At 43.2% G+C, this 72,089-nt stretch overlaps 1 pseudogene; it reads left to right on the top strand.

Moving 5' to 3' along the window:
• The first annotated feature begins 35,350 nt into the window (after positions 1-35,350).
• LOC132226799 (securin-like) lies at positions 35,351-68,015 on the top strand (annotated as a pseudogene).
• The last annotated feature ends 4,074 nt before the right edge of the window (positions 68,016-72,089 follow it).

The following is a 72,089-nucleotide window of genomic DNA, read 5'->3' as shown; positions in this document are numbered from 1 at the left end:
GATGGCGTCATTAAAGCTCTTGTAACGGTGCGTGGAAGAATCAATTTAGAAGCTAAGGCAAGGTTGTTCACTTGGAACCCATCCTGGGGGAAGCTGGGCAGGGGGAACAGGGCTGGGGGCTTCATCTGGCTTGAAACAACTGGGTACCCCAACTCAGAACCGGAGTTCACGCCCCCTTGCCGTGTGGTTTTTCCTTCTCAGTCCTGAGGATCTCTCCTTTTTCTCAGCTTGGTAACATGTAGCGGGTCCCGCAGGCTGGCTTGTAGGCAGGTCTCTCTAGGAGGTGGTGCTTAGCTGGTCTTTGTTTTCACTCTCCATCTTGATGAAAAATTGGCAATGCTTTTACTGTCCGAACAAATAGATCTACGTGTTATGAGCTGGTTCCACATTCTAGCATGTTGTGCAAAGTTATGCTTTTCTCTTTTGGATGTTGGAAGGGTCACTCTGACATGGGTGTGCATCACCTCTCTCCCCGCCCCTGTGTTATATTCAAATCCAAAGGCACCTTGTGTCTGATTCTGTTCCAAGTGCCCCTAACAGTGTCCCCTAACCATTAGCCGCATTGTGTGCCCCAGTGCTTGGGATCAACATTGAAGTTACCTCTCAGGGTCTGACAGATCAGAGCCAGCGTACTCAGTGGCTGTGTTATATTGTCATTAGAAGCCCGGGCACCTTCTCTGAAAGATGGACATGTACTTGGACACAGATCTCTTGCCCTCCAGAAGGCTGTTGTTTTAAAACTTTTTATCTGGAATCCAACTTGGTCTTTCTGATTCAGTGGGTCTGGGATAGGGCCCAGGAATTTGTACTTTTAACAAGTATCTCGGGTGATTCTTATCATCAGAGAAGCCTGGAAAACACTACTTTATTGTATACTCGACTTTCCTGTTCTCTTTCCTGCCCCAATCACACAGACCTGCTAAATAGCTGCCGCACATGCATGCTGTCTTTGTGATGAAACTCCCGTTCAGCAGTTTGAATATAATCTGTGATTTTGAGCCCATGTAACTTTTTTAAATGGAGTTTTACCAGATCAATATTCCTATAGTAATAACTTTTTTGTAAACATATTTTTATTGAATTTAGAGAGGAAGGGAGCGGGAACATCAATGATGAGAGAGAATCATTGATTGGCTGTCTCCTGCGCGCCCCACAATGGGGGTCGAGTCTGCAACCTGGTCATGTGCCCTGACTGGGAATTGAGCCATGACCTCCTGGTTCATAGGTCAATGCTAAAACCACTGAGCCACACTGATGGGGCAAGTGACAATTTTTATTCATTAGTTGTTCCTTTAAAAACTTCTAATTGTTAAAAACTATGATTTCTACGTGTGTGTGTTTTTTTTTAAATCTGGAATTTAGTTTAATTAAAAACCCTGACTCTTAGCTATTCAAAGTAGTGTTTGAAGTTCTTGGGTTTTGATTTATTCTTTTCCATAAACATATTTGGGGAAAAGGGGTAATGGAGAGTTGTTTCACGGGTAATAGAGGGTCAGGTCTGCAAGATGAGAGAGATTGTGAGAACGGCCGAACAATGTGAGTACGCTTAACACCACTGAACCGTGCACTTACAAATGGCCAAGATGGTCAATTTTGTTATGTGTATTTTGCCACAGTTAAAAAAAAGTTTTGGGGATGTGTACACAGGTGTATTGTCCAACAGAGGACAGAAAATGAATATGTGTATCTCCTATGTGACCAGTGTTTTTCCACTTTTTCAGTTTATTGGGTTATTTAGTCTTTAAACAACCCGGTCTGCATTATACAGATAAGGAAATAGAAGGTTATTGACCTCAAATGCCAAGGTCACTGGTTAGGAGAGCCCAGGGATCTGACCCAGCTCTGCCTACAGGATGTAGACTTGTGCCCTGCCAGACTTCCCTGCCTCGGAGAAGCAAGAGTCATGCACAGCACACCCATGCCATGCGCTTCCTCACTGAGATGCCCACTCGGGGTCCCCAGTCTTGTGAATTGATAAGATTTAATGCCAGCAAATTTGGAAAATGTAATGCTTACCTTTAACAGTTCTTCAGGTATGGGGCGCTAGAGGATTCGCTGAGAATGACAGAACCCTGCTATGGAAGGATGTGTATGCAGTTTACCAATCCTCTGAGCTGATGCTGTGTGCATAACCGATGATGACCAAAGCACGCTGGGATCCGCTGTGGTGCAGGTGGCAGCTCCAGGCGCTGGGCACCGCTGGTGAACCCTGAGCCTGCAGTGGCTGAAGGCGGTGTCTCCGTTGTGTCGCATCAGGACTTCCTCTCCACTGCCAGGGCTCTGTTACTGCGACACCTCCTCCCTGGTCCCTGCAGGCTGGAGGGGGAGTGTGCTCACACACAGCCCCGAGCTGGTCTACTCTCTGCAAGAGCTTCTCTGCATCTGAGCGCAGTCGCATCCAGTGTAGAATTTAATGTCCTGGTTTCATTGACACTACTTCAGTTACCCTGGGGACTGCTTTCTCCGATTCACTCCTACTCAGCTCTGTGTGATCCCTAGACCTGCTCTTATGTATTTGCTGTAATGTGAGTCTCCTTCTGCCTCCTTTCTCTTCGTGCTGCAGGGATGAAAAGGGTAGTCTGTAACCGGACCCCACTCTCCTCCAAACAAAGAGAACAACTTTTAGGATCAGGGCTTCCTGGAGAGTGGTCCACTGGACAGAAGATTTGACAAGTCTGTGTCTCACCATCAGACATGACTTTCTGTTTCTATTCATTTAGGAACAATATTCTACCTGCCAACTAGTTTTCTTCTGTGATGTCATTGTGTATAAATCACTTTACCTCTCTGGGTCCCACTTATTCATTCATTAAAGGAAGGTCCCTTCTGGCCTGAGCATTCCAGGATTGCACTAATTTCCCTCTCTATTCCCAAATTCATCAGCCCTGGGAGCGCTTCTCCTTATTTCAGAGCTCTGGGCAGCATTGACACAGACCCTCCCCTGGCCTCTCCCACCAGGGCCATGAGCACTCTGCCTTCTTGGGGCCACGATGACTGAGCCTTCTGGATGGAAGTGGGAGCTGGGGCCTTGTTTTAGGAATTGGCTCAATGACCAAATCAGGGCTCAGGGTAGCCGGATGCAGCTCAGAGTGACTGATATCATAGGAGTGCCAATCATTCAATGTCCGATGTCCTTATTCAAGTCCTTTATCGAGTCCCTACTTGTAAAATGAGGGTATAATAACATCACAGAAACCTAAACTTGCCTGTGTATAATTTCTGTCTCTGCCGACAATCAGCACTTCACTTAGACAATGTTTTCTTCAGTTCCAGTTGGCTTTTGAGGAGTAATCTCCTTGCCCGCCCGCCCCCGCCCCCCCAACAGTGCTAAGAAATGCTTTGTCAGCAAATTAAGAATAAAAAGGTATATAAAATGTTCACTATCTCACATTGATGTTTCTCTCTCTCTCTCTCTCTCTCTCTCTTTCTCTCTCTCTCTCTCTCTCTCTCTCTCCCTCCCTCCCTTCCACTCTCTCCAAAAATTTCAATGGAAAATATATCCTTGGGTGAGGATTTAAAAACAACAAAAAAACAAAACAAAACAAAAAACTCATCTCTGAGGGCCTCTCTGCCACATGTCAGGCTCTGGGACAGCGGTTCTCAACCTGTGGGTCGCAACCCCTTTGGAGGTCGAACGACCCTTTCACAGGGGTCGCCTAAGACCATCAGAAAACACATATATAATTGCATATTGTTTTTGTGATTAATCACTATGCTTTAATTATGTTCAATTTGTAACAATGAAAATACATTCTGCATATCAAATATTTACATGATGATTCATAACAGCAGCAAAATTACAGTTATGAAGTAGCAACGAAAATAATTTTATGGTTGGGGGTCACCACAACATGAGGAACTGTATTGAAGGGTCGCGGCATTAGGAAGGTTGAGAACCCCTGCTCTGGGCGAAGCTTGGCGCTAGAGCACTGAGTGAGGCCAGCCAGCCCTCTGACCTCACGCAGCTTGCATTTGAGAGGGGGACAATAAACTGACTAATAAATATAGTGAATAATTACAGATAGGGACAAATGCCAGGGAGAAAACAAATAACATGCTATAACATTAATAGTCAAGCTAGGACTCCCTGAGAAAATAATTTACTTACCCCTTTGGTTTTCTGATGCTCTAATTTGTTTCCCATCGTACCCTCCCTTAGACCATTAGTTCCCTAAGTCAAGTTTCAGTAGTCCTCATCAGAAAACAACCAAGTAAATGTGTAAGAGAGCTGCTTTTGTGATTGTAGGTAAACAGGCCTCCTCACTAAACTATCCAAGTTAGTATCTTCCTGGCATTTTGGGATTCTTCCAAGTAGGTCATAATTTATTTTTTGAAAATCACAGGGTCTTTTCATTTATATTTTTGAAATATATGTAATTTACAGTTCAAGACAATTAAAAGGGTGTTAACATTTGAGGTAGTTTCATTCAAATTTGCGATGTTAGTTCTCTAAAATAACAGAAGAGATGAGAAATAAAATCAACCAACATCTAAACTAAACTATGGACTATTAGAGAACATAATGACATCACCATGGCAAAGACTATCTTGTTCAACTGCCCCCTACCCTGCTGTTCTTCATTCCGGCCTTGTTTTCCAGAGGTCCCATGATACAGGCTTTCTTACTGATTGGTGGACACCACGCGAAGCATTTATCCTCCGTGCCTTCGTGTCTCTAGTTTGCCTCATTGGTATGAGTGCTGAGTCGTTTGGATGCGTCAAACCTTTGAAAATGCTATTTCTCTGGGCTCTGTTATTTTTCTGTTCCATAGAATATGAGTTAGAATTGCTTGTGTATTTCAGTTCTATCTTCAATTTTTGTGGTTGCTGCAAAATAATTAAAAATAATGAGATCTGTATGAATAAAATGCAACAATAAGGCTCCCCACAAAAGCCTGTGCCGAGACCATAAATTATAACTAGGGTTTAAAACAGCCATTCTGGTATGGAGGAAACCGAGGGGCTCTTCTCACGTGAAGAGAGGCAGGAGAGGTTTTCTATATTAATGAGCAGCTCTGCTTTAATTCCATTGGGAGGGATGCTGATGGCATAGGAGGCTGTTATATTGGGTTGCAACATCTGTCACTGGCTCACAGAGCTGTTAATCTTTCATTTCATATTCAGACTTATCAGTATTCATTAAAAACTTTCCATTTGTGCAAGTCCTTCTGGGAAAAAGTGCCCTCTCTTGGAGTCTTGGATATTTTTTTTTCTTAAAAAAAAAGAAAAAGGTTTAATTTTAAACACATTTTTCACCCAGCAGCAGCAGCAGCTGGCAGCGAGAGGTGGGAACTTGCCATCCATGCAGATGACCAAGCAGCCTGTCTCCAGGGGAAGTTTAGTGTTGCCAGGCGAGGGGCTCAAAATTTCAATTTCAATTCGCCAATTTCCATTTTGATTTCTCACCCACAAGAACATGTAGAGGTGGGTGCACATGGCATTCCATTAGCACCGCTGAGGAGGCTCGCGGATTTTTCTTGTGAAGCCCAGATTGAGTGCCTGCATGGTGAGGGCAGTGTCTCAGCGCCTGGCCTACTTGGGAATCCAGGCACACGCGCAATGTCTGAAGGTCTAAACCGAAGGCTTTTCCCTGTGGGGAGAAGACGAATACAGTAGGGATTCTTCCACCAGCCCCACGTTGCAGCTCTGGGTGCATTAAAAATGCAGGAAATAGGCTCTGTGAGCCAATGCTGCTTATTTCACATTTATAAAATGTGAATATTTCTAATGTTACCTGTGGAACAGCTACCATATGTTATCATACTCGCTGAGTCAGAGCCAGAGCGGAATTAGTGTACATTGAACTTTTTTCAGGTAGGCAAGGATACTAGAAAAATCTATCAGCGTTAGTACAAATTGAGCCCCAAACAACCCATATAAAGAAAAAAGCAAATAGTGGGTCTAAATTAAAGCCATTTTCATTTAGATGGAATTCTACCAGGCCTTCTGCCTCCAGGGAATGAGAATATAAAGAATAAACTTCTGAAACCTCAAAATCCAAGCAGATCTGCAGTCATGCAGGACAAGGTGGGCAGTGTAGCAAGGGGGTCTGGGGGGAGGAAGGTCTGCCGTTGGCCCCTGGGTGCCTTCTCTCAGCACCTCCCTTCCAAGAGGGGAGCACTTGCCCAGGAACCAGAGTCTGTTTTATTCTCTAATTATTTTATTATTTTTCTTTAATAAGTTTTGATTGATTTATTTTAGAGAGAGAGGAAGGGGGAGGGATAGAGGGACAGAAACATCATTGAGAGAGAAACATCATTGACCGGCTGCCTCCTACGCATCCCCTACTGGGGATGGAGCCTGCAACCCGGCGACCAGATATCTAACCAGTGACCTCTTGGTTCATGGTTGACGCTCAACCACTGAGCCACACCGGCCGGACGTGAAGGCTGGATTCTTGGTCTCCTCTCAGAAAACAGGTTTGCCTGTCCGACCACAGACTTTAGGCCAGCGGAATTTTTCTAAGTGGAGGATGCGAGCCTGGGAGCCATATCCTGTCTCCTCCCCCACCCTGCACCATTCTCAGAAGTCTGGACCAGTGGCCTGAATCTAATACCACTAGCATGCCTTGCATCAGCCTGTTAAGTGAAGAGATTGGACCTCATCTAGGTTTAGTTGCAGCCTACAGCTGAATGTGGCCAGAAAACAAGCAGAAAACACAATGAAGTAAAAAGAGAAGAAGTTTGCTTGTGTCTTTGCATAGACTCCCAACTTCCTTTGCATGGCTTCACCAATACCTAAACTGCCGAGTTCATGTCACTGCCCCGTGATCCTGACTGTGTCTGTGTTGTGTATTGTGGCATCAGTCACCTTGTCTGGACTCTCAGCCTTTGGGAGCCCAAACACACTGTAAGGTGTGGGCTATCACAGCCCAGCAAATTCCCAAGCTCAAATCCACATGACCAGGGCCAGAGTGCAAGAGGATACTGTCTACGCACAGAAAAGTATCGGAGAATTTTTTCTTTTTAAACTTTCATTTTGAAATAATTGTAGTGTTTGAAAAAATACAAAAATGTACTGTATATCCTTCATCCGAGTCACCAAATTCAGCATCTTACATAGTCACAATTATGTGAGGACGTATGTACAATGATCAAAATCAGGAAATTAGCATTGATACAGTGCTACTGTCTAATCTTCAGAAATTCATATTTTTCCAGTTGTCCCATTAATGTTCTTTTTATGGCCCAGAATCCAACTAAGGATCTCACCTGGCATTTAATTTTCCTCTCTTTAGCTTCTTTTAACCCGCAATGGTTCCTCATCTTTCTTTGTCTTTCACGAAGAGTACCCGCCACTTATTTTGTCAACGAACCCTCAGTTTGGGGTTGTCTGATGTTTCCTGATGATCAGATTCAGGTTGTGCATTTTTGGTGTGTATCTCAAGATCTGAGATTTGTTGAGATTAATGCGAGCAAAGATACCATGCCCATGTTAAAGAAATGACAGAATTGACAAATGAAGCTTTCTTTTAGTATTTCTCTTTACTCTAATACTCTAAAATTGTGGGTCTGGGCCCTTTAAGACAGGATATAGAGCAACATTGCTGCCACAACTGTCATCACTGTGGAGGAGCTGGGACACCCTGGAATATTGTTAGCGTGGTATCTGCTATGCAGAAAACAGCCCACGGGCCTGCACCCTGTGCCTCTACTTCATTTAAACATGGGATGCTAATAATAGATCAGAACATGGCATCAAAGGTCCATATTAAACAAGTTTCTGAATTATTCAATAATGAATATTCAACAACTTTATAGTTTTGGGATTTAGGCAAGACTATTAAGTTTATTATCTATTCAAAACATTTATAGTCTTATCTTAAAACTACTTGATCTGTTTAATACTTAAAGAGTAATATTAAAATTTCTATTGGGATCTGTTAAATTCTCATAAGCTTTCTAATAGTTTTGTTGCCTTATATACATTTTTTGCTATGCTAGTGCATGAAGTTTTATGGCTATTAAAGATTTTGTGTGATTTTACCTTTTATTATTTTTAATATTATCATGTCCCATTTAGATCTTTTTGTTATTAATTTTACTTTGTGTAATAATCTTGCCATTCTGTTGTATTTTTTATTATTATTATAAATGTAGAGCTTAGGTGAATTTCTTGGGGCAACCAAAGGTTGTTAACTGCCTGGACTATTGTTACACCTCGCCAATTGACAATGTTATCAGCCTTTGATGATCCTTCCTCAACCCTACATGGCACTGAGACCCTGGCACAAAGCAGAAATCATCTCCTTTTGATGGAAAATGACTGTAGAATTACATGTGCAGCAAAAAGGGGGTTGGCCAGGTTCAGCAACAGCATTTTCTCCACAGCTTAAGGGTGGTTCTTTATGGAGTCAGAGAGCTGATGAAGCGCCTGTCCTTTGAGCCACTTCCCCTATGTGAATTGGCAACAGCTTAGAACAGCTCTGAACTGAGCTAAGAGCCAGTGCCTGTTATTGGCCAGAAGGAAGCCAATAACATATTACTCTTCACTCAGTGGGTCTTTGGGTTCCAAGACCATATTCTCTGTTTTCTAGATTGTCTATTTTTGGTGACGATTGTTATCTTCACATCAATAGTGAATGTGCCAGGACCTAAACTTTGAGCAAGGAGGGTCCGTCATGTGTGAAGGTTCTATGGAAATCAGACATACTGAGTCAGGGGCTTCAAACACATTCCTTTAGAGTCGTTATGACCCTGCTCCTTCTCTCACTCTCCAGTGCCATCAATAATTACATCCTGTAGAGTCCACCTTCAAAATTTATTCAGAGTTCCAGTGCCTCTTCATTACTTTTGTTCCAGCCACTGGTATTTCATGCCTAGATTATTGCAGGGACCTGAAACTGATCTCCCTGCTTTCACCAATGCCTCTTCCCTTTTAAATGAAAGTCCCAGCATATTGCTTCTTTGCTCGAAATCCTCCAATGGCTTCTCCCTTTGCTCAGAGCAAAAGGCAACGCCCATACAATGGCCCATAAGTGGAGTGAGCCTATAATTTATTATACAAACAGGGACAGTTTGAGAGTCAAAGGTGGAGTTATTACAAATGATGCAAGAATAATAGACATAAACAGGGCTACCTCAGGCAAATGGTCACCCTACCTAGAAAGCCTTACATGATCTGTGCCCCCCTGATACCTGTCAGCCTTCGTCACCCACCAGAATCACTCTTACTCTCTGCTCTGCCCAAACAGGCCCCCTGTTGTTCTTTGAACAGGCTGAGTAAGCATGCTCTCATCTCAAGACCTTGGCACTTGCTCTTCCCTTGAATTAGAATGTTCTTCCGCAGATAAATGCATGTCTTACTCTTTTCTTTCTGTTGGACTCTGCTCAGATATCCCCACGTTAGTGAGATCCTCCCTGACCATCCTGTAAATTACAGCAATTCCATTTCCACTCCCCACCTCATGTGTTCCTTATGCCCCACATCCTGCTAAACTTTTCTTTTACTTTATTTACCACTCTCATGTTAGATATTTATCTTTTACTAGAGGCCTGGTGCATGAAATTCATGCATGGGGTGGGGGGTGGTGGGGGGGAGAGGGGTTCCCTAAACTTGGCCTGCACCCTCTCCAATCCAAGATCCCTCTCACAATCTGAAACCACTGGCTCCTAACCACCTCTGCCTGCCTGCCCGATGCCCCTAACTGCTCTCCTCTGCCGGCCTGATCCCCCTAACTGCTTTCCCCTGCTTGCCTGATCCCCCTAACTGCCTAACTGCCACCTTCTCCCTTCTCCCTTCTGCCTTCTCACCTGCTCCCTTCTCACGTGGTGCTGGCCTTCTCCCTTCTGCCCTCTCCTGTGGCGCCTTCTCCTGCGGCCTCTGCAAAAGGAACCACAGCGCTGGACCGGCCCTCAGCACCACCACAGCTGCTGGCCCTCAGCCATTGCAGCCGCTGTGGCTTTGTCTGGAAGGATGTCCGGAAGATGTCTGGTCCAATCAGCATATTACCCTTTTATTAGTATAGATAGGTTATGGTCTGTTTTCTCCCACAAGACTGTCAACTCCATATGAGTGAGGACTTTGTTTTGCTCATGATTATATCTCCAGCCCCAGACAGTGCTTAGTGTGTAGGGAACACTAAATAAATATCTATTTGAAGAATAAATGAGTGGCTGAAGTAAGAGACACGGGGAAATCATGCATTCCCTGTGGAATAGCATAAAATACTTATTTTAATACCATCATACAAAGTAAGAAAAATTAGCAGCAGAATGTATGGCCATATTGTCTTTGTAACATAAAATCATAAACACATATGTCCACAAGCAGCATTATCAACAAAAACAAAGCCCAGCAAATTACTGAACTAAGATCAACTATTTCAAGGTTTTCATGTTCACATTTTCTTGAATCTTGTTAATTTATTGTCTTCCTTTCACTCTTGCAAGTACTAAAGATATTACTAAAAAAAATTCTTTTTATTTTTTAAGCTTGATGAATAAAATCTCTCTCCGTTGCTCTTATAGCTTCTTCTCTTCTCCTTTCTCCAAGGCTCTCACCTCTTTGCTCACCCCTTCCACCTCTAGAGACATCGCAATTAGCTTAGATTTTCCAAAATCAAAACCAGTAAGCTTATGCTTTGTCTTGGCAGCTCAAAATCTTCTGGGACAAGGGAATACAATGGTTGGGCTACCATCTTCATTGGGAATGGCAGAATTCAGTGTGAATGAAATACAAATTAATATCTGTGGAAGATTGTGTTATTGTTCCCAATTATTCACTTCCTCTCTCTACAAGAGAGTTAGACATCCACCCGTTGCTATGTGACTTGCCAAGACCCCTTGTGAAAAATCTATATTCCCTGCCCCACTGATGTCAGGCTTGGCCTGAGACCTGTTTGGCCAATGGAATCTGAGCAGACATGACATGATAACCCCTCTGAACACAGTGTTTCCATTAGCTCTCTTTACTTTTTTTTTGCCTCTGCCATAACATTAGTATGTTCCAAATAGATCCTGCTCCTTCAGCCTTGATTCATGTGGAACAAACCCATAGCCAGCTTGGAGCTTGGTAGTCTGAAGCCAACCCACAGCTGGTGTGTAACATGAGTAAGAAATAAATCTTTGTTTTTGTAAACCACTGACATTTGTGGGCTAAGGTTGTTTGTAATCATAGTATAATTTAGCAAAATCTTATTAACTAAATATACAAATAATTATCCTTCCACATTGGAAAGGTTACTTTCCTTCTCTGAGATTCAATTTTATTACAGGTAAGGTTAACTGGTTGGGCCACATGATATCTTATTTCCATTCCTAATCTTTTAGAATTCTAAATCAATATGACCAGCTTCCTTCCCCATCCTGGGTTCATAGGGTTCATTCATGACATCTGCCAACCTCCTGCTCTCTCCTCCACATTACAATCTTTATTCTAACCAAAAGGTCTATGACAAAATAGGGAGCCAACATAATAGAGTAGAAAGAACTATGGTTTAGGGACACATGCAGACTCAGTTCTAATCCAATTACCACCTCTTTTACTATTGATAAGAGGTAAATTTATCTAAACTCTTTGAGCTTTTCCCATCTGTAAAATGGGAATAATATTAGGATTGTGATGATAAAATAAGATAATGCATAAAAAGTTTCTAATACAGGACTTGTCAGCTAGTTAATATTCAATAAATGTTAATTCCCTTCTTCCTTTGAAATGCCCTTAAGGGTTTCTTCACCCAAGAAAAATTTCAATTTAATGAAAATCAATATCCTAAGATAAAGAAAGAAATTCATTTCCAATATTAGCTGTAGATAGAGGTGGTGATGTTAGAAATTCCTGAATCCCATACATTAAACATATGGAGGGATATGCCATCTATCTCTTCCACTTTCCATGGTCAAGTTTATTGTAGCTAGGGTAGGGAGGTATGATTCTATCACAGGGATAAACCATGAATAATTGGGACAATAATTCACTTATCACAGGGGTGTGGTCCTAAGGAAGCCTGGAGAACAAAGTAAGTCCCCTCACACTTCCCCCAGACACAACTCTGCTTGCTTGAGAGGAATCGGTGCATGAGTTGACAAAGCTGGGGGTGGGGATTGTACTGATGAAGCAATAGCAATGTGTGGAGTTGAAAGGCTGACTTCGGGTATTTTTATCCCCTCGATCTGTTTAGGGTTGAGGACTGCAATACAGGAGTTGCTTTGCTATTTGACAAGGTACCTGAAAAACCTGAAATTTCTCCATGTGATCCATGTCTACTTTGACATTTTAAAAGAAGTATTCTTTTTTAAAATGTAAATTTAAAAAAATAATAAAATGTAAATCTTAATTCTTTGAAGTTTTTTATAGTTTAGAATATTAAGGTTGGTAAGGAGATATTAAAGTTTGGGGGCTTAACTATTTAAAAAAAAAGTGAGACTCTCTACAGCCCTGACAAACTTAGCCTCCCCTCTATAGATATCTGGAGATGAGGGAGCTCATTATCTCACTGCCCAAAGGACAAAACCAACTTTTCAACAAATAGAATTCTAATTTGGAGGAAGTCCTTTCTGATGTTTCATTAAAACTTGCCTCTGTATAGCTTCCATAAAGTAATCTACAAGGGGGACAATATAAATGTGCATCTCAGTCAGGGTTCTGGAAACAGAAACACCTCCTTGGACGCTAGTTAGTAATGACCTTCAATTACAACTCAAGTTGGCCTCTGAGCTTATCAGAAAGTATCGAGTTCAAGTAAGAGTTCTGGTAAATGATATTTTCTCTATTTTTCTTACACATCCTATGGTATTGACCATCTTATAGTTTGGCACTCTCAACCCCTGCATGGCTGATGCACTCCTTAATCCAGCTTGAGATTTGGCCAATTATTTCCTTTGTTCTGGGTTACTATAGTGAAGGTGTCCATTTAAAAAAACTTATAGTACTTGCTCTTAGAAACAGATTTTTAGACATTAATTGCCAAGCCAGTTTCCCTCATTCTATATTTATATGTTTGATTTTTATGAGCCTCAATATAGAATTTTACATTTAGCCTAGTTGACATTCATTTGTAAGATTCAATAAACCAATTTAATTTGTCAAAAATATTTTGAAGTTTTATTCAATTATGTCAGTATAGGATATTTTAAGCAATTGAATTGCCTCATTGACAAAGACTTGGAGGTGGAAATTTGATCATTATATTTGGGAAATTTCTTTCTTTAAATTCCAGAGCTGTGCTATCTAAACAGCAGTAGTCAGTAGCTTTGTATGGCTTTTGAACATTTAAAATGTAGCTAGTTCAAAAAATGCATTATAAGCATAAAATGCACCCCAGATTTCAAAGTCTGAATACCAAAAAAAGTAAAATATCTCATCAACAATTTTTAAAAATATCCATGATAGGATCAAATGATGACTTTTTTGGGGTAATGAAATATATTATTTTTATTTTTTGCCTGTTTCTCTTTACTTGCTAAAATGTGGCTAGTAGAAAATTTGAAGTTACATTTGGCTCATATAATATTTATATTAGACAGTATTGCTCTAGAAGTTGAAGTGACCTCTAGCTTTGCTCTATTGTAATTGGATATTTAGAGCAAACTTGGGTTGAGCAGAAGGCAGTGGAAATTTTGTGACAAGGCCAGGTGTACTGGTATTATGAATGGAGGTGTGAGTGCAAGGTAGTGTTGGGCAGCTGGAGCGCAGCCTATGTAGGTAGCATAGGTGTAGGAAGTCTGAAAAGGGGCAGAAGATAAGAGACAGTGTCTAGCAAGGCAAGGAGAGGACACCCAAATTGAACAGCAAATTCTTACAACTCCTGTGCAATATATTATCCCCGCTGATGTCTGGGTCAAAAGAGTTTATTCATATGTCTCATCTATAGCTTTCCTCCAAATATGCCCACTCAGAAAGGTCTAGGTTTCTTCAGCCTAGCCTGGTACCTCCTTAACTAAGCTCAGAGGGAGAACAGAGGACATGGAGATTCATGCCTTCTTGTGTCTCCTCCTCTCCATCCAGGCAGAGCAGTCATTCACCATTTGTGTGCTCATTGTGTGGTGAGCACACTATCTCTCATACACACATGAAATGCAAAATAAAGCTAGAGCAAATGGAGCTAACCACCAGCATCCACACGTCTGTGTTGAATTTTCAAAGTATGATGGCAACCAGGTAGACATTCACACTAAATGTTCCATGTTTCCATTAACTGTTAACTCCCTCGCAAAGAGGAAGTATTAGTCCCCTTCAATATGGGGGCCATGAGTATGGCAGAGGTTTCACACTGGCAGCCAGGAGGCTGAGCATGACCCTCAGGCATATTTTGTTTGGTTTTCACAATGTTTTAAAAACTTGAGCCAACCTTGGAAAATCAGAACTTCTCACATTAAACTCCAGAGTTTGAGTTTCTTTTGAAAACTGCTAAGAAAACCCTGGGGCCATATTCCCACAGGGTAGTAGTGGCCTGCAGTAGAGTAATGGCAGCCCCAGCACCCCAGGCTTGTGACCACCCCGGCCAGGATCCCTGGGCATATGCACAGACATCACCAAATCCACATGTGGGCGTTGTCTAGCTGGCTCATGTAATCATGGGTATTCACTACCCCTAGATCTTCCTGATTGGAAAGCCAGGGGGAATATGCCATGAAGAAAGTGGCATGATTTAAGTTTTTTCATGATGGATTTATTGCCAGGGAGGTATAAAACTTAGGGGAAAGTGGAGGTTCTAGAAGGGAGAAATTAGGGTTCTGGATGCTGCTCCTAACTGGATGTGATCCAAGGGGTGGAGCAAGAAGAGGAGGAAGACATAGAGGAGAGATAGTTCTCACTCACTTTCCAAGTTTATCTATAATTCATATCTGCAGGCCACCCAGTAGAGCCAGGAACAAGAAAATGTAGTTAGCCATTAGCCAAAATCCATGCAATTGTTGCAGCTTCCTTACAACAGTGGCCTTAACATTTAGAAGGATATATTTTCCTTATTAATGAAAGAAAAAGACAGTGTAGCAATAGCCTGGGGTCTCTGTGGGTGAGAGCAGGTTGCGCAATGGCTGCTGGCCTGGCCAGCTGAATGAAGGGACACCCTGCTCTCTGGTGACAAAGGGCAGGCAGATCATGCCCGCCACTCATTCCAAGGTTCAAAGAGCAGGTCAGCACCGTCCCCGGTGTTGGAAGAAGTTTGGCACACAGGACGGAGAACAAGTCTTCCAGTGTTTAAAACAGTTATCGCCTATGGATTTCTATAGACTGAGCTTTTATTTTAAAGTAACAGAATTTTAAAAATAGCAGAAAAGGGATGGCAACCCAAACACAACAGCAGCTTTTTTTTTTTTTAAAGCAAATTGGATAAAAAGATACTGCTTAAGAAAGGCCTGCCTCTCCTTCACATTCCTGAGGTAGAATCTAGATAGCTCTTATAAACTTGAGTCTCCTCTGCTTGCTGACTTTGGCTTAGTGTCCTTTTAGAGAAAGAAAAGACTTTTGAAAGTCCCTCAGCCCATGTTGTGTTTTCTCTGCTTTGCAATGTCTAATTCAGGAGGCCAATTTTAGCCACACTGGGCAGGTTCCCGAAGGAGGGTCAGGTCTCACATGTTCTGTAATGACCAGTTTATATTGAGGACCAAACTGGACCCTTTTAAATGACCGTGCCCCTCGCGGGATCTAGTTTCCCACTGACAGTGGTCATAGTGTGAGCTGATCATTAAGTCATATGTTTGTTTGAATACTCATTTGGAGTGGGGACAGGGCTGAAAGAAAGACCTGTTAGAAATGGAGAGATTGACGGGAACTTGTGTTTTATTATAAATGTGTTCAGTGACTTTCTCCTGAATCCCAAATCTGATAAATGCAATCTGAAACAAGCCAGTGAAAAATAAACAAAAATGGCTAGTCCATTTTATCTTTGCTTTTCCAGTCTAGAAGTTTCTCTCCTCCATCTTCCTGGAGCTGAGTCCAGCCTACCAGGATGACTCTCAATTCACATTTCTTACTGCAACCTTCAGTTCTGAAGGATTCAATTATTCTTTTAGGACACAATATGGGCATTTATATACCTTCATCCTATGAGAGCCTTTGCATTGCTCTGTACCTAGTAAGTTTCACAGTGTTGTTTATCTTTGAACTTGTGTATGTATTGTCCGCTCAACTAAACTTTAAGCTCATTGAGATCAGTGGGTACATCTTGTACCTTTTTGTCTTGGGCATGGCTCTCTGGACAGTGCTGTGCACACATTAGGTTCCAAGAAACAATTTGCTGAAGGAATGGCACAGTGATTGATTTAAAGCATAGAGTTTGCACAAAATAGTGCCTATCTTTGCTCCTGTTGGGTAGAGTCAAGGGACTGGGAGGTTTATTCAAATAGCAATGCAGAATCAGACTCTTATGTGTCTAGCAAGTCTTCTAAATCTACAACCCAGTAGATGGTGTCCTCTATGACAGTACCATGGCCTACATTGTTATTTTCCTGGTTCTATGTCCCCTTATCTGTACAACACACACACACACACACACACACACACACACACACACACACACACACCCCATACCTCTCTGCTTTGATTGTATATTCTTCTTCATCTTCCTGAAAATATTAGACTTCATAAAAGGTAAACTCAGTGTCTAAGGTCAAATCCATTGATTGAGTGGTATGTTCCAGGAACTACAAATTTAGGGAGTAAACTATTAAGGTCAAGATCTATTTTTTAGTATTTTAATTAAACAGATATCTAGAATTCAGGAACACTAAGGCTTCATGCATTGTACACACTGCTTTACCTTTAATACTAACATAAAATTTATAAGCATTGGAAAAGCCAAGAAAGGGCAGACCTCTTAGGAAGGGGAGTGGATTACACCATGCTCTCACAGCACCCTAGGCTATCTGGGGCAATCAGAACAATGGAGACGATTGAAGAATTCAAATGAGTAGGTGATGTTTTACATCTTTACAAGGCATCTCGTGGAATACCCCACCACTGGGATTTCAGTGGTCCTGAGACTTCCTTCCTCTGGCACAGTCTTCCCATCATGATGGGCCATGATTCAAGATATTTATATTACACATGCCCAAGCAACTTTCGTTTTTTTCTAGTAAACTTGTTTTTAAAAGGAAAATGTTACCTTCCCCCAATGACCAAAATAATAAAAAAATTTTTTTTTTTCCACTCTTATGTCAAAGTGCCTGTTTGAGCTGAATTGTGACCCCCACCAAAATTTCCATGTTGAAGTTCTAACCCCCAGTACCTCAGAAGGTGACTCTATTTGGAGATGGGGTCTTCAAAGGAGCAATAAAGGTAAAGTGAGGTCATGTGGGTGAGCCCTAGTCCAATATGACTGGTGTCTTTATGAGAAGAGGAGATTCGGACACAGAGATGTCCAGAGGGAAGCAGATCACATGAAAACATGGGAAGCCCTAGCCGGTTTGGCTCAGTGGATAGAGCGTTGGCTTGTGGACCAAAGGGTCCTGGGTTTAATTCTGCAAGGGCATGTACCTCAGTTGCAAACTCCTCCCTAGCCTGTGCCCTGGTCAGGGCTCGTGCAGGAGGCAACCAATCCATGTTTTTCTCACACATTGATATTTCTCTCTGTCTTTCCCTCTCTCTCCCACTCTAAAAATCAATGGGAAAAAAATCCTTGGGTGAGATTAAAAAACAAACAAACAACAAAAAAGGGAAGAATATAGACATCTACAACCCAATGAGAGGCCTCAGAATAAATAACCCTTCTGACAACTTAATCTTGGACTTCTAGCCTCCAGAACTGTGAGAAAACACATTTCTGTTATCAGCCACTCAGTCTGTAGTGCTTTGTTACGACCGCCCAAGCAAACTAATATAGTGCCCCACTTATTTTTCAACACATCTGAAAGAAATGGTAATAGGACAAAGTACCCATGAAAGGTTATTTCCAAAGCCATGAGTCTAAATAGGAATTGTAACTCTGGTTTTCCAAAATCCTAACACTTTCTTTTCTATCAATTCTACATTAAAAGACAACAACAACTGCTATTTTAAACAACAAACTTGATTCCTGTGGAACAGCAGTTCCCAATCCCAGCCTCATATTACAATCAACTAGAGCAGCGGTTCTCAACCTGTGGGTCGCGACCCCTTTGGGGGTTGAACAACCCTTTCACAAAGGTTGCCTAAGACCATCAGAAAACACATATATAATTACATACTGTTTTTGTGATTAATCACTATGCTTTAATTATGTTCAATTTGTAACCATGAAAATACATCCTGCATATCAGATATTTACATTATGATTCATAACAGTAGCAAAATTACAGTTATGAAGTAGCAACGAAAATAATTTTATGGTTGGGGGTCACCACAACATGAGGAACTGTATTAAAGGGTCGCGGCATTAGGAAGGTTGAGAACCACTGAACTAGAGAGAGTGGAGGGAAATTACTGATGACCAATCCGCCTCAAGAGTTTCTGAATGATTGGTCTGCATTGGGCACCACCACCCCAACCCAGGGGATTCGCCGGTGTGGCTAGGATGAGAAAGAGTGCTCTAAAAATGAGGAGACTAGAAAAACCCTGAGCATTGAATGCTTACAAAAAGCAGCATTCTACTTCTATCTTTTAAAGGCTCAGAGTTCATACATTGTTTTAAATTGCTCCCCCAGTATAAAATCCATTTCTTACTCCAAATATCTCTCCAAAAATTCCAGGGTCCAAATCATCAGGGAGTTGTTATTGCACCATTCAGCGAGAACAGAGACGATTTAGTAATTTCCTCACCTTGGATCAATGCAAGTTACAAAATGGCAGCTAGAGTTTTCGGGAGCATTTAAAAGTCCTCGTGTTTCAGGAAGCATCTATGTCTAGAAGAAAGTGCATTTTGGACAGGGGTATTCTGCGTCACCCTAATTAGCAACAGAGCAACATGAGCCCTGTGGAGCACTGGCCCAATTCGGTGGGGCTGGATTGAGAGCCAGTTCTCTGGAACTTGGCAGCAAGTGGAAGCACGGTGGGTGCCAATTAGCTGGAGTTGCCTTCAACCCCTTGCTGCTCAGTGGCAGCTTTTTAATGTTTGTTGGTTTTTCATTAAAGATTGATCCAGCTCTGTGGATTTTTAATGTCCTTTTATTTGGTAAGTCAATCCCAGCCTGGCAGGGTCACATACACAAAGTACGTAAAAAAAAAAAAAAAAAAAAGGGAAAAAGTTTTACCAGAAGTGACTTCTAAAATTCAGCTCTGTCCTTCCAGAAGAGAAGGAAAAGCAAACAAACAAAACAAAAAGATGGTGGCAAAGCCCTGCTTCAGGGCTGTGAAGAATCTGAGGGACCTAGAGAGGGGCGTGGCCAAGAGGAGTGAGAGGTAATCTTAAGCAGTTTTTTTGGAAACGACAAATTCTTAATGCTTTCTTTTCCCCACAATAGCTTTGAGTTACTTTGGGTCTTTAAGGAAAGTAAGCAAGAAGGTAGCTTTGCCCAGCGGAGATGGAAAAGAGGTTACAATAGTACATTGGAGCTTCATTTTAGTTCTCATTGCCAGAAGCCACTGCATTGGCCAAGTTCGACACATTTATAACTGGTCTCCTGAATATTCTGATTGGCTAGGCTAACTAACCTGCCTAACCAATCAGATCGAGCATCTCTGGGGCAACTCCAGATTAGCTGGAAACCCAACCTCGACTGGCAAGATTCCCACCGGCAGTTCATCTTCTATCTAAAGAGGCATCCTGACTCTGATTTCTGGCAGGAGCTAGTAATACCACTGCTTGCTAACAGCTTCATTGATAACTTGCCCTAAGTGGGATTGTTCTTCCATCTGTGAGGGCCAAGTTGTTTCTGCTGTGGCGAACTGGGCTGCCTGGGGCTGGTAATCTAAGGAGTTGTATCACCTGCCAATATGACCAAGTTTAAGACCCTCAGACTAACCCTCTAAGGCAGTGGTTCTCAACCTTCCTAATGCCTCGACACATTAATACAGTGCCTCATGTTTTGGTGACCCCCAATTTCATTGTTACAAATTGAATATAATTAAAGCATAGGGATTAATCACAAAAACAATATGTAATTATATATGTGTTTTCCGATGGTCTTAGGCGACTTCTGTGAAAGGGTTGTTCAACCCCCAAAGGGGTCGCGACCCACAGGTTGAGAACCGCTGCTCTAAGGGCTGGGTACTGCTTTGTTTAATACTTTATTATAGCTCAAGTTCTTACAGCTTGAAAAGTCCTGCTCCCAGGGGTACAACAGAAGTGTCTATTAATACTAGCCTTATTATCTATATACTAGAGGCCTGGTGCACGAATCTGTGCATTGGTGGGATCCCTCTGGGTGGCCTGCAGGGATTGGGCCAAAACCCACAGTCCAACACTGCCTGCAGCTCCTACCTGCTGCTCCTGCTCATCCTGGTCCTACTGTGCCTGCTACGGGCTAGTGCCCAATCAGTCCTGATTGGGAGATGCTCACGGTGCAGCAGCAGTGCTCGCCAGCCATGAGCCTTGCTTCTGGTGCCCTCCCAAGGGGAGTAGCCTGTGGGATTGGGCTGAAACTGGATCTCTGACATCCCTCCAGGAGTCCCGGATTGCGAGAGGGCATAGGCCAGACTAAGGGAACCCACGGGTGCACAATCGGGCAGGGGAGGGACCGTGGGAGGGCTCCAGGGTGTGTTGGGTCCATCTTGCTCAGTCCCGATCAACCAGACCCCAGCAGCAAGCTAACCTACTTGTTGGAGCATCTGCCCCCTGGTGGTCAGTGCACATCATAGTGACTGGTCGACCAGTTGACTGTCTGCCCCCTGGTGGTCAGTGTGCATCATAGTGAGCAGTTGATCAGTCTTAACATATCATTAGTATATTACACTTTGATTGGATGTTCAGTTCTGCCGTTCAGTCTATTTGCATATTACCCTTTTATTATATAGGATATAAAAGCCTAAGCAACTGTCCGACCATTCAACCATTTGGTCATTCACCAGTATGAAGCACAATGATCACCAGGGGACAGACACTCTGACTGGTAGGTTGCTGCTGGGGCCCTATCGGCCCCAAATCTGGTTCACCCACACCCTGGACCCAGAGAGGAGGGAGGAGGGAATATGTCTGAAGACCAACTATTGGCACAATGTACCTCTGCAGCCATCGTCAACAAAATGTATCTGAAGACCAACTATTGGCACAACATACCATTTGAGTGATGATTCCATCGATTCAATGGATGATGCCAAAAAGGAAAATTTTCCCATCGAATTTCTTAATAGTATTACTCCTTTGGGAATGCCATGTCATAAATTAAAATTGAAATTAGGTACAATCATCATGCTACTGAGAAATCTTAATAGTAAATGGGGTCTTTGTAATTGTACTAGATTTACTATCAAAAGATTGTGATCTAACATAATCGAAGCTGAAGTGTTAACAGGATCTGCAGAAGGAGAGGTTGTTCTGATTCCAAGAATTGATTTGTCCCCATCTGACACTGGCTTCCCATTTAAATTAATTCAAAGACAGTTTCCAGTGATGCCAGCATTTGTGATGACTATTAATAAATCACAAGGACAAACTCTAGACAGAGTAGGAATATTCCTACCTAAACACGTTTTTGGACATGGTCAGTTATATGTTGCTTTCTCTCAAGTTTGAAGAGCATGTGACGTTAAAGTTAAAGTTGTAAATACTTCATCACAAGGGAAATTAGTCAAGCACTCTGAAAGTACTTTACTTTAATGTGGTATACAGGGAGCTATTAGAATAAGTTTAATCAATTTATCAGTCATTATTTGTATCAATATTGTTTTTACATCATGCTTTTATATCATGTTTTTGTTGTTGTTACATCATGTCTTTGTTGTTGTTATATCATGTTGTTATTGTTTATTTATTAAAATAAATTTATATTTTATTTTCATATATATTTTACTAATTTTTTTCATCTCTGACACTTCTATTATAGTGAAAGGGCAAATAGAGATATTAAAATATTTCTTCTAATTAATTCCCCTTCAATGTGCACGAATCAATGCACTGTGGCACTAGTCTATATATATAAAAGCCTAAGCAACTGTTTGACTGTTAGACCGGTATCTATGATGTGCGCTGACCACCAGGGGCAGGCGCTCAACACACAGGCATGGAAACATGAAACAGACTGATGAATCTAAGAGGGAAGGGGGGAGGAGGGGCAGGAAGAGATTAACCAAAGATCTTATATGCATACTAGAGGCCTGGTGCATGGATTCGTGCACTAGTGGGGTACCTTGGCCTGGCCTGCAGGGATTGGGCTGAAACCAGCTCTCCAACATCCCCTGAGAGGTTCTGGATTGCGAAAGGGAGCAGGCCAAGCTGAGGGACCCCACTGGTGCATGATTCTGTGCACTGGGCTTCTAGTATATATATAGTACACACACACACACACACACACGCGCGCGCACACACACGTATCCTTTAAGTTATGACTCCCTGTATTCTCCTGTCTGTTTCTCCAGTCTTAGGGAGAGCGTTTCCCCTCTGTCCTCCCATCTCCTACAAATCCAGTAAGAGCTGTTAATTTTTCAATCTGTCCAGCTTTTTAGTTGCTATTAGGCTGGTGTGGCAGCTTCCAAATTCCTTATACTCAGAACTGGAAACCAGAGTCTGCCCTCAATTTTTAAGACAGAAAATACACTTTTTAAAGTTTAATTTGAATGAATTAGGATTCCTGGGAGAATATGCCAACATTTCTTGAGATGCTTGGTATTGCAAATCTAGGCTTGAGTATTTCAGGTTTGCAGACTTGGATGAGAAAAGAGTGACCTTGCATAGGGAAGAAATTCTAGAATGTGGAGAAGAAATATTGAGAAATGTGTGTGTGGAGGAGGGTGGCGGGGGGTGGCGGGGTGGACAGTAAAAGTACACAAACTCCTCACAAAATGGGATCTCTACAGAAATATGAGTTTTTATTAAAATGCTTTATTGAGCTATAATCTATATTAATAATAGCTTAGGTGGCATCATGCCCTCATGTCGCCACAAGATGGCTGTCACAAGATGGCCACATACACAGTGGATGCGGGGCCTGGAAGCCACTTCATGCAGTGAGGCCTGGGGGTCCCACAGCTCTGTGCAGTGCAGAGGAGGCCGGTCCTGGCAGAGGAGGTAGTCTGCGGCAAGGGAGGGCAGTTGGGGGCGATCAGGCTGGCAGGGGAGCAGTTAGGCATCAATCAGGCTGGCAGGGGAGCGGTTAGGGGGCAATCAGCCTGGCAGGCAGGTGAGCAGTTAGGAGCCAGTGGTCCTGGATTGTAAGAGGGATGTCCAACTGCCGGTTTAGGTACAATCCTGCAGGGACATCCCCCGAGGGGTACCTGATTAGAGAGGGTGCAGGCCAGGCTGAGGGACACCCCTCCCATACACGAATTTCATGCACCAGGCCTCTAGTTGATATATATAATATTGCATTAGTTTTATGTGTACAACATAATGATTTGATATATATGTATATATTGCAAAATGATCACCAACATAAGTCTAATTAATATCCATCACCACACATAGTTAAAATTTTTTATGCTATGAGAATTTTTAAGATCTACTCTCCTAGCAACTTTCAAATATACAATACAGTGTTGTTAACCATGCTGCACATTGCATTGCCAGAACCTATTTATCTTATAATTGGAAGTTTGTGCCTTTTGACCCCCTTCACCCATTTCTCTGGTCCTTTACCCCACACCTCTGGCAACCACCAATCTGTTCTATTGGTGCATTTTCAAAAAAGATTCCACTTGTAAGTGATATCATATGGTATGTCTTTTTCTGCCGGACCTATTTCACTCAGCATGATGCCATCAAGTTCCATCCATGTTGTCACAAAAGGCAGATTTTCTTCTTCTTATGGCTGAATAATCCATTATATATACATATATATATATATATATATATATATATATACACACACATATATATATATCACATCATGTTTACCTATTAATTTGTCGACGGACTCTTAGACTATTTCTATGTCTTGACTATTGTAAGTAATGTTGCAGTGAACATGGGTTGCAGATACCTTTTCAAGAGAGTGTTTTTGTTTCCTTCAGACAAATCTCTAGAAGTGAAGGTGCTAGATTATGTGTAGTTATATATTTTTTTATTTTTTGAGGAACCTCCATACTGTTTTCCACAGTGGCTATACCAATTTACATGTCTACCAACAGTGCACAAGGGTTCCCTTTCTCCACATCTTCACCAATGTTGTTATTTCTTATATTTTTTATAATAGCCATCCTGACAGTGATACCTCACTATGGTTTTGATTTGCATTTCCCTGGCTATTAGTGATGTTGAGCACCTTTTCATGTACGTGCTAGCCATTTGTGTCTTCTTTGGAAAAAACATCTCTTTGGTTTCTCTGCCCATTTTTAAATCAGGTGTTTGGTTCTTTTCTATTGAGTTGTATGAGTCCCTTATATATTTAGGATATTAACCCCTTATTAGATATATACTTGCAATATTTTTTCCATTACGTAGGTTGCCTTTTCATTTTGTTGATGGTTTCCTTTGTTGTATAGACTCTTTCTAGTTTGATGTAGTGCCACTTGATTATTTTTGCTTTTGCTGCCTAGTTTTTGTTCCTTGTTGTCTCTTTTTTCCACATTGTGACTGACTCTTTTTATTTCCAAAAGACAGGGAATTGGTGGGTCAGTTATGAAAGTAAGATCCACAGCACAAGCTTAGCAGAAGGGTTGTGGGGAAAACTGCTTCAGTGGAGCGTTAGGCCCACCAGTTAGCACTTCCCTTCACTCACAGCTGAACGCACGTTAATATTATGACAGATAATCTAGAAGGGTAAGATGATAGTGGGAGATTCCTTCAATACAAACCCAATCTCCCCTGGATTTAAAATCTCAATTAGAAAAAGTAGACTTCAAAAAATAAGTTTACAAAAAATGTTTAAATTTCTAGATGACAGAAGCATTCTTATTCTTTTCTTTTTTCTAAGCTCTGACCCCATGGGAGGAAAGATATACTGTTTATAAGATCCTACAGACCAAAAGATTATCTCTTTCTTCTTTGCTGGGCTTCTAGAAATCTTTAGGTTACTTGAATCTTAAATTAATCCATGTTGTGCAATCTACAATCAATCAGGGAGATTTTTCAATGGAAATGATACAATTCTATCATAATTGGTTTATTACACTTTCTTTTCTTTTCCTTTCTTTTCTTTTCTTTTTAAAATATATGTTTATTGATTTCAGAGAGGAAGGGAGAGGGAGAGAGAGATATAAACATCGATGATGAGAGAGAATCATTGATTGGCTGCCTCCTGCACACCCCACACTGGGGATGGAGCCTGCAACCTGGGTATATGCCCTGACAGGGAATTGAACCGTGACCTCCTGGTTCATAGGACAACCCTCAACCACTGAGCTATGCTGGCTGGGCACTTTTTTCTTTTCAAATACAATACAATTCAATAGCTTCATTCATTCCTGTCCTAACCTACAGTCTCTCGAATTGACAGTTCCAAATCAGCCATTTAGCAAGTGTTTTCTCCTATTCTGTGATTTGCTTCTGTTACCTTTAAAATAGACTGCCCACTTGCTTGGAAGGCGTGACTAAAGCTCAAACTCAGCTTGTCTGGCCTGTTCACAAGGGAAGTTTTGCCATAAAAGATGAATTGCAAAGAAATAGCTAAGTAGAGCAAAAATAGTCAATGCAATTACCCTTTGGTGCATTTTTGGGCTAATGATATTTAAATCAATAAGACTGAAAAATAAAAATAAATGTCAAACCAAATACCAAAGAATGAATAACCTACTGCAAGATTGCTATAATCATTAGCAGTTCCCTGGACTCTGAAATTGCTCTGAGAACCATGTCAATACACGAGTCTCATGGTAAATCCAAACATCTAAAAAGCCAATACTTATGTTGTCAAAGGCACAAATGTAAATCTAACTCAGACTATGAACAAATTAACACATGTGCTCAAGCTGGGGCAGTTACCAATTATTGTTAAAGTAATATTTCTATCAAGAACTTTTCTTCTAAAACTCAAAATCCTAGAGAATCCTAAAAGTTGTAAAGGACTTAAGAAATTATCTAATTGTCTTCCTTTTATAGATTTGAAAGCTGTGGCTCACAAAAGTTAAGTGACTTGTTCATAGTCACATTGCTGGCCTGTGCCTCTTGACTAGCCCAATGACCTTTAAATGTTCATATCTTGACACCCTTATCTTAAGTATCATCCAATGATCTCTCCCCCATTCTGCTGCAAAAGACCATCTTCTGCTGATAGATCTTGGCCCTCAGGGACCACACCAAAGATTCCTTTGTCATTGGTCATTGGAAGTAGATCCAAAAGAACATTTTAGGGCCAAAGTTTTTCCTGTGTGTAACTTCCAAATGGGGACTTGTATGTTGCAAAGACTGGTACTCCAGCTCTGGGGTGTTTCACCTGCCCTACTGAACGACACCTGTCTAGAGCTGAGAATAGACCCCGTCTGGTCTCTAAGTGGAAAATTTACTTTCTTAAAGATCATGAAAGTAGGCTGGCATATGTTTTGCTAAAACCAAAAACTCAGCTGTGTTCCCTCAAAATCTTTTCACTGTACATAAAAATCTTTATGGGATGCTTTAGAGATTTTAAGATCTATGAGAATAGCGACAGAAGGAGTAGAGAGAGCTCACATAAAAGGAGTGTGAAACATGGAAGGCACCTTGCTAAACACAGTATCTCATGAAATTCTTAGAACCATCCTGGTTTCCAGTGGAGGAAGTGGAAACTCAGAGAACTAAAGTTTCCTGCAAGACCCCTCAGCTAAGTGGTAGCCAGAGCCTGGGCTCCTTGTCATGGTGGCTCTCAGGTAATCTCCACCACAAAGACCAACTGCCCTCATTCCAGTAGTCTTGCCCTCCCGGCTCCTCACCACAGTGCTTCTTAGGCTGGCTCTACCCTGTTTTGGGTTCCCAACCTCTAAGAAGTGTCTGTGGCATGAGAAAAAGAGCCCAGACAGGTATGGGTTTAAAACCCAACTCACCACACATAGCTATGAAATCTTGGGCAAATTGCTTAGTCTGTAGGTCTCAATTTCCTCACCTACCCTATATAATAAAAGCCCAGCAACCGAACAGTGGAACAACCAGAACAACTGCTCCACCAGTCACTATGACTCACACTGACCACCAGGGAGCAGACACTCAACACAGGAGCTGCCCCCTGGTGGTCAGTGCACTCCCACAGTGGGAGCAGCCACTCAGAGGGTGGGTCCACAGCCGCTTGGCTTACCGGGATGAGTTGCATTCCCACAGAGGGCTGATCCCTGCAGGCCACGCCCATCGGCAATACATGAATCCCATGCACCGGGCCTCTAGTTAAATATATAGTTCTTTTGCATTGTGGACTCATTTTTTCCAAGGGTCAGATTCTGTAATGAGCAAGTAAATAAAGACAATTAGGTGTGTCCTTGACATTTCCTTAAGGAGGTGCCACTTGGAGACCCCTGTATGTGACAGGCACCTTTCTCCACTGGGGATGCAGAGGTGGTCAAGACAGATGCGGTCCTGCTCTTTTGGGATTTAGCCATTTGATTGAGGGTGAGAGTCATCACTTACCAGTGAGTATTAATGATGTTCAAAGTCTTAGGTAGGGCTAGGGAATGATGAGGAGAGGCTCCTCTGAGGAGATGGCATTTCAGTGGGGATCTGAGTGACATTCTTTGGCCTCTAGGAGAAGATGAATGGAAAGAGCACCCAGGTAGAGAGAACAGCTAGGATAAAGCTCCTAAGGATCAAATGAGCCAGAGCAAATCAGGCTAAGGGGAGAGTGGTCTGGAAGGTTAAGACTATATATGTGGTTTTCCCCCAAGGATCTTTAAAACACTGATACTCCTACTATCATCACACAGCTGGAGTTTAGTCCCACTCACTACTTCTAATTTGTGAAACGGTAAGGAGCATGGACACTGGAGTGAGAGAGCCTGGGTTTCAATTCTGACCCTGCCATCTACTAGCTATGCATTTGGACATGTTACTTCAATCTGCTGTGTCTCAACTACCTCATCTTTAAAATGGGGACAATGATAGGTCTACCCACTAGAGTTGTTGTGAGGATAAAAGGATTTAATACATGTTAAGCCCTTGAACTAGTTCCTGGCACATATTAAGGCCATTAAGTACCATTTCCTATAGGAAAAAGGAGAGAGAGAAACATGGGGTAACACATTGTAGCCCCTCAACTCCTTGTGAGATGAAAGTGAACATAGGTAGCTTTCATCGCATCATCTTGGCAGTCATTCTGGTAAAAGTAATCTCTGCAAAGCTGAGGACCCACTGGGTCATCTCTCTCCTACATTAGAGGAAGAGGGAGGTGATACCTCAGTCATTTACACAGCATGCGGATAATGTAAAAACAGCAGCGCAATGTCCAAATCTGCCTCCTTAAAAGCATTGCTAAGTAATTCACCATCCCCTGAGACATAGGCAGATGGTGAGATCCCTTGAAATATCTGGAGGCTTTATAGAGTAATAACGCTAGAAAAATGCTATTAGAAAAATCCTGGGTTAGAAACTTCTAATGCCTGATGACCTTTACTGCTATCCCCTTCAGCTCCTGCCATTTCTACCTTAAAACTTTTGAAAATTATTTTTAAATGTAATAGGAAGAATTATCAATCCATTAAGGAAAACAAACCCATCTAATTAATGACTGTTCATGGGAAGAGAGCTTGCTGCGGCAGGGGCTAGACAAATGCCAACCCAAAGCTATGAAATCGCCCCGGCAACATGGTCCCGTTCAATTATTTTGTCCTCCCTCAGTCAAGTAATTGATATCTGATTATTTTGCCTGGTGGGTGTTGATGGAGAGGGAGTGATTTCTCCCTGGGCTGGACCAGCATCACAAACAGCTTCTGGACTGTGGCTCAAGGAACAAAAGAATGCACAGCACAGGGAACATAGTCAATCATGCCGTAATAACTATGGATGGTCCCAGGTGGGTACTGGAAATATCAGGGGGAACACTGTAAAGTGTATCATTGTCTAAGCACTGTGCTGCACATCTGGAACTAATATAAAATAGTATTGAATGTAAACTGTAATTGAAAGTTAATTTTTTTAAAAAAAAAAAAAGAATGTACAGGGCAGGCTCAGCTGGTGACTGCGTCCTCAGACCAACTCACCTGAGAATACAGAGACAGGGTAGCCACCCATGAGTTCAGAGTAGAGACAGTCCCCAGTCACCCGTCAGTCTTCTTTCTGGGAGTTTGTACCCCAGATCAGCCCCGTTAACTTAATAAAACTCCCCAGTTTAGATCCAGAATCTGCTTACGCAACTTTCTACTTGACAAAAATAAGTTAGGTGGAGATTCCCTCCCCTCCACCCTTAGCAGAAGTAGCTATGACAGTGACAATGAACATTGCTTAAAAAGCCTATTTTTAAATGATTGATTGAGCGCTTCACTTCATGCTGTTTCATGACCTTGGTAGCTAAGTGGTTATTTAACGAGGGATTTGTAAGTGCTGTTACTTCACATTCAAGAAGCACAGGGGAAAGTACCCTTCAGATGCCCATCTCCAGAGTGAAGTGGAGATAAATGCTGAACAGTCATTTGGATAATTAGGGAGACTAATCACTATCCAGGGACATGGGATTTCAGCACTAACCAGAACAAAGAAGCAGATTATGCAGCTAATTGTCATCGCACATACAAATAAGTTCTGGTTGTTCATAACGGCTTCTGTTCAAGATTGCTATTAACTTAGACAATACCTTAGGACTTATTGATAAAAGACATCCCATCTGCTAGAAAGCCTTTGTGGAAACAAAGCTCTAAGAGTCAAGACAATATGGAGACTGAGAAACATCAAAGAGACACCTCACTGTATTCAATGTTTCCACGGAGCTCGGTTAGACAACTACTAGGCTCTGTCATGTTTGTTGACAATTCAGCAGACAGAGCTCTTAGACTCCTGCCAGGTCAGCAAACTGTTTTTCCCCAAGAAAATATAACATGATATATTGCTCGATAGAACATATACTGTTAGGATGTAAAACACATTCATGGGTTTTTTTTAGAGTTGAAAGGTGATGACCTCTGGCCCAACCCTGGAAGATTAAGAACCAGTGTGACCCAGGTGACACAGAGAGGGACAGGCCTACAATATGAAAGCAAGTTTTCTGGACCCTGATTCAGTGCTTTTTCTACTTCACTGATCTCCTTTTTAGGGAAGCCATTAGAATTAGTGGAGTTAAAAAAATCAACAGAAACATTCATCTGGCTTTACCCTTGGGATAGGATCTCAAGTGCAAAGGAGAAGGGCCTCCATTGCTAGGAGCCCATCTCTCCTAGGTTCTGGACAGAATTGCTATTTCAGAATGGGGATAAGGAACGGAATGATAAGAAGAAGACACTGCATTCTTCTTGGTAGGGGATGAGATGGCAGGGATAAATTCTCTTCATGACGGAAACCCACAGAAAAGTGAACTTTGTGAGTGTGTTTGTTTAACTACAAAGCAGACATTTACTACAAATACATAGAGTATTTAGTATGTGGAATGCATTGCATCTTTTTATGAAAAGGATTATAAAGGGGATGTGGATGGGGTGAAAATTGGAGATTAGGGGGTGTACTTAGTATAACAGTCACTTACCTTACAGTTCTATGTCAGATGCAACAGTGGACTCAATGGGAATAGAGAGGGTATTTGGCACCTGGTTTCAAGTATAAGTAGGAGATGGGGTCACTTTCTTTATGTTTTCAATTGTATTACAAGTTATTGAAGAGGAGGAGGGGGATGTTAGCTGCTGCTTGGAATTCTCAGCAATATCTAGGAAAGTATTCTGTACAGAACGGGCACACAGCAAATCTCTGATGAAAAATGAACTGAGGAATTGGTAAAAGAATGATCAGGAATATCTCATTTATTTGGATTCTTTAGGGAATTATGCTGGGTTGGATGATTTTTTCAACTAACCAAGGCTTCCTCTCATACATATGAGGTCCTCCTGTTTTAATCATGCTATATAAACATAATTTTGGTATATTAGTCATGTTCTTTTTTTCTTACATATATTCTACTGAACATAATTTTACCCTTTCTAGGAAGTAGCACTGATTATTTTACTGTGTACAACTGTGACTTTGGGGCTTTTGAAGGGTGAGCTGTTTGCTCCCCCCACCCCCCATGGTGATTTTTTTACTCAGTGCTTCCTCTGACTCCTTCCTTTCCTTACCTGTCACCATGAGTGCAAGTCTACTGTGAGCCAGACGTACTCTAGGGGCCTGGAAACAACTATGAACAAAACAGATGTGGTTCCTTCCCTTATGGGGCTTCCAGCCTAATCTGGAATTCAAACAAAACAAGCAAATAATTACCCTCTGAGGTGCGTTCAAAGAAGATAACGGCTCTATTTGTAGAGAATAGCATTAGAGGAGACGTGGGGGTTCCTGCAGAAGGGAGCACAGTGAAGGCATCGCTGCGGGGTGACAAGGAAGCCCTACCCTGAAAAAGGAGGAAAGCCAACTGTGGGGGGAACACCTTGCTCCTTTCATGGACCCTTCCCACCCCACTTTCCCCTCACTCTCATTGCCACAGCCTGCCAGCAAATATCAGACACTCATATTTGTTAAATCATTAATCTCATGTTCAGAGAAAACAGAGATATTTCCCTTACGGGGATTTCAGTTCTTTCTTAGGTTAACACATATCATTTTTATGGAAGCTATTTTATTCACTCTTCATCTCACTTTGGAAAAACATACAAAGCACTGAGCACCAGGGGAATAAAAAAATAAATAATACGTGGTCCCTCTACTTTTTTTTTGTATTAGTCAAGGTTTCAGAAAGCAGGCAGTGAGAAAATGGCTCAATCTGGATAAAACAGGGGATCAGAAAGAAAGCCAGAAAGAGTCCATCCAACTGGAGAGCATTATGCTAAGTGAAATAAGCCAGTCAGAGAAAGATAAATACCACATGATCTCACTCATTTGTGGATTATAGAGAACAACATAAACTGCTGAAAAGGGACAGACCCAAAGACTGAGAAACAGCGATCAGGCTATCAATCCCCAGAAGGAAAGTAGGGGAGGGCGGGGGTAAGGGGAAGAGATCAACCGAAGGACTTGTATACATGTATATAAGCCAAACCAATGAACATGGACAACAGGGGGATGGGAGCATGAGTTTGTGTGTGTGGGGGAGGTTGGGGGTTAATGGGGGGGATGAGGACACATTTGTAATACCTTAACTAAAAAAAAAAAAAAAAAAAAAAGAGTCCATCCAAGACAATGGCTTCCTCCTCGAAGGCTAGCTGGCGAGTGAAGCCCAGCACACCAGGCTCTATTTCCCCCCCCCCCCCATAGACTTTGGCCACTTTTCTCAGCATCTCAAAGCCTCTGCTTTTCTTCTCTATAAAAGGTACCTCATAAGTTGTTGTGAGAATACAAAATAATGCATTGTAAGTCAGCTAGCATAATGACCTATACGAGATGGGCATTTAGTAAATGCAGGTTTTATTTTAATTAGAGCAATGATTCACAGGCTTTCTCTCATCTATCTGATGGCGGCAAAGCACCTCTGGCCATTAACTCTCCTATTATCACTTGATACTGCAAATACATAGGACAAAAGGAAAGGATAGTGTTCTATGGAAGAGACTCAATTCGCAGCCATGATCAGTGAAGTAGCTACTTCATACCTGACACCCACATCCATCCATCTCCAATATGGGAAGCTCACATGGAGCAGAAAAGATCTGGGACCATATCTGAGACCCCATTTCTTTTTTTTTAAATATATATTTTACTGAGTTTTTACAGAGAGGAAGGGAGAAGGATAGAGAGCTAGAAACATTGATAAGAGAGAAAAATCAATCAGCTGCCTCCTGCACACTCCCCACTGGGGATGTGCCCGCAACCAAGGTACATGCCCTTGACCAGAATCGAACCTGGAACCCTTGAGTCTGCAGACTGATGCTCTATCCACTGAGCCAAACCGGTCTGGGCTGAGACCCCATTTCTATATCCCTCTCTGGCTTTATTGAGCTATAACTCACATACAACATTGTGTGAGTTTAAGGTGTATACACTGTTGATCTGATACACATATATTGCAAAATGATTGCAACCATAGCATTAGCTATCCTCTCTATCACATAATTACTGTTTCTTTTACATAGTGAGAACATTTAAGATCTATTCTCTTAGCAACTTTCAAGTATTTAAGACATAATTATTAATTATAACCACTATACTGTACATTAAACTTATTCATCTTATAACTGGAAGTTTGTGTCCTTTGACCAACATCTTCCCACCCACCCCAGACCCCGCAGCTCCTGGGAACCACAATTATAATCTCTGTTTCTGTGAGTTTGGCTTTTTATGATCCCACACACACAGTATTTGTCTTTCTCTGTCTGACTTATTTTACTTAGCATAACGTTCTGTAGGTGCATCAATTAGTTGTCACAAATGGCAGGATTCCCCTCTTTCTTATGGCTGAATTATACATATATATATATACCACATCGTCTTTATGCACTCATCTGTTCACTAACACTTAGGTTGTCTCCATATCTTGGTTCTTGTGAATGAATATGGGAGTACAATTATCTCTTTGAGATCCCATTTTCATTCCTGCCGGGAGCCGGTCCATCCTTGCTGTTTCAAGGGACCTGGCATATATGGCATATGGTTCTTAATATGTTTGCTCACCTTCTTGGCGCTATGTTTTAACCAAGGTCACCTCTCCGAGAGAGGTTGAATCCCCAGGTAGGGATTTTCCCCTGAAGTTAGGGAGGGAATAAAACTCCTCAACTAAGTGCCAGGCAGGTAATTAATCACTTTAACTATGAACAATCATGCTTAAGCTACATAATCTTTACTCCCTGGAATGGAGATAAGAAACGCCCTAACCTTTGTAATAGAGATTGATAGGATTGAATCAACTGGTATAAATACAGATGTAACAAGACAGCAAGAGACAGAACTTAGAACACAGAGCTTAGAAGACAGAACCAAGAGAGACAGAACCTAGGCACAGAACCTACAAAGAACGTTCTCTAGAGACAGAAGAACTTCGCTGGAGAGAACATGGCAAAAGATCCTGGACAGAAACTGGCCTCAGAACCTAGAGACAGAACCTAGTGAGAGAACATGGCAAAAGATCCTGGACTGAACCTGACTACAGACATTGGAAGAGAACCTGACTAGAACCTGGTGACAGAACCTGGCTGGAGATCCGAAGCAGAACCTCTCTGGAGATCCAGACCAGAACTTGGCTGGAGATCCTGGCTGGAGATCCTGGCTAGGCTGCTGATCAACTGAACACTGTCCCGTGTCCTTCCTTCTTCGCCGACTCCGTCCACACCTTTGGGGACCCCTGGACCTGCTGGGGTCGGACCCCGGCACATTCCTTTGGGTATACACCCAGTAGTGGGATTGCTGGATCATATGGTAATTTTATTTATAATTTTTAAAAAGGAATTTGCATACTGTTTTCCATAGTGGCTGCACCAATTTACATTCCCACCAACAGTGCATGAGGGCTCTGATAACCCATTTTCTTTTTAAAAATATATTTTTATTGATTTCAGAGAGGAAGGGAGAGGGAGAGATAGAAACATCAATGATGTGAAAGAATCATTGATCGGCTGCCTCCTGCACACCTCCTACTGGGGATCAAGCCCGACACCCAGGCATGTGCCCTGACTGGGAATCGAACCGTGACCTCCTGGTTCATAGGTCAATGCTTAACCACTGAGCCACGCCAGCTGGGCTCATTTTCTTAAGCTGTATTGCCACCTAAAAACTCAGAGGAAAACTGGGTTTGTAAGAGTCATTTCAGCTGAGTGCTGTGCTGCTACCTACTCCCCATCAGTTTCTTCATAACTACTTGTTAGCCCCCAGTCTGGGAGAAGGAGAATAAAAAGCCTGGAATGTTCTTGCTTGGCATGATAATTGCTCATTAGAACCCCGTTTCGTGATAATTAGACAATTCATTATGCTGAGCACTTCATTAGAGGCATGTAAAAATTCTGACAACTTAAATATGTTGCACCGAATATCAAAAGGAGCTGATTTAGAGCTTTACTGTTTCTTGAGGGCATTTTCTAATTAATACAAGTCTGAGGAGCCAGAAAAAGGGAGAATCTCCATATTTTCTTTTTTTTGGGGGGGGGGGGGCATTATTAAAGATGTGTTTGAAAAAAAGAAACCAAAACATCATTTTGAAATAGGAAGCTTTCTTTAGAACACAAAGAAAAATAGCTCATAAACTTGAAATAGTCACAGTAGGGCCATATCTGTCCTCACACATAAAAATAGCTCAGAATTGTGTACAATTAATACTAAGCCAGATATTTCTGTAGGGACTTTTGGGTAAAGATAACAGATTGCACATTTTCATGTATCTCCCTTTTCTCTTGAAAGCCTAGTAAAATGATAGAAATGGGAACTTAAAAGGAGTATAAACCCACAAGGATAATGAAAATGAAGGAGGAGATGAGTGACACAGTCCTGGAAGCTGGAAGGACAAGGCTACTGTCCCTGCAGACCCACGAAAGAAGAATCCCAAGCCGACAGAGTGAGAAGTCAAAGTAAGCTTATTGTACCTCCACACCCTCCACTCAGGAATTGGTGGGTCCAGTAATTGGGGGTAAAGGTGGGACTCTAAAAGGATCAGCCAAGCATCTTCCCAGGACACTGACACTGGCCAGTGGAAGGACTGTCCCTTGTCCCCACTGACGACAAGTGCGGAGGTTTTCACCTCTGGAGAGGGTGAAGCAGAGGGTCTCTGGACTGAAAGACTCTAGAAGTAGTTGATGGCAAGTATATCATAATACAACAAGGGGGTCAAATAAACATCTTCATAGCTAATGATGAGGCCCACCCTTCCTCCAAGTCTTCCGATGCTCACACAATTCTGGCAGCCAGGGCTAGACGCAAAGCATGAGATTGGAAGACCCTTCTTTGAGGAATCTGACAAGCACCTAAGGATAAATGACCTCAGGGAGTCCCCAAGAAAACAGCCAGTCAGGGTAGTGGTTCTCAACATCTGGTCTCCAACCTTAAGTTCCCATTTCTATCACGTAGGAACTTGCTAAAAATGCACATTCTTGCATCTGCTCCACACCTATGGCATTAGAACCACTGGGAGTGGGGCCCTGAGACCTGCGTGCACCTCCCTCCAATACACACTAGAATTGAGGACCTTTGATGTTTAGCAAAACTCACCACGGACACAAATTTTCCCTTCCTTATAAATATGAGTAGACATCAATGATGAGTAGATATCAGAAGAAAACAAAGTGAAAGAAAACTATCTTGGAGGAAAAAGAGACTGTGCAGGAAAAAATAAACTTGGAAAATAGATAATATTAGTACTCTGGGAGAGGTAAGAAAAATATTTCTTCCATGAAACAAGAAGATGTTGCTACTTTTTTTAAAAAAAGAAAGGGTTCTTTAGGAAACAACAAAAGTGAACTTCCGAAAATTAAAAAATAGCATAGTAGAAACAAAGAATTCAATGAAAACTAAAAAGTAAAGCAAAAAGACAAAAACATAGAAAACAGGAACCAAAAAAAAAGAAAGAGAGAGAGAGAGAGAGAGAGAGAGAGAGAGAGAGAGAGAGAGATCTGAGAATTAGTCTAGGACAGAGATTTTCAAGTGGTGTGCCATGAGAGACACACTGGTTTACCTCAAGAATTTTTAAAACATGCAATACCTGACTATTTAGTTAGGGGCACTGACCTCTTTTCCCTTAGATTGTCAAGTTAAAAAATGACAATAGCCAACACAACAATAGCCATCCGGTGTGACGAAATCAATATTACACCTATGTTTTTTGTCAGATTGCAAAAAATAAATATATTTTTTGGTGTGCCGCAGAATTTCAGGAATTTGTTTATGTGTGCCATGAGATGAGAAAGGTTGAAAATCACTGGTATAGAGGAGTGGTTGAGGACTGCACATCCAGGAGAATGAACATCCAAGTAATCAGAGATCCAGACAAAGGCAGCAGAAAGGAGGAAATACTCAATGGCAGCTGAGCAACGTCTCCCAGAGCTGAAGACACACATTCCCAGACTGAGAGGGCCTGTCTGGTGCCCAGCCAATGGATGGAAATAGATTCATCTCAAGACAGGACATTGTCAGATTTCAGAATGCGGAAATAAAGAGAGGATCCTGCAAATTTCTGGAAAGAAAAGCCAGGCACATACTAAGGATTGAAAACCAGAATGGCTTCCGGCTTCTGAGGAGCAACCATGGAACAGGTTTCAAGAGCCTTAAGGAAGGTGATTTCCAAAGTAGAATTCTATACCCTGGTAGACAATTAACCAAATGTGGCTACACACAGGATAATCAAATGTCAGGGCAGCACAGGAGCATTTAAAAACAGATAAGTTTTCAAGGTCTTGGGCTGAGAAGTTAAACCGTGTAATAAGAATCACTGTGGAAGCATCAACTTCTGGTTCAAAGTCACTCATCAGAGAAGTACATAAACCAAGGACTTTGCCATGATTGCTACTTTGTTCCTCTGCACCTATTCTGGTCTCTCTTCCATCCACACCCCACCTGTGACCAGCGTTCTCTCTCCTTGCAGACTTGTCTCCTCAGCCTGCCCCCTCATCTTCAAGATTCTAAGCAAACCTTTGTTCTCAATGAGGCGTCATCTTGCCTGAGCTCTAGAATTTCTATCAGGAGAAGCTTGAGGGAGAAATCTGGTTGTGGGGAAGAAGGAGGCCAGCCCTGAGGTCTTGTCTTAAAGCTACACTTGAAAATAAGCAATTCCTTAAGATCTTAGATTTCATATCACTTTAAATAATGAATTTCAAGATGATTTTACATATATGTATATATCTAAGTTAAAAACTATTACCTCGCCGAAACCGGTTTGGCTCAGTGGATAGAGCGTCGGCCTGCGGACTGAAGGGTCCCAGGTTCGATTCCGGTCAAGGGCATGTACCTGGGTTGCAGGCACATCCCCAGTAGGAGATGTGCAGGAGGCAGCTGATCGATGTTTCTCTCTCATCGATGTTTCTAACTCTCTATCTCTCTCCCTTCCTCTCTGTAAAAAATCAATAAAATATATTTTAAAAAAAAACAACAAAAAACTATTACCTGATCCTCTCAAATGTCTTTCATCATTTTCATTTGGGGCAGATCAAAGTACTGATTGATTGGGACTGTGGACCCAAAGCCCTCTCCCTTGGCCACTCTTGGCCCTGAGTCTTGGGATGATGGCCCTGAGTCCTGGACTGAAGGACTCTAGAGATAGTTGATGGCAAGTGTATCGTAATACAACAAGGGGATCAAATAAACATTTTTATAGCTAATGATGACAGGAACATTCTTCCCAGGAGGTAACTTGGTGGCTGTTTGGATGTGCCTTCTTGATCCTAAGGAATGTATCACCTCAGGTCTGACCAGCCTGAAGTCTCTCTCAGTGAGCCTCCCTCCCCCTTGGAAGCTGCTCCCATACACTGTCCAGTGATCTCCTTAGAGTCATCTTGCTGCAACACTGCTTTCCCAAAGAACTGCTCTTAAAGAGATTTATGCCAAGATCCCTGGCTTTTCCAGGGCTGGTGTTCTGGGTAATAGCACAATAGCTTCACTGGGCTGAGCCTTAAAATAGGACCCAGACTCACTGACATTTTGGTGAACTTTCAGTACAGCATGGTGACTAAGAGCCTGGGCTTTGGGGCAAGACAACAATGGGTTTGAATCCTGGCTCTGCAAGCTACCTGGAGAATGGGATAATTAACCTATGTCAACTAGTGGTTCTGAGGATTAAATGAGAGAATGGATGGAGGAAATAAGAACATTAAATCCTCAGGAAACGATAGTTCAATAATAAAATGAACCAGAACTCTCTAAGAGTTTCATTCTAGGAAAAGCACTGCTGGCATTGTCCCTTTCAACTAAGGTATCTAGGAAACAGGCGAAAATCCCTAAATTCATTTATTATATTCTCCCCCTGTCCTTTTCCTTCTCTTCATATTGGCCTGGGGACACATCTACAAATGAAGTTCAATTACAGCTCCAGCTCTAAATACCCCATAGCCTGGAATATAAAAAAACTGCCACACTAGACGGTTACAGAAAATTTAAAAGACATAATGAAGCACAATATAAAATTTCCTCTTCTTTTTCTAAAAGTGTGTCCCTAATTTGTCTCAAACTTTCACCAGTGGGTATAGTGAGAACAATGATGAAGGCTTTTATTAATCAAGCACCTGCTATGTGCCAGTCTCTTCCAAGAGTTTTACTAAGATGATCTCATTTAACCCTCACAGGAATCCTAGGAGGTAAATACATTGGTTATTCCCTTTTTGAAGATAAGAAAACAGGCTGAGGGATAACTAATTTGAAGACAGACAACAGCTCAATCGATAGAATATCCCAACAGTATGAGTTCTTGAAAACATACTGGTCAGCCTTGTACCGTAGGGACTTGTATTGACTCCACCCTTCTTGGCCTCCATAGCTTCTAGGAAGAGTGTGGGAAATAGCTAGTTTTCTTCTTAGTAGCTAGCAGGAAACTTCCTACTTGCCCAGGGATGTGTCTCTATCCTCTGCCTGAACATATAAAGCTACTTAGCAGGAGTTTGGGAACTCTGAGGGGAGAGACTGCCAGGGCTCAGTAGAACTCTCTGCCTTGTCCTTCTCATCTCCCTGTGCTCCAAACCCATCAGAGGCAAGGACAGGGCCTCAGGTTCTCTTATGTTTCCCAAAGGGGTTGTATAGCAAAAGCAGTGATTCCAGCCCTGCCAACCTCATTACTCACTTTCTTCTTTTCCATAAACCTTCCGTTCCCTCTTTGTAAGATTATTATCAACAGGAAGAAGACTGGACTAGATGCAAAGTCTCAAACAACTCTGAAATTCTGTGGTCCTGCTGTTGTATACCATATTGTTATATGAAAGATAAAAGTATGCATCATCATCGGTTTTAAGGGAATCCAGAAATGCCATTTAATATTAGTACTTTCCTGCAATCCCTTTTAGGCATTCACAGTGGGGTCATATTTCCACTAGGCTGAGGAGAAATTGAAGGAGAGATGACCTTGAGCTGACCTTGTTCAGGCCCTTCTGTGATTGGCTGAGAGCTCCCCTTTGACCACTGTCATCTAGCCCATCCCCAAAAGGTCTATGAAGAGCAGACAGAGGGGACATCGGTAGAGACTGAACTTGGAAATCAAAGCTGCCACAATCAACTTCTAACTCTGCTCCTGACTGCCAATGTCATCTAATCTCTCAGTTTTCTCACCTGCGAAGTGGAGGTAATGCCATCCTCCTCGTAGGGCTGCATTTGGGAATAGAATGATCCACGAATGAGCCAGCACCACCCAAGATGGACTGGTTACTTCTGTGGTGTGAGGACTCATGGGTCTGAGGACCACCTGGCTAGAACATAGCAGGGGACGTTGAAGGACCATAATGGTCTGCATGGGTGACTTTAAGTTTTCTGAGGCTCCAAATGTATAGCATAGGTCTCTAAGCAGTCCTGTCAATTTCCCATCTTTGCTTCATGTTTTTCTGGTCTTACAGACTACCAGCCAAGTAATTGAAAACCTATAAGTAAACATTAGAAGCAAGCCCAGAATCAATCAACTTTCAGGTTTCCCTCAGTGGGTTTTCAGTGTGTAATTTTATTCATGCATCCCCTGAGGAATGGCCTCTCCCCGGATCTCTAAGGAGGATAGCATTTGCAGAGCGAACATGCCAAACCTACAAAATTCATAAAATTTCCATGCAAGTAAGAAGGGGGAGGACAAATGGCTGCCAGGCCTGTGCATTCACTGAACCCATGCCAACCCCAGGCCACAGAGCCCTGTACACTTAGATGCTTCGGTTGGATTGCATGAGTATTGACATAGTCTTGGAAACTGAGACCCTTCAAAGGAGTGGAAAGAAAACATAACTTTAGAGGAACGTTCACATACAGGTTTCCCTTGGGTGCAGCTGCCTAACTGAATTAGCATCAAACCGTTGCCCTGGAATAGGGTCGTGAGAGTTGGTTTTCCTGCCTCACACAATGAGCACAGTCAATAAGGATGTTGCCTGGTTTTCATTTGGAAGAAATTTACATTTGATCCCACCCTCACCCCCAAAACTTCTACCCTCCTATCTGCTTGACTCTATCATTCTGAGGCCCTATTTGCAAAAAATACTCCACTGGTCTTTCCCTTGGTGACTTGATTATAAAGTTATTCTCCCTCAACCTTTCTTCTACCCCTGGTAAGAAAACTCCCATTCTGGAGTTCAGAGTGGTATCATTAGGAGTTTGGAGGGAAGAAGCTCAGTGAACTAATTCACATTAAAAAAACAACAGCTGATAAATCTCGACAGTTTCTTTTACAAATTCAAGTATCGCAGTTATATATACAATTTCAGGGGTTTAAAGTTAACCTCTTGAATCACAGCATTTCATTCACTAAGACCAAGAGCAAAAAGGTTTCACAGTGTGAGAGTTACCTGTCTTCCCTGTGCTCTTTAATCTGATAGTAAGGGAAAGGTTCCATCTGGGAACAGCAGATGATACTGCTAATCCCGAAATATTCACAGATCCACAGTCAGAATAGATGATAATCACGAAAGCCTCGGTGGACACACAGAATGGGCTGTAACCCACATAGCGTTCCTGAATTCCAAGTCCCTATCCTGGGGCTTCCTGCACTAGGGACTCTCAGGGACGAGCCTCCCGCCCCTTCTCATTCTCCTTCCTCTGTGCCCAGTGCCAAGCAAGGAACTTCTTTTGTCCTTTGGGAGTTTGGGGGAAAGGAGCACCCCTTGATGTTGGAGTTTTGACATTTGAATAATAAATGTCAAAACATATCAAAGGCTTACTATGTGTTGCCACTGTTCTAAATGCTTTTAATTCATTCATTCAACAAGAATTTATTGAGTTTTTGTTGACTGCATGCCAATGTTGCATGCTACGCCAATATACTGATGATACATTTAAATTTTAAAAAAGACTTTTTCTGCTGGATTAAGCTAAAATTAATCAGTTAAAATGTAACAGGAATAAATGCAGAGCCATTTACTCAGTTTCCAAATAATGAGCAGGGACAAGCGGGAAGATCCTTGTTTTAACCGCAGTTCAAATGAGAAAGACTTGGGAGCTTTAGTTTACAACTCGGTAAGAGCCAAAGGAAGTACATACTAAAGAGTCGATGCGAAATTAGACTGTTTTAATAGAGTAGCTACTAGATCAAGGCTGGGCATCATTACACTCTGCTCTTAGGTGATTAAACCTCACCTGGAGTATTGGAGTTGATAATTAGGTGTCACATTTTAAGAGGGACATTAATATACTAGACCGTGCTCAGAGGATAGAGGACATGAGGGGCTAGAAGTCTAAATGCCCTGGTATATTATGACTTTAAAGAACTCAGAATGTTTAGCTAAAAGAATCAATCAAAAGTGACACTGAGATTGATTAGGTGATGCTTTGACATCATCAAAATTTTATGCCTATGAAGCAATATCATACTGTAGTACCAAAGGACGTGAAATAGTCAAAGGTTTTATCCCAGGCATGGAAGTCCCTGCCCCCATCACCAGAAAGGATTTAGGGTGTAAATTAGAATGCTCTGCATACCATTGCTCTTGATAAACAAGGGGTTTAAGTGTATCCTTACCCAAAAATGAAGACCACACATATGCTATTTTCCCAAATAATTATGGTCTGGTCAAATGTTAGTTAATTCCACCCATAGATACATACTTTTTTTTTTTTTTGCTATTGCTCCAAATCATTAACAAAAATTTTGACTACAATAAAAGCAATAAATAAATAATTTCTTCTCGCTCGACAATGCTTTACAAATATCCACTCACAGAGCAACTTATTCTCTTTGGGTACAGGGTCTTTAATCATGAATGAATTTACCAAACCATATTTCATGCAATTACCATATTTGTCTGTGTATAAGACACCCCTATGTATAAGATGCCCATTTTTCCAACCCCAAATTAATAAATCAATATTTTAAACATAAAACAGAACACATTTTTATTTAGTAATTAATGCTGGTAATGTTTACATACCAGTATATGATATTATGCAGCATATCACTTTATTCAGCCTCTGTTGTATCACTGCTCTTTTCATCACTATTAGTTCCAGCCATATCATTTTCTTCAACTTTTATTGTATCACTGTTGTCTTCTGACTCACTGTCTATATATGTGAGATCATCCTCATAAACCGGTAGCATTTTCTGAGCTAACTTTGTTCGTGTTCTCATGGCCAACCCTTCTCTCCTCATGAAACTGAAGCACCATTTTGCCTTTCCTGTAAAATCAACAATGTTCTTTTCGCTTGCAAACATTCTTGCCTGACATTGAATAAGCTTGATTGACACACATAAGCCACTCTGGAGCTGCTCCATAATCCAAGTCTTAAGCCTCTGCTCCAAGTTTGCCCATTTTGCTGGTTTTCCTGTTAAGGCCTTATTCATTTTTGGCATCTTAAGGAGTTGTTTTTCCGTTTTCTCCACTGTCTGATCATACAGTCAGTCGGGGGAGGTCCAACTTGGTCTCTCTGCAGCTCTATTTCCATGCTCTTTTGCATAGCTGATTACATTCAGTTTGAATTTTGCAGAGTAAGACAATCGCTTACCAGTATTTATCTTTTTATTTTTTGACATCTTTATGGGTTCAGAATGCTCAGGTCCCTGTTGCGTCTGTGCACTCTCCACCTCCACCTCCACCTCCAATTATGGCATCAGCTGACGTCAGTAGTCAGTAACAATAAGGCTCCTGATTGGAGGAAGCCTGTTTGACAAGGTATGGGCAGCTAAGCACCTGCACCCAGTAGGCTCCCTTCTCAGCTGAGTTCCATGTATAAGATGCCCCTCGATTTTCAGTCTAAAGATTTTAGGAAAAAATAGCGTCTTATACACAGAAAAAATACGGTAATATATTTCTACATCTTTTAAGGAACTTTATCAATTTCCCTTACACACTAGGTTACTAACACTATGAAAAAATAATGAGGTTATTAATATTGTACAACTTGCTTTTGTGAACCCTCAGATCCTTATTTTCTAAAAAACCTCAATATTTAATATTCAATATTATAATTTTACCAGGAAACAACAGTCCTCCAGTTTCCACTTTTGGGATGCACTTTTTTGATATTTGGGAGGTCTTGTTCTTCCATAATCTCAAAGAGTATGACCAGGTTCTGGGACCCGCCTCTAAGTTCTTCCCGGGCTTTGTGATGTCACGTCTGGAATGCAGTGTAGGAGAGGCAGCTTCGTGGGGGCAGGCAGGTTCAGGTGGTGGTAGTTGCTAGAGGCAGAATTCTTGAACCTTATCCAGGCTCAGCAAGAAGTTGTGCCACCCTGCAGTGGCGATGTCTGTCTTTGGCCAACGAGAAGAGCAGCTGTGTGGGAACTCAGAATTTCTGAACTAGAGCTAGGTGTTTTCTTACTCTTTCTTTACCATCCTGAGCTACATATGCCTTCTCTATTTTATCCCTTGCATTTTGAAGACTCTTTGCATTGCGATAAAATTGAAGGGAAATTAGATACGATCACTTCTATTGGTTATTAGTTGTGTCACTTTGGACAAGTTGTTTAACCCTATTTTTTAGAGTTCAATGTCCTCAGGTGTAAAATTTTTGCTTAGACTAAATTTACATAATTGTGACTATTTATACCATTTTAGTCCCCTTAACAGTCCTCTTCCTGTCTGTGGATTTAAACAAAGGCACTTATTACTCTTTTTTTAAAATTGTATTGGCATAGCTTGTTTTTCTTTTTGAGATATAATTGACACATAACATTGTATTAATCCAAAGTATGTAACATAATGATTTTGCATATGTGTATATTGTGATATGATTGCTACAATAGGTTAAGTTAACGTCACCTCACATAGACAACAAGAGTGGTGATGTGGAGAAAATGGAGTCCTTGTGCACTGACGGTGGGAATGTAAATTGGTGCCGCCACTTTAGAAACCAGTATGGGGAATCCTCAAAAAAATAAAAATAGAATCACCACATGATCCAGCAATCCCATTTCTGGGTATATATTTAAACAAACAAAAGCATTCTCTGGAAGTATATGGGCACCCTCATGTTTACTGCAGCTTTGCTCACAATAGCCAAGACAGAGACAACTAAGTGTCCATCCACAGATGAATGGCTACTCTCTTTTTTTTTTTAATGTAAAGTCCCTTCCTTTAAAAATCCCTTCAGACTCACTTAACTCACAGTGCTGTACAGCCAACACTTGACTTCATATCAGACTCTTGCCCCGCCTTACCCTCTGGACTTGAAACCTGAGGTTGTCCTCTGCTTCTCCTGACATCTTTTGCCAGGAATGTGGTGGGAGTTCCCTGTGCTTTCTGCCCACAGTCTGAAGCCAATCCCTGTTCACTCCGGTCCTGTCACCCCATCCAGGCTGGACAACTAAACTTCCTAGCGCAGGAAGGTCACAGAGTGACATTCAACTGGCAATCACATGAGTGAACGCTCTTAAAAACCTGGAAACAGTTCCGTCATTGCAAAATATTCTCAATCCTAAAATGCAATCTATTTCAGGGGAAAAATATAATAAATATTCACTGGATTTACAAGGTATTGGATTTCAGAAATATTAAAATGCTCTGGGTTTCTTTAGCGTGTGTTAGTTTTGGGGAAAGGCAGTGTACATTATATGTGTACATTTCACTGCCCACCCGCCACTTCCTTGTGTAACTGGTTAGTGAACAGGCTGGATCGGGTGGGATGAAATCAAGAAATAGCTTTGTCTTTCTCCCACCACAGCCACCCACACATGCTGGGTGTCATCTTGGGCAGATCTGACAGCACTCTGGTCATTTTCAAGTATTAGAAAGTCCAGCATAAGCCAAATAAAACTTCACTCTCTCATCTGACAAAAGGGTCTCCCTTCTCTCCCACCCACCACCCCAGGTCAGGTCAGACCTGCTTCTTCTTCTACCTGCCCCTGCCCCCCACTCTCTCTGCTATTTCTGGTTTCCCCAGGGCCAAGGGCAGGGAATGGGGCCTGGGTTCTGTGCTTTTCTCTGAGCTTTGTAATGCTCCCACCCATTGCTGACATATACACATTGGAAAATTCTTATGGGATCCTTTGTAGGCTTATTATGTACACCTCCCACCACCATCGCTCCCCCAGGAAAACCCCAGAACACTCTCCCCGACGCATATGGACTCTACACTATTCCCAAACAAGGGTCACGCACTCTTAGGTGACCCCTTGGACCCTTCCTCTCCGAGGTTTGCTAAGGGCTCCTTTCACCTATAGGCTGTGGTCCTTTCCAAGCTGGGGTTTGCAGGGCATTCCTACTCTTGCCATCTCCCCTCTCCCAGCCATCAGGGGGAGCTTCGGCCAGCCCCCTGCCTTTAGGCTACTGAAGCAGGGGGTCCCTCGGGGATGAGGACGACGGAGCCCCAATGCGCTAGGGCGTCTGCATGCACGACTCCAGGGACCAGGTTCATTGACGCAGATCCATTTTATTGAGGAACTACAGGGGTATATATAGCATGAGGGGACCAATCAGAGGGAGACACATTGCTACAGGCGACCAATGGCTGAAAGGCTGGGGTACTATGCACGTGGCTCTAGGAGTTAGTTCAGGTGGGCATTGCTACTTCCTGGTGTGCCGAGGAAGCATGTCATGGTGGAGTGTGCTCACACCATTGCATCAGCCACAGCGCTGAGACATACTTCCCGAGCTCTACTACAGGCTACCTCAGGGGGGAGTCAAGCCCCCATCTCATGACCAGGAAACCCAAGGCCACATTTCAAGTTCTCCTTCCTGTGCCCGTCCAGCCACAGAGAGAAGAGAGGAAGGCAGGAAGGCAAGAGAGTTTGGTAGATGAGCCAGGACCTGGCCAGCAAGTGAGGTGTCAGCTTCCCTTTCTAAAAATAACTTTAACCTCCCCCCTGCAGTTCTCCAGGGCCTTTCTCCACTTACCCTGGCTGTGGAGAGGTGGGAAGGGGCAGGGAAGCCACGATGCTCTCTAGTCCTACACATTCTCTTCAGGGGAATCTTTGCTCTATCCTAGGAGCCACCAGCCTCTGCATATGCACAAGGGTTGCTGGGCACGCTTGGCTTCCTCTAAGTTCAAGGGGGATGTGGCCAGCCCCTTCATTCAAAATGTGAATAGTTCTTATCATCCATTATCCTCGGGTTGGAGGCTCTGGCAAAAATAGAACAGAGAAGGAGTCTCATTCTACTTGTCACACTTGTTCCATTCAACAAGCTTAGAGTGTGTGCTATGTGCCAGACACTGAGCTAAATGCTGGGATTACACAGGTGAGCGAAACCTAATCCATGGCCTCAAAGGAGCACAGCTCCTGGCAGAGCTCAACCTGGATGAACTAAAGGTCGGAGGGAGGGGGTGTGTGAAGGGCACAGGCTCAGAAGCCCGGATGCCTGGTGTGAATTTCCACTTCGCCACTTATTAGCTGTCTGACTTTGGACAAGTTTTCTTAACTCTCTGCACCTCCATTTCCCCACCTGGAGAATGCGATGATAATAGTATTGAATTGTTGTGCTGATCAAACAAGTTCAAATATGAGTACACAGAACAGAGCCCCGCATGGAGAGGAGTCTGTTCGCACCAAACACAAAACCTGGTGCTGACCTTGCTGTTCAACACACTTCAGCTCGTCCTGGCCTTCGTCTTTCCTTCAGGTCCGGGCTCCTGCTCTGCACGGGCCTCTGGACAAGGTCCCCTCCTTCCAGCGTGTGACCATGTCATCCTACTGTCACACAACTGCGTCCGCCCTGCGATCACACAGCTCCCTTTACAGGCCTCCCTGTCTTTTCCACCAGAGCATTTGCCTCATGCTGATGTGCAGAGCACCTCACATCCGTCTTCCCTTTCAGTGTCTCACGTGGGTATGTTTGAAATGCGCACACCCCCCCCCTCCATTTGAAGTCTCCTTTCTAAAAATACCAGGGACATGTCTAATCATATCCAGCGTTCCCTTCACAACACGTACAATAGGGTCAGAGCTGTGGTCCTTCTGCTGCTTCCTCCCCCTCCTAAGAAATAAACTCAGGAGTAAAATCAAGTCAAAATCTAGAAGCTCTCCTATTAAAAGTGACTTTCCAGCTCTCTCCTAACTTTATGACCATTTCCTAAGTAGTAACTGTAACGGGATATTAGCGTGACCCGCCTCCTGTATTGAGATTTGGGTGAGGTCCTGAAGCTGAGAGCTACCCTAAAGGGGGTGCTAGGTCATCTGTGTAAGGGTGGCAAAGGGGTGGCCCAAAGCTGCTTCTGTCACCCACCCCAACAGTTGGAAAGAGGAGACAAGGAGTTTCGTAGGAGGTTGAAGCAGCCGGTGGCAAGGATGCCTTTGAAGAGAGTTGGCAGTGGCTGGGCTTTCCCACCACTCCTGCCCTCACTCCAGCCCCCCTGGCCTGGGAGGAGGGGAGTGGTGTCTCCCTTAGTCAAAGCAAGAGAGACTGCGGATCCACTCAGAGAGCTTCACCTGTGTGGCCAGAATTGGGTGGGTGCAGGCTGGCATCCGCCTCCCATCGGAGAGAAAAGACTGTGGCTGGAGTGGCCCCTGCCAGGGAGCAGAGTGAAGACAAGGGCTTGAGAGGGGATGGGACCGTGACATGGGTGTACCGGGGGCTATGGGGAGGAGGGTGAGGCCAGCTGGAATGACTTTGACTTATTTCAAAGAACTGGGGGTTGGAGGGCCAGCCATGTTAAGCGAGGTGCCAAGGGGATGACCCACAAAAGTACGGCACAGGAGAAAGAATCCGCCTGACCCACATTGTAGGGGTGACCCCCTGACTCCTCCCCTGCCTTCTACCTCCCTCCTGCTCTGGGGGAGTCTGCACTGGGGAGAAGGAGTGAAAACAGTGATGAGCAGCTACGACTGCCGGCCTCATGGCTGGCTCCTCACCATGTATCAGGCCCCATCTGGCGGGAAGAAAGGAGTTTAAATTGCATGACAAATCTGAACTCTGGATTGAACTGGACATTTTTATTGCCTGAAAAATGAGGCTATTTGTTAATTCCATGAGAGCTGACAGATTTCTTACGCAAGAAGCATTTGACTTAACACAGAAAAAATGATGTAATAGCTTTCTGCCTCCCTCATCTGAGTCCAGATCATGTAATGAAACAGTGACTCGCTAATAAGAAAGTGCATCCAATGTCCGCTGTCGAGCTGGCCTGTAGACACACGAGGTGATCTGGTTGCCGTGTGGGGAGCACGAATCTTGCACTTGGAGGTTCCTATACAGGAGGAAACCACCCCCTGGAGTGAGGGCCTTTTAATCCTGTCTCCTCCTAGTTTCACCCGCATGCTGGGTCATTCATCATCAGGAGTAACAGACGCTGCAGGCCCAAGGTGAATTCCTCAGCAAATAGCTGAGCACATGGAGACAACAGACATGGGACGTATTTGGCAGAGACTGAACCCAGGAAGTGAGAGGGAAGCTTAGCTGTTCCAGGTGGAATCCATCCCTACAGTGGGGACCAAGGGGAAGCAGGTGAGCAAGCGCTCAGGAGGCGGGGCTCCTGGGGTGGAGGTGGAGTCTGTGCAGGAAGGAGGTCTGAAAACTGAGAGGGGCTCTGCTGTAGGGTTGGCAGGTTAATGAATGAAAATACAAGACACCTAGTTCTTTGTTGTGTCTGGTCACCCTCCTCTGGAAGGGCTGCTGGACCAGGAAATGAGGACCAGTATCTTGAGCCGTGTTGTGGCCGGTAGAGTCACTCAACATTAAAGAGAACAAAGCCCTGTGGGAATGGATTGTTCTCTATGTGAATATGAGAGAGAGGAAACATCACAAATACTAAGATGTATCAATGATTATCCCCAGAAAACAAAGTTATGAGGAAGAAATACTGCATGCTTTGGTGACTAAAGGTGGCAAATTTACACTACCTGCTGTAAAGACTTATGGCTTGGATATAAATGACTCTGAGGCAAGTCATATAACAATGTAAAGCCTATTAAAAAGTAAGTGCATTCGGTCTTTAATTTAATTCTGCGTCAAATAACCAGGTTAAATTTATCCCTTGTGCGACACGTAATTTTAACATTTTATTATACACAGCTGACAATTCCATTTACATGGTAAGAGTCTGTTTGGCACAATTAATTTTAATATTTACTATTTGCTATGTACTCCTACAAGGTGGAACATCTTGACAAATGTATTCAAGTTATTTCAAACCACTTTCAGAGCCTTGTTAGAGGCAAGAGCGAGCTCGCATCATGGGGCCTTTTGGAAAACGGACAGACACAACGCTGATCTGCATCAGGAGCATGATTTTCATGTCAACAAATTCGTGGGCAAGAGAGGGGTCTTGCTGTCCTCTATAGAGTCCTCATCAAGGGCCTCTCCCAGCCTTAGCCACACAATGATGGCCCGCACCAGACATGTTCTTAGAGCAAAATAAAGCTGCCTCCACCTCCCCAATATTTAATGGTCTCAGTGCTGGGGATTGGGCACGAAGTGCCTCAGTTGCTCCCACCCTCCCCCACTCCACCCCCAGTCAGATGAGCTGCCAGCATCTTGAGAAATGATGCTGAACACCTTCAGTATAACAGGTAATAGGGTATCGATGAATCAATCAAGAAACATTTCCGAATGCAAGTACGCATGCTGCTGGAGTTCAGGAGAGAGCTGGCATGAATCTTGCAGACCTAAAGGGAACCCAAATCCCAGGTGGGTAAAGAGGTTTACTCAAGACCAACGAGACAGAGAGCTGTTCCTGGGACCTGGATTGGAAAAACTGGAAACAGAGCAAAAGGAATACAACAAAAATTGTCTTCCATCCTTGTCCCCCCACAAAAGTTCCCTTCTTAGGGGCCAACCACTGATACCAGTTTCTAGAGCATATCTTTCCAGAGATATTGCATGTGGAGACCAGCGAAAGAAGCTACATGTGTACTCCACAGGTGCAGCATACGAGGCACTTACTGCACCTTGCTATTTCAGGCATACTCCTTCTAAAACACCATCCTGCAAAGAATACTTTAATAGATTCCAGGATCTGCAGAACAAGGCCCAGCCTCTTCCCGGTGTAGAACACCCTAACTTCACAAATGAGCATCCTGCTTGGCAGTGCTCCCCTCCCCTACTCCCTCCTCCTGCTCACCCCACCCAGGTCTCCACCTCAGCAGGTCTTCAGACCCATGAGTCTCACTCCTGCTGATTCCTTGGTCTGAAGACACTTGCTTCCCCTCCTCTGCTTGTCAAAATCATCCTCATCTTCAAAGACTCAATTCCACATGGCACTTCGTCTGGGAAGCCTCCTCCAAATTTCTCTGTCATGTTGACTGTCTGTCCTCTCTAAGGACCCTCCTTGGCAAGTTCAATATCCCTCTGTGGGTGGTTCATTTATTTTATGAGCGCCCTTGAAATAGCACACGGTGTGTGGTAGGGACCAGTGAGACCACAAGAAGCAACAGTCTCGGCCCTCAAAGAACTTAGGGTCCAGCAGGGGAAAGTAATGCATTCAGCAGTCGTGGATGATGAGTACAAGGTGCCGCGACACACAGAAAAGGGCCCTTTCCGCAGAGTGGACGGGACCCGCAGGGGACGTTCCTGGAGGAGGTGGAACCTAAGCCAATGCCAGAAGTTCTAGAAGGACGAGCCATACCAGGAGTCATGGAGAATGGAGATGTCCCCAAGGAGCCAGGCCACACCAAGAGAAAAGCACGGTCAAGTTCAGAAGCACCAGAGTTCCATCAATAAGGCAGGAAGTGAGAGCTGTGTGGACAGAGTCTGGTAACGAACATGAGACCAAATCTTCTGTAAATTATAAAGTGCCTGTCAAACAACAGGTGTAGGAGGGTAAGACAAATGAACGTGTACTTCTAAGTTTTGTAAATCTAAAGTAACAGATAATCCTCATTCACTTATAAAAGTGTCACCATAATTTTTTTTTTAATTGAGTGTTTTACACTGAACTTTCCAATTCTTATTAAAAGTGGCAAAGCAAGTTGTAAATGAGAAAAAGAAAACAGCAGGTGTAAGAGTGAGTGATTCAACAGATCTGGCGACTGGAGAGTCATAATCTTTGACTCCCAAGGTGCAGCGGCCTCTGAAGATTGACAGATAATGTGGGGAAGGCCAAGGAGTGTCACTCAACATGTTTGCCCTTGGTTGTGGATATTTACAAGGGGCTGCCAGGAAATTTGTGAAGGTTAGCATTTTAGTGAAGCCCTCTGTAAATCCGGGCTCTAATCAAGAATACTCAGAAGATAGGGATTAGCCTACATTGAGGTCTTACTCTGCTTCCAACTTATCCTAAGTGCTTGACATGTTAGAATCTATTTATTCCCAACCACTTACAGGGTGGGTATACTATTACTATGCCCATTTTATGGAGGAGGAAACTGAGGCACTGAGAGAGTGAGAGGCTTTCCCAGCACCACAGCACGTGCTCACCATAAAGCCAGAGTTAAAATGGCAGCATCTCGTCAGAGCCCATATTCCTAACCACTGGGACCACTGCCTCCTCCAGCTGCAGTGGGCGGGCGTTTGGCAAACAGGCTGCCAGACCTGGGAACCCAGTTCTCACACTCCAGAGACAGAGTCCTAGAAATCGAGGACAGATGGACAGTAGGCAGAGTACAGGTGGCCTGGCCTTGGCACCCACCCTGAGGCAGCCACTGTCCGGAAAGAACAATTTGGGGAGTTTAACTAACAGCTCACTTGCAGGAATGCCAGCAAAGAGGAAGTCCACAGGTGAATGACTTGGGGGTGAAAATCAGAATCGAGGTGCCTTCAGTGCCATCTTTCAAGCTGCTATGAACAGCAACAGGCAGAGCTGAAGCTGCCGATTCTTGGCAGGAGAGCAGTCAAGATTAATTACACAGATGGATCACTTTGCTCAGAAAAAGCCAGTGGATGGTTTGATGTAGTGACTTCTGCAACCATAAAACCTGGAGATGTATGGCTCTCTCTGCTGAACGGGGCCCCGAAGAGATTGACCTCACATATAAAGTGAAAATGATATGCATGCATTTCACCAGGTGGGGGAAACTCCTCGGGCTACTTGCAAGTAGTGATCTGGTGCCCACGATGCTGGATTCAAAAGTCAAACTGGAAAAGTTCTATTGAAAAACAGTCCAGGGAACTGAATGTTGGAGAAGCGCTGGATTCTGACATGAAGAAGATTAGAATTTGGTGTCTGTGTCTTGAAAAGATCCCTGAATACATAAGCTTTAAGGAGGCAGAAAGGTTGGGGTTCCAGTTATTGTGTAGTCAAGATATGTCTTCAAAGTAAATGCATGTCCAGGCTGTCAACCCGGCCAAAAGCTTGGTGACCTCTTCCTCCCGGGGACGGAGAGAGCGAGGCCAGTTGGGGTTTGCGGGCCAGGCTGTTGTCCTCTGGCTGGCGCCCCTGACTGCCTCGTCAGCCCTCCTCACTGGTCCTATGCGTGGGCTGCTTTTCTGTGAGGCTCCCGGTGACCTTTGTAGGGAGGTCGCTGCAGCAGCTGGAAAAGCACCACTTTGAGTGTGAAGAAAGGTGTGGAAGCCACAGGTCTGCTACTGGCCAATGATCCGATGTTGGGTGAGTCCATGTTCCTGTGCCCCAGTTTATTCATTGGTGAAATGGGACATTATCCCCCACAGAGATGTAGTGAGATTGAGATGGTGATTTCTGAGAGTGTCTATAGGCTGCAGGCACCTGGAATGCTGATTTCCCTAGTTAGCAGTGTTTGCGGCATAATTTACCTGATATCCTTCTACTTCTGGTCCTTCACGTACCCTTTTTGTTTTGTTTTACTATTTTTATTGCACTAAAATATACACACATAACATTACCATTTTTAAGTGTATAATTCAGGGGCATTAAATGTATTCACAGTGTTGTACAATCATCACCACTATCCATTTCCAGAGCTTTCCATCATCTCAAACTGAGACTCTGTACCCATCCTATAAAATAAAAGGGTAATATGCAAATAGACCAAATGGCAGAACAACCAATCAAATCGTAATATGCTAATGATATGCTAAGGTTGCTCAACCCCTCGCTATGACATGCACTGACCACCAGGGGGCAGATGCTCCAACCGGTAGGTTAGCTTGCTGCTGGGGTCTGGCCCATCAGGACTGAGATGGGCCGGACATGCCCTGGAGCCCTCTCGCGGTCCCTTCCAGCCTAATCGTGCCCTGGTGGGGTCCCTTGGCCTGGCCTGTACCCTCTTGCAATCCAGAACTTCTCAGGGGATGTTGGAGAGCCAATTTCAGCCTGATCCTGCAGGCCACTCCCCTTGGGAGGGCACCAGATGCAGGGCTCATGGCTGGTGAACGCTGCTAAGACAGCGTGAGCCTCTCCCCATTGGAACTGATTGGGCGTGAGCCCGGGGCAGGCACAGTGGGGCCAGGATGAGCAGGAGTGGCAGGTAAGAGCTGCAGGTGGCGTTGGACTGCGGGTTTTGGCCCCATTCCTGCAGGCCACCCAGCGAGACCCACCCATGCACAAATTCGTGCACCAGGCCTCTAGTTAAATAATAACTCTTCATCATCCTCTGCTCTCCACCCCTGGTAACCTCTATTCTACTTTCTGTCTCTATAAATTTGCCTATTCTAGATATTTCATCAAGTGGAATCATATAATATGTATTGTTTTATGTTTGGCTTATTTCACTTAGCATAATATTTTTAAGGATATGTTGTAGCGTGTGTCAGAATTTCCTTCCGTTTAAGGCTGAATAATATTCCATTGTATGTGTATACCACATTTTGTTTATGTATTTATTCATCTGTTGGTTGTTGTTTCTGCCTTTGGACAATTGTGAACAATGCTGCTATGTAGCAGGAGAATGGGTTTGAAACAAGGGCAGGCATTTGTAAGAAGCTGTCTTTGTTCCAGTCACTGAACAGCATGGTCACTTGATCAGCCCGTGAGATTTGAATGCAACAAAACAAGTGTCAAGAAAACCTGATTAGAGAAGCCCCGAGTACTCACATGGTCCTTACGCTGTGATAACCTCCTACAGAAATGTCACATGCAGGCTGTGTGTGACGGCAGATACTGCTGACTTGAATTTGAGAGCCAGGCAGGAGTGTGAGCATTTGATTTCAATCTGAGAAAATTCCAGAAGACTGAATTCAGAGGATTTGTGAACACCAGCACATCTATACAATTGGATTTCATCAACAAACTCAGACTTATTTTCTAACCCAACCTGGGTCATTCCAAGTATATTAAAGGGCAGAGAGAAATAGATGGAAATGGTGGTTAGAATGCAATTCAGAGATACAGTTTCCACGTACCTGTTTATTTTACGCTGGTTAATGCTCAAGCCTCAGGAGCCCAAAACCAAACTGGACTTGTGAACAGTATCACTTCCTAAAGCCATGTTCTCTTCCATATCCTGTATACCCTCCAAAGCCACACAAAGGAGCAAGACCCACCTCGTGTACTTGCATCGGGGACAGAGCATGTTTTCTAAGTTTGGGGTGAAGAGTTGCAGGAGGAGCTCCCCAATCTTCATGAACATCACCGCAGTGTCTGAGATGATGGCTGGAAAATAAGCCTAAATACTATTAAACTTTCTGTAACTTGAGGCCCAATGAACCTTGTTTCCATTCTGTCTGTATTCTTGGTGCTCTACTGCATTTAATATTTAACTATTATTGTTATGTACATGGAAGTACTTCACAGAAGTATTTAATGTCTTAAATATATGTAAAGTCTGTCCACGTAGGGACTGTTAGGTTCAGAAGGATCCTATTGGGGCCTGCAAGCACCATAGTTGTGTCCAGGCTCCTGTGCAAATACAGCAAGATGCCAGGATCTTACAAGGAAGCAGAAGGCTGAAGACTAATGGTCACCCAGCAACCCAGGTAAGGAAAGGGGATTCAACTGGTGCTTGAGCCATGACTCTGGGCCTTCATGGGAAACCTTCCCCAACTCTGACATCTCTCCTTGCCCAGGGCTCAGCAACCTGGAGCTGCAATTCCACCTTCTCACCCTGGGTCCTGCTGTAACCCCACCAACAAGTGCATATTCAACCCCGTCCCATCAGCCTAGTCCTGTCTCAGATGAATCCCCCCTCAGTGGCTCAGCAAGGAGAACCTAACTCCTTCAGCATTTTTCAGAATGATCTGTAATAACACAGGCATCTTAAAGGAAGGAGCAAGGCATCAGTGAAGCTTAAAATGAAATTAAACACAATCCTGCCACAAAGCACCCAGCTTGTTGAGATCACAGTCCAAAAACTAATACGGGACTCAGTGCAGCTGCTAAAGGAGGTGATGGGAAACAGAAGCTATGCAAACAACTACCCAAAAGGGGTTGTTGAGGGAATTTTTTAAAAATTGAGATATAATTGACATAGAACACTGTATTCATTTTAGGTGTACTAAACTGATTTATGTATACATTACAATAAAATGATCACCACCGTAAGTTTAGTTAACATCCATCACCTCATACAGTTACAGTGTTTTCTCTTGTGATGAGAACTTTTAAGAGCTACTCCCTTGGCAACTTTCAGGTAAATAGTACATACAGTATTGTTAACCATGACCACATCCCAGGACTTATAACTAGAAGTTTGCACCTTTGACCCCTTCACTCAATTTTCCTCCTCTCCACCCACTGCCTTTTTGAGGGAACGTTTCAGGGGGTAGGAGATTGGACAAGGTGACCTTCCAACTGTGGGATTGAATAATCACAAAGCGGGTCCAGCCTGGCGCCTGGTGCCTGCCGAGGGCCCAGCCCTGTGGGGAGGGCCTGCCGAGCTCTGTCCATGCGGGTATTTCCCAGGTGTCAGCGCAGCCCTGAGGCTGCAGATCCACAACCACGCTCACCAGGCAGCTTATTTGTTAGAGGGATCTCCAACTGGTGACTGTCTGCTCCTTTCTCTCTACAAATTCTGAATTCAGGTGGAGAAAGTGGGTGTTACATATGAGCCCCGCAATTTCCAAGCTTTAGCATTTAGAGCAGTGGTTCTCAACCTTCCTAACGCCGCAACCCTTTAATACAGTTCCTCATGTTGTGGTGACCCCCCAACCATAAAATTATTTTCGTTGCTACTTCATAACTGTAATTTTGCTACTTTTATGAATCGTAATGCAAATATCTGATATACAGGATGTATTAGGCAACTCCTGTGAAAGAGTCGTTCGACCCTCAAAGGGGTTGCAACCCACAGGTTGAGGAGCAGTGATTTAGAGGAAATCCTTTACCCTCCTTTATTCTAACCACTCACAATCCAACACAAGGACACACACACACACACACACACACACACACACACACACACACTCCCCCTTCATGTTTTAAAGCGTCCAACCTCTGCTCTCTTCCTCTCGAGGTCCCAGGCACCTTTTAACACATCAACCTGGGTTATCTGGCCTGAAAGGGCTCCTGGCCGCCTTCCACCGAGGGGAGACGTATCATTGATGAGGTGCCAGGGATCCTGTCCTGGCTCAGATAATGTGGGGGTGTCTCTTCTACCATGTGGACAGATAGACGTCACGGAACCCATCCTCCATGGAAGACCCCAGGGCTCTCAGAAGCCACCTGCTCTTTGTCAGATCTGTCCTCACTTCCATTCAAGATTCCTGAGGCCACCTTCCAGGAGCCTGGCTCTGCCCAGTAGGATTGGATGGTCATTTATAACACAGAACCATTTTCTAGCACGAAACTGCCCCTGAGGAAACAAGACTGTCTCCAAAGCCAGGTCAATGTCAGGTCAGATAAGCACAGCCTGGAATTTTCAAGTATGTGCAGTGGCTGGTCCTGCAATCTCATCTCTTTCGTGTGCGAGGCTGGGTGCACTGATGATTTCCTGACAGGTGCCAGGAGCCGGGGCTCTGCTGGAGATAGGAGGGAATGCTGAGTATGTCCACATGATGGTGGTGGAGGAGAATTCACTCCCGTGAACACGTGGTTCCTGATCCGTGCCTGCTCTCATTCAGCTGCCAGAGCCCAAGGGGGCCCAGAAAGGGGCCCTAACTTAGCTCTCCAAGTTCTCCAACACCAAGAATTGCTGAAGGTCTTCCAAATATACTTATTGACGTTTACATGGAAACTCAGTTAAGGGGTCACACTGGGTGGCCAGGTGCACTTGTGCAGGATGTGGGTGATGACACCCTGGAGCTGTGCAGTGCCCAACCACTGAGGCACATGGCTGACTGCATGTCCCCACAGAGTGGCTTTTGGGGCTCTTTTGCCACAGTCTGGGTTTGTCACCAGTTTCGGAGGTTTGGCCATCTCATTCGTGAAGAGACTAGAGCCCTCTCAGGAAAATCAGTGTGAGCCAAAGTGGTTGAGGAAGGATTTTGGAGGAAGGGGATTTGAGATGCATAGAAAATATGGTGATCTTCAGAGAATCAAAGAAGTGTTTAATATGCGCCTTTTTATCCAGTGCCTCCAAATGTTCCCAATGTGCTGGATTTAACGGTGGAGGCTGGAGAAATATGAAATACATTCTCTAGTCTTAAATGGCTTAGAGTCTAGTTGGTGAAGTAGAACATACAGGAAGAGAGCGTGATCAATACTAGCCAATATCCAATTAGGGGCTAAATGATGTCCCATTATCTTTCAGTGCTGTAGACTCTCAGAGGATGAGAGATCAGTAATGGGGAGGATGGTTAGGAAAGGCTTCCTGCAGGAGCTGGGAATTGAGATGTACCTCGGAGGATGCAGGGGTCAGATGGAGGTTATCCCATCAGTAAATGTGTAGAACGGGGAGAGGACATGGTGTGTTCAGGGGGTGGGAACAGTGGAGCAGACACAGATGCTGGCCAGCCTCAGTCACATCTTCATCTTTGGGAGTTGGTATAAGCTAGGTCCCTCAAAGCTACCCAAAGAGCTTGGAATTAAGGTTGCTACTCTGTGAGTTAAACTGTAAAACTTATTCACAAGCTCTGCAAACTCAGCTAAGAGAGACTGCCTCCTGCCCTGCAGGGCTCAGTGATACCAGGGGCTTGGAAATGTTGTTTCTTCACCTAAAGATACTGCCTTTGGGGAAGGGATAGTCGGCCACAGAGCTACGAGCACCTTGGGGGGAGTATCTCTTATGAATATCTCAGCATTGGCTGGGGAGAATGTGCCCCAACCCAGGTTGCCCACTCTGAGGGGCTGGTGTAGATCTCATCTGAATCACAGAAGCCTGTGTGAGCACGGCTAAGGTGGGTTGTTCTCCTGCCTTCCTGACCACCCATTACTGGCTGGGCCATGCATTTTGTCACTCGGTTCTGTCCCACCTGAATGTACACTCTGTCTTAAACTCTGAGAGTCTGTCTGCACACCGGCAGCCAGGGTTTGGGTGATGCTAGATCCAGGCTGGGGTGGCACCTGGCAAGACAAGGTCTCAGCCATTGTTTGTTGTTGCACTGAAGGTCACCTTTCCCACCCATGGAAAGTTGCCCTCCCGACCTTGCCTCTGTTGTCTATCGAGAAGCAGGTTTTAGCATAAGGTGGACCTGGGCATGAGTTCTGGAGCTGTCACTTATGAGCTGTCCCTGCAGGCAACACCTCCCCTAAGCTTTCTAGGCCTCCATTTCCTCATCTATAAGTTAGGGGGTGTAAGACCACCCACCATACAGAGCTATTGTGAGTCTTCAGTGCCATCATCCACTGAAAATGCAAAGCACGTAGAATAGGAGTTACAAGCAGGTTCTTTGGAATCAGACCACGGGACCTTGACCAGTTTCATTCTCTAAACTGCAGTTTGCTTTTCTGTATAATAGAGATAATCATGTGACCCTCATGAGCTCCTTGTGGGGATTATGCCAGATGGTATTAGGTGCTTATATGTTGTTATTAACATTAGCAGTGTGTTAACAGTAGTAATTTTAAAATATTGTTATCACAGTAACTGGTGCACGGAGAGTACTCAATGACTGTCATCTTCCACAAGGCCATGGCTTACGGCCCTCGTTTCTCTCCCAGGTATCAGGCTAGGTCCTTTGTACCTTTGTCCACATCTACCATCTACAAAATTCAAAGCAGGGTTTGCAGCCTCATCAAATCAACCAACTGAAGATGGAAAATATTTGGGGGGAAATGTTACATTGCTGCTGATGTGTACTATATAGTTAGACCCAGGATGGCTGCATTTGTACTGAACTTGTACAGAGTTTTTTGCTCATTATTTCCTAAACAATCCAGTATAACAGCTCCTTACATAGCATTTACATTCTATCAAATATTTTAAGTAATCTGGAGATGATTTAAAGTACAGGGGAAGATGTACATGGGTTATATGCAAATACTACAGCAGTGTGTATAAGGGACTTGAGCATCAGTGGATTTTGGTATCCACGCGAGGTTCTGGAACCCACCCCCCAGGTACCGAGGGAGGACTGTCCTATCTATCAAGGCAGCCAGAGGCCTCGGCATCTCCAGTTACATCCCTTTTTCTCAGCCCCACCACAAGGGTCATCTCTATAAACTCTTACTCTAGGGTGGCATTTAACAACTTGCAACACAAAAACAATCTGCAAGACTCTCCCGTTAGCAGATATTTTGACAACAGCTCTTTTCCCAAAGGACAGCTCAGAGGATGCCCACGCTAAGCCGAAGTAGCTCTCCAGCAGAAAATCACTCTACACCGCACAGCCCATCGGGTGATCAGCGTTCCCAGGCGCTTGGCTTAGCGTGCTCAATCCTGTGGCCACCGACTGTTCACGTGCAGGCTGTAGCCCCTCGTTTGTGCGGGATGGTCCAGGTGATTCCTCAGAGGATGGCAACCTCCCACCCTTTGTGAACCGATGCTTGAACGCTCTCCAACCTCTCAGGCCTTTATCCTGTGCAGCCATCGCTGGAATCTACAAAGTAAGGCTCTGCGCTCAGAGCCCCAAGTTGAGACCTTTCGTACATTCAATTGCTGAAATTCTCCCTTCGGTTCCCGCCACCTACAGTATATTACCCAATTACTCTCTATCCCTTTTTGGTAGTGATTTTAATGCAACTCAACAGGTGCCATAATTTTCTCCTCCGAGGGGGCTGCCATTCTGTGATGATTTTAATATTCTCTTAATCCCTCCCTTCCTTTATCAGCGAATCGTGGCTCTACTAAGTTGGTGCTATTTTTGGTCATTAATCTTTCTTCTAGGTTTGTAGCACATTTTGTCTAACTAAAGGGGAAGCTTCTAAAATCATCCCTGTTACATCTGAGCTTGTTTTTGCCCCCTAAGTCATTATAGCCTCTTTGCGGTTTTCCCACTGTGCCCTTGACACCATTGATGATGTATTCCCACTTAATCATATCAGCTGGGATTCGGGGCAGCCTCCAGGTGAAAGGAGAAGGTATGAACTGTGCAGCGTTGCTCTTGTTTGTTTTTTTTGTTTGTTTGTTTTTGTTTTTTTAAATAGTGTGTGTGTGTGTTCTACACACACATACACACATACTGAATTCTTTTTTTTAAAATATATTTTATTGATTTTTTACAGAGAGGAAGGGAGAGAGATAGAGAGTTAGAAACATCGATGAGAGAGAAACATCGATCAGCTGCCTCCTGCACATCTCCTACTGGGGATGTGCCCGCAACCCAGGTACATGCCCTTGACCGGAATCGAACCTGGGACCTTTCAGTCCGCAGGCTGACGCTCTATCCACTGAGCCAAACCGGTTTCGGCCTCTTGTTCATTTTGATGGTAGCTCATTCTTGCCCATTTAGACTCCAGAAAATCAAGACTGCTCAATGGTGTCAAGGGCACAGTGGGAAAACCGCAAAGAGGCTATAATGACTTAGGGGGCAAAAACAAGCTCAGATGTAACAGGGATGATTTTAGAAGCTTCCCCTTTAGTTAGACAAAATGTGCTACAAACCTAGAAGAAAGATTAATGACCAAAAATAGCACCAACTTAGTAGAGCCACGATTCGCTGATAAAGGAAGGGAGGGATTAAGAGAATATTAAAACCCCCGATAAGTCTAAAATGTATTTATATCTGTCTATGAAATACAGTCATGCCCAGAAGCACAGACCTCGGTCCCCAGAGTCACAGAGTAACATTTGTTGTTTCAGGAGGCTCCTTCCCGACTAGGAACACGTCACTGGCCGAGAATCGGGCTTGGTGGAGCTGCGAGGAGGGGATGCAGGAGGCCTGCATATTAATAGACACCCCAGGAGGTTCCGAGGCAGGTGGTTTGTGGACCACACTTGGAGAAACTCTGAAGTCGATGACTCCAGGATTTTTCAGCTGTGAGTAATATACACACCATCTCCAAACCTTCGATTCTTTGTATATCTTAGACTTCATAGCCTCTGTGGACACATGCAGGGAGAGACTGCACCATCTGTTTCTCCCCTATATATATGGATTCCACATGTGCCTCATTTACAATAGAACAACTGAACATATACGTTTTCAGTAAAATCAAATAAATACAGCTTATGGATTTGAGTATTTTCTTTCCTTCCTTGGCCCAGAAGAAGAACGTAATTTATAAAGGATGACCTGAATCACAAAGGCAGCTCCACATCTTGAGACCTAAACACAGACGTGTCCGTGTGTTTGATTTCAGGTTCCATTTCAAACAAACTTGGGGATCTTGTCCTTGCTGTTCTGAAGGCTTCTCTGTTCTTTCGGCCTCAAACCTGAGTTTGACCTCCAAAGCCTGATGTCTGTGGAGGTCTCTGAAACCCAGCCGTCATTATTGCTGAGCTCTGCCCTGCCCTGCCTACGTGGAAATGAATTTTTTTCTTCTGTTGATCTTTCCCCTTCAGGGATAGCAAGTAAATTTCAACTCACGAGCCGATGGTGGGCATTTGGCAGAGGCTGACGGAAGGAGTGGGTAGAGAAGGATTCTGAGGCTCTGTAAGGGCTCCAAGTAAAGGAGGGTGATCGGGGTCCCTATGGGGGAGGATGGCGCCACTTTTGTACCACATATTTGCCAGTCTAGCCTGGGCTTTTCTCTTTCAAAGACCTACTCTTTTTTATACGTAATGTAGAACTGGAAGAGAACTTGTCCTTTTTTTCTTTTTTGGATTCCACATGTAAGGTAATACCATGCAGTGTTTTATCTTGCTGTCCAGCTAATTTCACTTAGCATAATGCCTTCCAGCATCATTCATGCTATTGCAACTGGTGGAGTTTTCTTTAAAATTTCATTATATATATCACATTTTCTTTATCCACTCATCAATAGATGGATACTTAGGTATCCATTTTGCTGAATGATGTGAATAGCATTCTCAAGGTTTTGGTAGCTGATCAGAGATGTCCTGCTTTACCTGGATTCTTTCACCTTCTAATCAATGCATAGATTTGTCAAGTTTGCTGATATGAACAGTGCTTCAATGTATATGGGAGTGCAGATATCTCTTCAAGATAGTGATTTCATTTCCTTTGGATATATACCTAGAAGTTGGGTTGCTAGGTCATATGATAGTTCTATTTTTAACTTTTTGAGGAACCTCCATACTGCTTTCCATAGTGACTGTACCAGTTTACATTCATACCAAGAGTGTATGAGGATTCCATTCCTTCACATCTTCGCCAATATTTATCATCTCTTCTTTTATATTTTTATACTAGCCACCCTGACAGGTATGAGGTGATATCTGATTGTGGTTTTGATTTGCATTTCTTTGATAATTAGTGCTGTTGAGCACCTACCTTTTTATATATCTGTTGGACATTTGTATATCTTCTTTAGAAAAATGTCTATTCAGGTCCTTTGCCCATTTATTAAATCAGATTATTATTATTATTATTATTATTATTATTATTATTATTATTATTATTACTAGAGGCCCAGTGCACAAAATTTATGCATGGGTAGGGTCCCTAGGCCTGGCTGGCAATCAGGGCTGATGGGCACCTTCCGGCTGCTGGCTGGGGGACCTCCCTTTCACGACTGCCAGTGCCAGCAGGGGCCTTCATTCATTCCACGCTGACCCCTGGTGGTCAGCTCACATCATAGCAAGCGATCAGTCTCCCAGTTGAACTCCCGCAGGGACAATGTGCATATTAGGCTTTTATATAGAGAGATTTTGCTATTGAGTTATATGAGTTCCTTATATAGTTTAGATAATAGTCCCTTATCAAATATATGGTTGACAATACATTTTCATTTTGTTACTTGTTTTCTTTGCTGCGCAGAAGCTTTTTAGTTTGATATAGTCCCACTTGTTTATTTCTGCTTTTGTTGCCTATACTTTTGGTATCATATTAAAAAAGTCATTGCCATGACCAATGTCAAAGAGCTTTTTCTTTAGGAGTTTTCTTTAGGAGTTTTATTAGGTGTATTTTTCCATGTCTTACATTTAAGTCCTTAATCCATTTCAAGTTAATTTTTGTGAATGATGAAAATGGTATTCTCTAGGCTTTGATAGCTTATGAGAGAGCCCTATTCTAGCTGGATTCTTTGACCTTCTAATCAATAGATTTGTCAAGTTTGCTGATTTTAAAGTTATATACTCATAAACCAACATACAAAAAACACCTTTACCCTCATGAAGTGTGTGCCTCGTCCTTCAATTGGGAGGAAACCCAATGGAAACAGTTTTCCCTAAAGCTTGCTGTGCACTATTATAACTCATTGGCTTTATTGGGGGGAGGGGTGGGGAGAAGAGAGAGCTTGAGTAAAATGGAAATAAATATTATGCACATCCAACATTCAACTTCTTTGATTTCAGGCAGGCTGATTTAGGGGTCAGAATTCAGGTGATAGGAGTGGAGGGTAGCAAGAAAGACAGAGAGGAAGGGAAAATAGTTATAAGTGGGTGAAGCTGAGAGAAGCAATGAGTCCTTGGATAGTAATACTGTTCTCATAACATTTCTATTGCATTGTTTTATTGTAAAGAAGAATCAATAAAAAGATGATGCTCAAGGTTTTTAACTTAGTGAATTTTGTCTAGGACCAAACACATCTGACAGCAGCCTGCCTTTTAAAAATGCAAACACTATGCACAGATTTATTAATTTTCATGTTATGAATATTTAAATAAGGCTATCCCTTTGGAATCATTTTACATTGAGCTAATGCACTTACATTTTTAATGAAATGAGTAGTCAACCATTAAAAATAAAATATTGATGTGAATTGTTAGACTAATTGATTGGGGAAGAAAATTATTGTGTAAGCAATCAGAGATTTAAGAAAAATGAATAGAAATTGAACCACTCAATTATTGTTAGCCCTTGGCATTAAGGAAGGCTCTGTCCAATCTATCTCTTTGCTTTATGAACCATCGTGTTGTTGTTTTTAAGTCTAAATAAAATTATCATTGTAAAGGAAGCCTCAGGAAGGGAATGTGAGTCAAGAAGTCATGTGATCTTCAGCAGCAGTACTTAACTGTTTAGTTCTCTTAGTGCAGGTAGCTAGACATTAATAAAGGAAGGAAGCAAAGGGAACCAGACATTATTCCGTATGATCAACTGGGGAGCATAAGCCTGCTTACTTCCCCAGGAAGTTACAGCTTCACACACTCCCCAGGGAACTGCCCATCAGTTCCCCTGCAGATCGATGTTGGTAGGGATAGAATGATAAAGAGGGAGGTAAGCACATGCGCAGTAAGAGCCACAATGGGGACCACAGAGGCCTGTCAGTCTAGCCTGGGGAAAGAATGGATTGGTTAAGGAGTGGGCTTTTTTTTTTAAAAAATATATTTTATTGATTTTTTACAGAGAGGAAGGGAGAGGGTTAGAGAGTTAGAAACATCTATGAGAGAGAAACATCAATCAGCTGCCTCCTGCACAACCAAGGTACATGCCCCTGACCAGAATTGAACCCAGGACCCCTCAGCCTGCAGGTCGGCGCTCTATCCACTGAGCCAAACCGGTTAGGGCAGTGGTCGGGAAACTCATTAGTCAACAGAGCCAAATAGCAACAGTACAACAATTGAAATTTCTTTTGAGAGCCAAATTTTTTTAACTTAAACTATATAGGTAGGTACATTGTTATTAACTTAATTAGGGCACTCCTAAGGCTTAGGAAGAGCCACACTCAAGGGGCCAAAAAGCCGCATGTGGCTCGCGAGCCGCAGTTTGCCGACCACTGGTAGGGCAAGGAGTAGGCTCTTCAGAAGCCCTAGAAAACTTGGGGAGTTGGTTGGTTAGTATAAAAAAGTGCCTAGTCCTTACTAAGCCCCAGGTAATATAATCCCAGCTAACAAAGCCCTTTATCTCTCCCCCTCCCCATAACATATGCTTTCCCAGTTCTTCCCATGTTCTCTTCATAGCAGCTATGTGGGGCTAGCAACACCTGAAGTACTGGCAGCCACAGGGACTCCAAATGCAGGGCCCCAACCGAGACACAGCTGGGAAAACAACCTCCGCTAGCCGGACAGCGAGAAAGGCTGGACTGGACTAGCCTTGGAATGCCACAATGTCTGGACACTGGCCCTATTTCTGGGCCTGTTGAAGGCAAGATTGGACGTTTCCATGGCAGGACAGACAGAGGTGGGATATTGGAAACCTAGGGAACTCCTTTGATTTTGCACCTGGTACCACAAATACATTTTATCACCAGACCTCATCCTCCCTGTGGGTCTCCTGGAATGCTTTCCTTGCGACCCCACAAGAAACCCACTTCCACAGGCAGCACTTCCTGCTACAAAATATGGGGGTGGGGAAGTGAGATCATTTGCTTTGTAATTCAGGCTCCAAACCTGCCCTTCTCGCCGCCCCCCCCCCGCTCCCCCCACTCCACTCAACATAGAATACAGTAACTCAAACTGAAGATGTCTCCCCTGAATTTCAAGATGCTTGCACTCTAATCAAGATGTGAATAAATGTAATTCTAAGTCACTTTAAAGATTAGTACTTTAAAATCCTTTTGAAGTATTTTTTTTAAGTGGAAGAATTATTATGTAAAGCAAACCTTGGCATTCCTTCTAAGTATAATTTTCTGTGTTTGATTGTTTTAAAGTAAGGCATACATTTCTTTGAGTTAAGGGTTTAGGCTTAACCACTGAAGACTGCTCAGTTTTCACATTCTTTTTAGCAGCTGAATCTATAAATGAAGAGCACAGATTCACTGTCACCCCACATTCAGTTAGGAGAGAGTTGATAAACAGAAAAGGCAAAAAGAGCTATAACTCATTCAAGAGAAGATTGAGTTCAGATTTCTTGCCAAAGACTTCTCCCTTAGCTGTTTTATGAGGAAGGCATGTATAGGCTCAACAAAACACAAGGCCCAGCATGGTAGGTGCCAGGGCCTCAAAAAAACAACAACAAAAAAATGGAGAAAGTGAATTGTTGGTATTCTGTAGACAGAAATAGAGACTAGAGGAGTGAGAGCATTAAGGGCATTGGAAAGAGGGTTAAAATGATGCACTAGGGAGGGGAAGCACAGGGCGTGGATGATGTGGGAAGAGCCAGGTATAAGAGAAGCAAAAACAGTGCACCAAGTGAGGAAGCAAAGACCCGGATTTGGCAATTAGTGTCATTTAGTGCAGTGCTTTTTATGCATAGAAATCCCCTGGGGAGGAGGGTTTATGGGGGGAATGAGGTCACATATGTAATACCTTAATCAATAAAAAAATTAAAGATTGAAAAAAATGCAGATTTTGAGTCAGTTCTGCATTTCTACCAAGCTCCCAGAAGAGGCCCAGGCCCGTCTTGGATGAGTTTGGCTGTTGATCCTAACCTAATCCAGATTGGCTACTCTGATCTTCGTGATAAGGAAAATGGAGAATCAGCCACCTGTGTGGCTCCTAAGGATGGGCGGACGCTGGGGTCCGGGCCATCAGACAAAGCTTTAGATGGGAGATCACAGGTTTCAACACATGTTGGCAATGTTTGCTGCCCCAACAGCCTTACCTGAAGCTGCCAGAAAGGCTATGGGAAGTTTCACCGGAGTCACAGGAAAGTCACTAAGCAAAGGCGAATGGACCCCTCAAACAAAAACAAACTTCTCTGTCAAAAGGATGACCAAGAAGACCATTAAAGCATAAAGCTCTGTTCCTGCTTCAGATGACACCTGTTCAGAAATAGAAAAATTCTTTCCCTTCAGTCCTCTAGATTTTGGGAGTGTTGGCCATCTGAGGAGCAGCAGGCTCCTCCCCTTGAGTGGAGTGCCTCTCATGCTTCTCAGTGAGGAGAGGGAACTTGAAACGCTATTACACCTGCCCCCCACCCCAAAGGCGTGCCCTCTTCAGCCCTCTTCACCGTGGGAGTCTAGTCAGTTGCCAGCTCCTTCAAGCATCCTGTGCACTCTGGTTGTTGAATTGCCACCAGTTTGCTATGACTTAGATATTTAAATTTCTTAACACTTCGTAGTTTGTGTGTGTGTATTAGTAGTTTGTATTAAGCAATTCTTTATTTAAAAAAAAAGGTCAACACTGCTCATCCAGGTTGCAGATTGAGTAGCAAGATTAGAAGATTCCATTTCATCTGTTGGAATGTGAAGAATGTCTGTGCCAAAGAGTGAATTATTTATTAAGTGCCTGTTGTGTACCTAGCAATCTGCTAAGTACTCTGAGGAGTTTAAAAGAAGATGAGAACTGCCTTGTATAGGAGCTAAGAGTCTTATGGAGGAGATAAGACATGCAAACACAACCCACTAGAGTAAAACAGAAGAGACTGTGTTTGAGAGAGCCTACCTGCGGCTGGAAGGCTACAGGAAGACAGAGAGGTCTATCTAGGCATGGTGGAGCTTAGGCAGATAGAAAGGAGGGGGTGGGACCTTAAATTGAAATGAAAACAGAGGGGAAGAGTGTGGAATGCAGGTGCAAGGAACTGCAGAGACCCCTGTGGGGCCATAATATTCTATTGCAACCCCATACAGGGACAATCTTTGGGGTTGAAAAGGCTAAGTGTTGTGGCTGGATCTGAGTTCAAATGAAAAGGCAGGTGTGTCTCCTAGGCATGCAGCATATCACTGGCACAGTAATGGTCATGCAGTAGGTGACTGACTCAATGAACCACAGAGCAGCTACTGTACATATACTAACATGCCCTGCTGTAGGCATTCAGGTTCTAAAACTGAGGGGGAAAATGGATTCCCATTTTTAACAGTGGGAGAAAAGCATAAATAATGTTTGTGACTTGACAATCCACTTAAAATATTCATGTCTTACTTGCTGCTGAATGAAACAAAAAAATATTAAGGATAACATTTTCCTTCTCACTCTCCATTTTGAAGAACAACCATGTATCTTCAAACTCAGACTCTCTGGGTGTTCAAGGCCTTGAGAAGAAAACCTTGCCTGGCTTTGGGAAGATTTGGCCCACTCTAGGTTATGCTGGCATTGCCATAAGAGGAGGATGTCCTGTACCCACAGGTCCTGGGGCTAAATCACATGGCCACACTGTGTAAAGTGGTGATTAACAGTGGTGTCTCGGTAACTCACCCCGGGCCACGAGCAATGAGTGTGTCTGGAAAGAGGAGAAGGCTTTGCCCAGGAGGGATTGACATTTGGATGGGCCTTGAAGGACGAGGAGAAGCTGCCAGGTGGCACAGGGGTAAGGACCTCTAGAAGGAGGTGTGGCTCCAACAGAGCCATGGCTAAATCCCCGTGTTAGGGAAATGATGTGCCATGGATTTTAGTTGAAACCTGGGGCACTTGAGGGGCTGTGACAGGAGGGAAGGTAAACTGAGGCCAAACTAAGAGAAATCTTGAACCTTAGGCAGACGTTTTTAGATCCCATCTGATTAGGCAGAGGTATCCAATCACGGCTTTCCCATCTTGCTTGGATCAGATCTGACTGCACACACATGACATGGGCAATTGGCTTTGGACTATGGTTAGAAAAACATGACTACTCGACCTAAATTTCCATTAGAAATCATTGTCCTCCATCAGCTGTCCCCCGAATTGTGTGGTGATGAAGGAGTACACGGAGGCAAGTGAACCACAGGTGATTGTGATTTCATTACTAATGTGCTACGTAGTTTTTGGCAAGGGCCAACTTGCTGAACCTCAGTTTCCCCTGCTGCACTAGGCGTAATGCTTATTTTGGCATAATAAACTGAGAGGTCCTTACAATGATGGTCGCTGAGTGGTTCCTATGTGCCATTCACACACATCATCTACCTGATCTTCCAACCACCTAATGAGGTGGGCTCTGTGATCATCCCTTTTACAGTTGAAGAAACCAAGCTTAAAGTATTAAAATCATTGGCATAAGGACACACATGGCTAATAATTAGGGAAGCTTAATCCCAAGTCTGTCTGATCCTAAACTGTTAACCTATACCCAATTCTGCAACATCTCACACCTCCAATGGTCATTTTTAACCATCACCATTTTAAAGAAAACCTCCAACTCAAAACTGTTCAAAGTACTTTTAGGACATTTTGCCTCATAATCCACACACTGCGGGGAAGGAACACAGAATCACCTGATGCTGACTGATAAGACTTTAGAATACACTTGGTTCACTCTTCCCTCTTTACACAAGAAAAGAGGTAAGCAGCCAGGCTGTGGACCCCGAGTCACAGAGCTGGTCCTAGTAATAGCTGGTCCTGTTAAATTTCAATGTGTTTCGGTGTATTGGAGATCTGAGTTTTTGCACTCACTCATTTCTATTTCTCTACAGTCAAGAGCCATTTTCTGGCTTCCTTTATAATCGCACATTTCAGAGTGACATTGAAAATAAGTATCCTGGGGGCTTGGAGAGGCAGGGTCAGGCAGGTATCGTGAAGCCGACTGACAGCTCCCAACGAAGATCTGGATTCTGATGTTTCCTGGGAGGAGGTTTGGGCATGTGTTGCTTCACGGAAAGTGCTAGAAAATAGTTTTCTCATTATTAAAATGGATATAATATTCTTTAAGAGAAAAATGTGATATTAACTCATAAAATGCTCTTGAAAACTTAAGACCAAAATACTATCAAGAGTCTTAAAACTATATTCACACTCTTTAATTTAGTAACTTATTTCTACAAATGCATTTTAAGGGAAAAATCTGAAATTCACAAAGATATGTAGACATTAATGTGCATCTCATCATTACTCATTCATGTCCTTTAAAAAAGAATAAAACTAAAACAACCTAACTGGTCAACCTCAGAGCAACACCCACAACACAGAATATTACGAAGCCATTAAATATTATTCATAAATGAATTCAATGGCATGACTAGATTCTTATTATACAATCTTAAGTGGGGAAAAAAAAGGATGGAGAAAACAATATAAATAGCATGACCTCAAAATGTTAAAAAAATCATAGAAAGTGGAGAATGCACTAAAATGCTAATAGAGTTTCCCAATGGGAGGGGTAAAATTATAGGTTTAAGAATGATTTTGTTTTTCTGCAAACTTATCATAGTTTTCCAAGTTTTATACAAGAGAATGAGTTTCTTTTATAATTAAAGGAAAAAGAGGCACATAAAATCTTGTATAAATAGAAAAGATGATCTCTTTAAACACCTGCTTTATTTTCCATTTAGAGCTGTCATCCTACATTGACATAAGGCTGTATATTGACTCAGAATAGACAAGAGTAGTTTCAGCAATACTGAGAACTGGTGGAGACAGCCCCTTTCCAGGGCTGTGGCTTAGAAAAGGAGACCTGTCTTCTGAGAGATTGGATGGGAGAGAGGCAGGCCACAGGCGGGTATCTTGCCTTAAGATTGAAGTGATTTTCTCTAGAGAGATTAAAGATCTTCAGACAACTAGTCACTCCCTCATTTCCCCCCTCCCCAGTTTTATTGAGGTATACTTGATATAATCTGTGTTAAGTTTAAGGTGCACTGCATGTTGGTTTGGTACATTTACATATTATAAAAAGATTACCACCATTGCCTTGGCTAACATCCCATCAACCCCCTCTTGTTACCGATAAGAAAACTGAGCCCAAGGATACAGTGAATGACCAAGACTCCCAGCTCCTGGTCAAGTTTGGTTCCACTGTCCCAGCTGCCTCCCTAGCTTTGAAATAGATGTCTGGGTGCATTAAATAGGCATCTGCAGTTTATTATTACAATGGAAACTGTGAGCTTTCACTGTTCCTCTGCGTGGCCCCAGCAACAATGATAGGACACCAAACACTGCCAGTCCCTGTAGAAAGCACACACCTGCTACTCTCAGCAGACTTATTTCCAAAATGTTTAGATCCCTCGTCCAGAAGTTGGCAGGCTGGCTGCCAGGATCTGTGGAGGTAATCTGCATTTCTGGAATTCTTGAAGGTGAAAGGGAGAACAATATCCAATGGACATACCATTTTCAGAAACTTGGATCAGCTCCCTGGTATATTGGGGATATTCTTAGCCCACTTTGCAGAAATTATGCAACTCTTTCTTGGCCATGGGAATAGACCAGAAGGAGGTGGCTGCACTTGAAAATGTAAGGAAAACTTGGGATGTCTGATGATAGCAAGGAGCAGAG

This window comes from Myotis daubentonii, chromosome 2, assembly GCF_963259705.1.
Source record: "Myotis daubentonii chromosome 2, mMyoDau2.1, whole genome shotgun sequence".
Taxonomy (NCBI): Eukaryota; Metazoa; Chordata; class Mammalia; order Chiroptera; family Vespertilionidae; genus Myotis; species Myotis daubentonii.
This window is presented reverse-complemented; position numbering and strand designations above follow the sequence as displayed.